The sequence below is a fragment of the Dendropsophus ebraccatus genome, chromosome 7 (genome assembly GCF_027789765.1).
Source record: "Dendropsophus ebraccatus isolate aDenEbr1 chromosome 7, aDenEbr1.pat, whole genome shotgun sequence".
In the NCBI taxonomy this organism is placed as follows: Eukaryota; Metazoa; Chordata; class Amphibia; order Anura; family Hylidae; genus Dendropsophus; species Dendropsophus ebraccatus.
In genome coordinates this window covers 43,358,736-43,430,824 of record NC_091460.1, presented here as the reverse complement: position 1 = coordinate 43,430,824, position 72,089 = coordinate 43,358,736, and the positions used below count along the sequence as shown (strand labels likewise).

The 72,089-nt window shown below is 40.7% G+C and overlaps 1 protein-coding gene and 1 pseudogene across 5 annotated transcripts; one reads left to right on the top strand and one right to left on the bottom strand.

Annotated features, from left to right (window-relative positions):
• Positions 1-27,580: 27,580 nt before the first annotated feature.
• ZNF518B (zinc finger protein 518B) lies at positions 27,581-71,036 on the bottom strand. Of its 5 annotated transcripts, none has more exons than XM_069976445.1 (2): positions 71,019-71,036; positions 27,581-30,921 (listed from the first exon to the last, which is right to left on the bottom strand). In XM_069976445.1, exon 2 carries the CDS (start codon positions 30,767-30,769, stop codon positions 28,850-28,852), a length of 1,920 nt encoding a protein of 639 aa, XP_069832546.1. In that variant the 5' UTR covers positions 30,770-30,921; positions 71,019-71,036; the 3' UTR covers positions 27,581-28,849. The 5 variants fall into 5 exon arrangements, with proteins under 5 accessions (XP_069832546.1, XP_069832543.1, XP_069832545.1 ...); XM_069976442.1 differs by lacking the exon at positions 71,019-71,036 and adding an exon at positions 60,463-60,667; XM_069976444.1 differs by lacking the exon at positions 71,019-71,036 and adding an exon at positions 60,544-60,667.
• LOC138797982 (U2 spliceosomal RNA) lies at positions 66,255-66,433 on the top strand (annotated as a pseudogene).
• Positions 71,037-72,089: the final 1,053 nt, after the last annotated feature.

Below are 72,089 nucleotides of genomic sequence, written 5' to 3'. Positions count from 1 at the left end.
CTGAGCCTGTTGTTGTGCGGCCAATGCCTGTTGTTGTTGCAAACTCACTTGCATTAACTGCTTCATCATCTCCTCCATGTTGCTTGTCTGTTTTTGGAGTGAAGCCGCAGCCTTCACCCAGGACATAAGCAGCTGTAGCCAAGTTGATGCACACCGTTGCCCCTAGCAACCGTTTTGCCCGCTCCGCAGCACCAATTGTAGGGATCTTCTCGGGGGATGGTGTGTTTGGACACAGTTCACAGCAGACTTGGACTTGTAAAATAACAGCTTGGCGTTTATTTGCAGCATAAACAGTCCATAACAGAAATATAGCAACACTGTGCTTTAAGAACAAAACAAAAAGGTCTTGCCCGTCTGGGCGCTAACTAACAAAGCAGGTTACCTCTCTGGCACTTCAGTCGGCAGTATTGCGGGGTGTGAACAGGCCCCAGCAGCGGCTGTCTTCCCAGCTCTCACCAACCAGACCACGCAGGCTGTTTACTCCTGTCTGAGAGCAAGGACCTGTACACTGAGCCCACCTTTTGCCTTCTCAGGCTGATTGGGATCAGAGCTCACCTGATCCCAAAACCCATACTGGATCGGGGGAAGGGAATGGCAAGTCCCACTACCAAAACCTACCTTCCATTCCATGTAAGTCCAGGCCCGGCAATAATAAATAATAGCTCAGCAGCATAACACTGCTGAGCACAGATGCCTCCTGGACTCACCATCTCACGCTATGTATTAACCTGGGTGAGATGTACATCCCCTCGAGCACTTTTCCCGTCACATGTCCACAATATATATATATATATATATATATATACACATACACACACACATATAGATACACTCACCGGCCACTTTATTAGGTACACCATGCTAGTAACGGGTTGGACCCCCTTTTGCCTTCAGAACTGCCTCAATTCTTCGTGGCATAGATACAACAAGGTGCTGGAAGCATTCCTCAGAGATTTTGGTCCATATTGACATGATGGCATCACACAGTTGCCGCAGATTTGTCGGCTGCACATCCATGATGCGAATCTCCCGTTCCACCACATCCCAAAGATGCTCTATTGGATTGAGATCTGGTGACTGTGGAGGCCATTGGAGTACAGTGAACTCATTGTCATGTTCAAGAAACCAGTCTGAGATGATTCTAGCTTTATGACATGGCGCATTATCCTGCTGAAAGTAGCCATCAGATGTTGGGTACATTGTGGTCATAAAGGGATGGACATGGTCAGCAACAATACTCAGGTAGGCTGTGGCGTTGCAACGATGCTCAATTGGTACCAAGGGGCCCAAAGAGTGCCAAGAAAATATTCCCCACACCATGACACCACCACCACCAGCCTGAACCGTTGATACAAGGCAGGATGGATCCATGCTTTCATGTTGTTGAAGCCAAATTCTGACCCTACCATCCGAATGTCGCAGCAGAAATCGAGACCATCAGACCAGGCAACGTTATTCCAATCTTCTACTGTCCAATTTCGATGAGCTTGTGCAAATTGTAGCCTCAGTTTCCTGTTCTTAGCTGAAAGGAGTGGCACCCGGTGTGGTCTTCTGCTGCTGTAGCCCATCTGCCTCAAAGTTCGACGTACTGTGCGTTCAGAGATGCTCTTCTGCCTACCTTGGTTGTAACGGTTGGCTATTTGAGTCACTGTTGCCTTTCTATCAGCTCGAACCAGTCTGCCCATTCTCCTCTGACCTCTGGCATCAACAAGGCATTTCCGCCCACAGAACTGCCGCTCACTTGATGTTTTTTCTTTTTCGGACCATTCTCTGTAAACCCTAGAGATGGTTGTGCGTGAAAATCCCAGTAGATCAGCAGTTTCTGAAATACTCAGACCAGCCCTTCTGGCCCCAACAACCATGCCACGTTCAAAGGCACTCAAATCACCTTTCTTCCCCATACTGATGCTCGGTTTGAACTGCAGGAGATTGTCTTGACCATGTCTACATGCCTAAATGCACTGAGTTGGCGCCATGTGATTGGCTGATTAGAAATTAAGTGGTAACGTGCAGTTGGACAGGTGTACCTAATAAAGTGGCCGGTGAGTGTATATATATATATATATATATATATATATATATATATATATATATATAGTGGTGCCTTGGATTACGAGCATAATTCGTTCTGGGACTTTGCATTTTCCCATAAGAAATCACTGATATGCAGGCAATTGGTTCCACTCCCCAAAAATAATGATTTTATATTTTGAATAAGATGTAAGACAAATGAAACAGACATTTATAAACAGCTGAATATGTGATATTATAGGTTACTGTACAGTATAACAATCAGCATGTGGAGTAAAATGTATAAAAAGTGCATAAACCTGAAACACAGCAGCAGTTTGTAGATACAGGGTGGAACTGCAGATCCCTATAATGCAGTAGCGTAGTAAAACATGCTAGAATAGAGAAGCAGGGCTGCTGTCAGAGGTCTGTGTGGTCACATGACAGCAATGGAGAAGGGGTGTGTGCTCAGCATGGACCAATCAGGACTGACAGACTGCAGGGAGCATGAAGGACCAAGCAGTACAGATGTGGGTACAAACATGCAGCACTCTGTCCGGGGAGAGAGGCGTTACAGCTATGAAGAGATTACCTCCACAGTTCTGTCCCCTGATGTAAGCCCCAGCCTGAAATGGATCTGCTATGATTTGGAAGGCAAGGGAGACTTCCTGGGTTAGAGTACAGGGCTGTAGACCCCGCTATATAGACCATGTCCCTCCCCAACTCACGCTCCCACCTAGTACAGGGAGCTCTTAAACCAAAACAATGCTCTTAAACCAAGTCACAATTTTGAAAAACTGTGAGCTCTTAAACCAAAACGCTCTTAAACCAAGTTACTCTTAAACCAAGGTACCACTGTGTGTGTGTATATATATATATATATATATATATATATATATATATATATACTCACCGGCCACTTTATTAGGTACACCTGTCCAACTGCACGTTACCACTTAATTTCTAATCAGCCAATCACATGGCTGCAACTCAGTGCATTTAGGCATGTAGACATGGTCAAGGCAATCTCCTGCAGTTCAAACCGAGCATCAGTATGGGGAAGAAAGGTGATTTGAGTGCTTTTGAACGTGGCATGGTTGTTGGTGCCAGAAGGGCTGGTCTGAGTATTTCAGAAACTGCTGATCTACTGGGATTTTCACGCACAACCATCTCTAGGGTTTACAGAGAATGGTCCGAAAAAGAAAAAACATCCAGTGAGCGGCAGTTCTGTGGGCGGAAATGCCTTGTTGATGCCAGAGGTCAGAGGAGAATGGGCAGACTGGTTCGAGCTGATAGAAAGGCAACAGTGACTCAAATAGCCAACCGTTACAACCAAGGTAGGCAGAAGAGCATCTCTGAATGCACAGTACGTCGAACTTTGAGGCAGATGGGCTACAGCAGCAGAAGACCACACCAGGTGCCACTCCTTTCAGCTAAGAACAGGAAACTGAGGATACAATTTGCACAAGCTCATCGAAATTGGACAGTAGAAGATTGGAAAAAACATCTCGATTTCTGCTGCGACATTCGGATGGTAGGGTCAGAATTTGGCGTCAACATGAAAGCATGGATCCATCCTGCCTTGTATCAACCGTTCAGGCTGGTGGTGGTGGTGTCATGGTGTGGGGAATATTTTCTTGGCACTCTTTGGGCCCCTTGGTACCAATTGAGCATCGTTGCAACGCCACAGCCTACCTGAGTATTGTTGCTGACCATGTCCATCCCTTTATGACCACAATGTCAATGGCTACTTTCAGCAGGATAATGCGCCATATCATAAAGCTAGAATCATCTCAGACTGGTTTCTTGAACATGACAATGAGTTCACTGTACTCTGATGGCCTCCACAGTCACCAGATCTCAATCCAATAGAGCATCTTTAGGATGTGGTGGAATGGGAGATTCGCATCATGGATGTGCAGCCGACAAATCTGCGGCAACTGTGTGATGCCATCATGTCAATATGGACCAAAATCTCTGAGGAATGCTTCCAGCACCTTGTTGAATCTATGCCACGAAGAATTGAGGCAGTTCTGAAGGCAAAAGGGGGTCCAACCCGTTACTAGCATGGTGTACCTAATAAAGTGGCCGGTGAGTGTATGTATATATATATATATATATATATATATATATATATATATATATTTATTTATTTTTTTTTGTAATCTTTCTTTAATAGCAAAATTTTATATAAATTATAATTCTTGCTTAGGCAGTATATCCACTACCCATGAAATCCACAGAAGTACTGGAAGTAACAGTGAATTAAGTCTGTCCGTTCAGCCAAATGCAACGCCTACCAAACTGACTGCAGCGGTAAGTATTATTAATGATGGACTTCTAGGTCAGCCTCTACAATCACACAGCTAAGGCCCAGGCCTGTTTGCTATTTAGCTGCTGTTCTTATTTTACGTATTGTTCAGTAAATGATGGTATGTGTATGCATTGTACGTGAATGTGTATTTACAGAAGGAAACTGAACCAACTGCAAATAGCCAAATCTGTTTACAAAGTCCATGTAATGATAGCAGCTTAATACGAAACCAACAGACAAGTAAAACACCACAACAGGTAACTATCATAGAAAGTACACGGATATACCCTGCCTGGAGCACCGTAACCAAACAGAATTTACCTCTTAGATGATGAATCGTAGAATTATTAACGATAGGTGGCAGAAAAAGTCTGCCAGATTTATTTAGTCTGGATTAATATATGTATATTCAAGGTATGCTTAACCCTTTGGTATAGCAGACACATTTAGGACATATGAATCAAGCTCAAAATTCAACTCACCCCCTTCCTTTTCCCATAAAAACTTGGTATCGCCAAGAGCAAAAATGATTGTAAGCCAGCACCACTGCCAGTGCAGAATGACCTATGACTTCTTTTAGTAACTATCTACATTCTGGCACAATTTACACCGTGCATCAAAGTTAGAGCAGAAAAGCGACAATTTGAGAAACGATTTGTAACAAACAAAAGTGCTATTATACTTTGCCTTAATAAAGTTATATTACTTACTTTGTAATACTTTTTATTTACATAATATTACACATTGAATTTTAAGAGAAAGGGGCAATATGGGACACAATTGTGTCGGGAACAAAAGGGCTGTCCAAGCCCTGGTTCCACTCACATGCACAAGTATGTCTGTTTATTCTACTTCTATATCATCTTTTATACATGGATAAAGTCCAAGTCCACAGCATTACGCATAATGCAAATTCTACAAAGCAGCAGAAACAAAGTAGAACCATTTGCATCATTGTTTGTCATGCGGTCCCAGATTTTTACTTGCTTAGTTTTCTCTTTGTAGAGAACAGAAGCAGATTGTACTGCAGAGAGAACCACGGCTCATAGAGGCAGAAAGCCAATCTCACAATGGCCCCATCCAGTGATGATTTCCAAAGCCCCAGCTACTGAACGGGCAACTTTTACTAGCCCGGATCTCACCTCTCCTGTCTCCACCACACTTCTAGTAAGTCACAGTATTACTTCAATGCTTGGACAGAAATTATGGTTTTATGGAAGTAAAAATCATAGAAAAATTGTAATAGTAAAGAATTGTATTGTAGATAACGGAAAAAAAAAATATATATATATTTGATTTCATGCAGATGATATGGACAAATAATTTTTTATAGTTCATCAAAGGGAAAATTTCCAGTTACCTACAAAACAGACATCCCTTAGGTACTGTTTGATCCTGTGTCTTCTGGGAAAAAAAACAACAATATTTCAGGCTGACAGTGCCATAGAGGCGGTTCTGTGACACTGTGTGCTCCCGCCCTGCTCTCCGTACACGGCTCTGTATGCAGGCAGACTGTATACAAATTCTGTTCACTGTGCAGCATGACACCGGTGTGAGCGCCCCACTGATCAGTTACTGATGAGCTATCCTGTGGGTAGCTTATCCCTTTAAGTGTTCATCGCTCTATACTGGATCAATGCTAAAATATGACATTGTAGGCCTGAAAATAAGCACCAATCACCAACATTCCTTCTAACCCAATCCAGAAAGTCATCAATTTGTGTCATTTATGGAAAAATACCTCTTTACAGGCTTAAGCATGTCTGTTTATTACCGTATAAGTGTACGTATATTTTTGTGTAATTGTTTGTACCTAATGTTAAACTGAAACAAATGGGACTCACGCCACACAGGGATATTAAGCAGATGCCACTGCTGCAGAACCCAAAATCTATTTTGGTTGGCCAAGGTGGTGAACAGGCAAGTACCGGGAACTAGTCACTATACTCATAAATTATCAAGTGTCTATACAATCAGGTTCGAACATCACAGTGTTAAATAAGATGGTGTAATTTATATTGTTCAATATCTCACTAGAAAATAGAAGCAAGATATAATCAATGTCCCAGTGTACAAAGATGTAAGGACAGCGGGGAGGACCTAAGCCTGGCAGAGCAGCTACAGCACCAGTTACAGAGCCTTAATGAGAATACTCCCAGCAGAGTAAGTTATTTTCTAGCCATATTAATATAATTCCAACTTATATAAGTGGTCCAAAAGTAAGTGGACAGTATGTGTAATAGGGTTATAAAGGGGGAGATTTATCAAACATGGTGTAAAGTGAAACTGGCAACCAATCAGATTCCACCTTTCATTTTCCAAAGAGTCTGTGAGGAATGAAAAGTCGAATCTGATTGGTTGCTCCCCCTTCATAACCCCATTATACATACCGTCCACCTACTTTTGGACCACCCTGTAAATGTGTATATATATATATATATAATTTATTTTTTTTTATTTATATATAGCGCCAACAGATTCCGCAGTGCAATATGAGTATCTATGACTGAAACCTACAGACCTACAGTACACTAAAACATAACATCTTATATGTTTCTATAATGTACGTGTCTTATACCCTACCTTATAAACATAGATAATAAATGGCTAAAATATTTTTAAAAACAGAACTTTCAAGATTTTTCTTTTTTTTTAGTATTATAAATTTTAAAAGCACATTTAATTCCATGAAGGGTTAACATACATAATGTAAATTTTTAAAAAATATTTAAGATAAATAAATATTTAGCCTGGTGTTACAAAGATTTTTTAGGAGAACTTTCACTGAAGTTTGAGTCAAAGCCAGAAGTGGAAACGGCAGGAAGTAGAAGTCTTTTCTTTATATTTCCTGTTCCTGTTATATGTGACACCAGACTTTTTACAGCAGCCAAATGGACCATATAAAACAATAATCTGGAGCTGACTTATTGACTTCAATTGAATATTTTTTAGGCATGTTCTATGAACTGTGCAGACAGGAGAGGATGTGAGCTTTGACAATCACATACTGTAAAGGGCCTGATCTTGTCTTATCTATGTAAAGGCGATACCTTTCACTGTAATCTTGTGCTCAAGAAGATACTGTTAAAAAGTTCCCTACACAACAGGAAGAGTAAGCTTATTAAGAGTCTTAGCTGGTAAAGACTGCAAGATTTAAAGTTATTGGAGCCAATTATTGGTGCTCAGTAATAGACTGTTGTCGTGTGCGGAAACTGGGCTGCGGTTCAAAAAAAGGACCACAGCACTGGCTTCCCCAAGTCGGCATCAGCCTATTCATGTGCAACATTTAAAGTGAATCTACCTGGATTTTAAAATATGCAAAATAAGATGGAAAATTGCAATTAAAAAAAACCAACAATTCTTTTTAAAAACTTTTTATATAAAAATGTGATTATAACAATAGATAATTTTCTAATGACCACATTCCCCTTAAGCAGTCAAGACTGAACAGGATTGCCATTGCTTCTGTGTTTACAGTAATCACATGTTACAAAGCAACGGGTGGGGTCTACCGTGGAATACAATCTTTACCTGCACGCTTTTAGCATGTAAAACTGGTCCTTAATGTAATAAAAACATTCCTTTATGTTATAAACGTTAGCAACTGATATTCATAGCCCATGAGTTACTGACAAGACATGGGATTCATGTTCCAGATAATTTAGATAAAGTTTCAAATGTATAGACAAGGAGTTCTGCTGTTCCCTTATAATGGAGATTTTCTACTGATCAACATTTTACATGGTCTTGCAATAAATTTTGACAGACTCTGGCAAAACCGTAAGAAGAAATTGGGTATTTTACAAGTATGTATTTATGCTCAACAGCACTGTTGTAGGCTGCTTTAGTGCTAGGTGTTTTTTTTTTTTTTTTTGTTAATTCAAAGAACCTGACTACAAACAGTCTCCTCTGTAGTCAGGTTATGACATTAGAAGCCACCCTTAGGCTCCTGAATGCAACTAGCCCAGTGACAGTAATTGAGCAGTCATGCATTCAGTGTATGTCATGTAGGAGCAGGGATTCTTGCCAACTGATAGCCCCTGCTCCTGTATATCGTTTCTGTGGTGCTCCATTCTACACAAACAACATACAAGTGTGCAGGGACTCTTGTCAAAGGATAATTGTCATTAATCCTGTAAGAGTAACTGCTCACTTACATTACCTTGGAGCAGTAGATATTCATTTTAACTGAACTCTGAAGTATAAAGCATAAGCCTCTAAGCCTCAGTACTTGGTGTAAAGAAGCAGGAGCCCCTGCACATGTACATTACAATTTTCCCTAAAACCACACTTTTTAAAGGGATGATGGGAACTTGATGATCAGATGATGTTCAAAATCCATTTGTTCTGCTTGGAAATAAGGGTTTCGAAAGCAACTTTTCAAACTAAGGCCCCCTTCCCACTGAGGAAAGGTAGCGGAATTCCGCGACCAAATTGTCCGCCGCGGAATGCCGTTAGCCTCCCGCTCATAATGGGAGTCTATGGGAGGTGCGCGCTCCTGCTCTGTACGCGCTGAAGAATGAACATGTTCATTCTTCAGCGCGGACAGGGCAGGAGCGCGCGCCTGCCATAGACTCCCATTATGAGCGGGAGGCTAACGGCATTCCGCGGCGGACAATTCCGTCGCGGAATTCCGCTACCTTTCCTCAGTGGGAACGGGGCCTAAGGGTATGTTCGCCTGAATTCTGTGCCAAAGCTTGTCTATGGGAGAGCGCGCGCTCCACCGCTGCCGCAGATCTCCACTTAAAGGAGTGACATGTTCCGCCACAGAATTCTGCCTGATTTACTCAGTGTGAACATACCCTTACAGTCCATACCCATGATCTAAGACAACCAGGATCAGGAGAATGTAAATCCCAACCCCAGGTCACTGTGCTCTATATCCTTCCCATTGTAGCCATGTTTTTAGAGACAGAAACCCTGACCTGATGTCACTGCACAGAAACAGTTGATAATTATTGAAGAAGAAAAAGAGAAGTAAAATTCTTACAAAAATTATCAGCTAAAAACAAAGAGGAAAAGTCACATCATTGACAACACTGCAAGGTATAAAGATTCACAGAGCATTAGGAAACTCCTAGGAGCTTCTGATATTTATAGAGCATGCCATCTTATGCATTCAGCTCTGTGAAAACACATACAACAAATAACACAGCCTAAGGAGAACTAGATGGTATCTATCTTATATGGAAAGTGAAGTTCTACCACTGAATATAATTAACCACAGTCATATACAGTGGTGCCTTGGATTTTGAGCATAATTCGTTCCGGGACTGCGCTTGTAATCCAAATCACTATGAAACCAAAGCAAATTTTCCCATAAGAAATCATAGAAATGCAGACAATTGGTTCCACACCCCAAAAATAAGGATTTATTATTCTGAATAACATGTAAAACAAATGAAACAAACATTCAGAAACAGCAGAATATGTGATATTATAAGTTACTGTACAGTAATGGAGAAGATGGAAAACACCAGGGCTGACAGAGACTGCAGGGAGCATGAAAGAATGAGCAGGGTATATGCAGGCTCAGTATAGCAGCACTCTCTGTCTGGGGAGAGAGGGGTTACAGCTATGGAGAGATTACCTCCACAGTCCTGTCTCCTGATGTAAGCCCCAGCCTGAAGTGGATCTGCCATGATTTGGAAGGTAAGGGGGAGACTTCCTGGGTCAGAGTACAGGGCTGTAGACCCGGCTATGCAGGCCATGCCCCTCCTCCACTCGCGCTCCCACCCAGTACAGGGAGCTCTTAAACCAAGTTACTCTTAAACCAAGGTACCACTGTACATAGGATTTACAAAAAAACATATACACCTCCACTATATACTTGTTATGGCACCCCTTGTTCTCCTGATTACCTGTTAGAACATCCACTTTGAAGATTTTGTTCAAGAGCAGCGTACTCTTATGGCAGCCACAGAAATTTCTGCCATGGTTTACACCCGTTTGCTGGCATAAACCATAATATATCAGGTGCAAGAGGAAGCCAGATGGGAGGTGAAGTGCAAGGGTGTGCACCAACTATAACTTATGATTGTAGAGTGTTTCAGCACTGAGACCCATGGAAATCTTAACTTTTGGCATGTCTGAACATGTCAAAATTGATTACAAATGACAGTGTTTTTTTTTTTTTGTTTGTTTTGTGTTATGTAGGGATCTTCAGTAGGGAGAAGCATATAATGATACAGTCCATCAGCCACTTCCACGTAAAAGTGGCATATAAAGGTTCAGGCAAAAATAAAGCTAGCAATACTGTGCAAAAGCAGGATACAAAATAAATATCTGCCGGCTGGGCTCTAACTAAATAGTGTTTACAGTTAACAGTTTTACCAAGCAGTGTATGAGAGTGAGGAGGGAATGACAGGTCCCACTACCAAACCTACCTGCCATTGCAATAAAATCCAGGCCGGCATTACTAAATAAAAGCTCTGCTGAACCACACAGCTTTCCTGGAGTTTACCATCTCATGACAGCTAGCAGCCTGGGTGAAATGTACAACCCCTCCAGTACTTTGCCTGTTACATGTCTACAATTATTTTAAAACAATTGTTTTGTGCTAATTGTTTTGCATGTAGTTTGGTTAAGTGATGTCACTTTGTTACAGATTTGTTTACCAGAACTATATATTGTTGTAGAATCGCATTCTGTAAATGGCCTACATAAATAAGTTACGTCATCTATGGGATATATGCTTTAGTGATTAGCTGTTACTTGACGTTCATAAACATGTTTAGTAGGCTTGTTGGTATGCATCAGAAAATACCATTATTAAAGTTCTTCATAAAAATACAAAAAATTGTGACATACTATGGCAAAACTGATTATGGATTTGGAATCAGCATTTTTTTATTTAATAAACAATAACTGGTCTTTTTTTTTTCTTCCAAAGATAAAATTTATTGTACAGTGTTATTACAGTTTCTAGCTTTGTGTTGAGCTGGCAGCCATTTGTAAAAAATGGATTTACCTAAAATTGGTGGGTCACACAGCATTTTTGGAATTTGTACAGTATTATTATCGCACAATAATTTCACCTGTAGACTGATCTTTTTACTTTTTACCTGCCCTTGAACGGATAAAACAGTCTAATATATAAATGACATTGTTAATATTACACTGATTACCTGTTAATATTAAATGATTGTTAATATTACACTGTTTTCTTAATTCTAACTAGAAGAATAAAAGCTATCTATGCTGAATATATTTTGCATTTTACAGTCCCCAAGAAAGCCCATATGGTTCCTCAATGAATACGATCGCTGTAAAGCAGAACATGTTTTGTATCAAGAGAATAAAGTATGTGCTTTTCCTTTCTTAATGTAATCATTATATTATATTATACTATTTCTTTTGTTTATTTTTTACTGTCTTCCCTGAGAAACTCATATCGAACATTTGAGTCCTGTCATGGAAACCTACCACTTTAAATTAAATATTCTTGCTGCTCCTAGACCCAAATTGAAACTTTTACAAATGATCCTCTTTTTACATTGTGGCACCTAGTCTGAAAAATACATCTCCCAACATGCATTTCACCTTAGAGACAACTGTTTAGTACCCACCCACCACTAGCTTGTTCTTCTTTTTTAGCTGGGTGATCACTGATAGGTGTGAGTCAGTTACAGAAGACGTGTTACAGCTTGCCTGGCCCACAAAAGAGATGGAGATCAAGTCTTCTGTCTCAGAAGGGAGGGGGGAGGACAGAGGGGGAAAGTCAGCATGTTATACAGACAAAAGGGCCCAATTCATAAAATAAAAGCCTATTACAAACAAGCTTAGTTTATGGTTGGCAATTAAACAGGATTAACTCTTTCCTAGCCAGTGTACCCCTTTTTTTAACATTTTATTTTTTCCATATGTTAAAAAAAAGATACAGGGTACTAATACAGAAACATGTCATCATCTTACATTATTATACAATTTATACCCTCGTAAACCTCCATATCACACTTAGAATATAGTACATCAGAATAGTAATCGTGTCTTATTTTTTCGTGGTGCAGGTTGCGGCACTTCAATTGGCGCTAAAATTGTGCATGGTGGCGGATCCGCGACCACAGACAATTTTACAGGTCGTGTGAATGCAGCCTTGGTCATATGCACTTAAACAAGACTTTACTGTAATACAAAATCCAACAGTTGGACAAAAGTTGCACTGTTTCAGGTGATAGTGGACAAGCAATTTAATAAACTGACATCTTATCAATTGTAACTTATAAAACTGTCAACATTTATATTGACATGATAGTTTAGAAATATAGGGCTCTTTGTAGGATTTCTATAGCAGCCTCCACCATCTAAGATGTTGTCTGTTGGGGTGGGCAAACAATAAAAACAAAAAGAATAGTACTCTCCTAAACAAATACTGCCATTCTGACACTTACCAGATCCTCATTTATGACTTGCTGGGGGGTAACTTAATGTGTTTACACGGGATAAACAGCAGAATGATGGGTGACCATCAAATTGGTAGTAATTGTGATCAGTGAAGTGACACTCACCAGAATCCCAGTGACTAGCTTGCTGGACATTTCCTGTTTTGAGCATTGGAATAATGGGTGAGCATCGGATTGGCATTAATGGGGGAAAAGTAAGGTGACACTCACCACATCCTTAAAGATTGGCCTTGTGGTAATTTCCTGCGTTGAGAAGGAATGAGCATAGGAATGATGGGTGAGTATCTGAATGTCAGTATTAGGGATCATTAAGGTATTTTTTAAGCAAATATAAAAAAAATTGTTGTTTGACAAAAGAGCCTAAGATGAGAACAAGAGAGTGTGCCCTAGTTTGATAAGAGTGCATGCGCTAAACGAGCCTAGCGGCTGTTTATTAAAGGAGGATTAGTATATGCAGGTGGGCACAGAGCTGGTGAATAAATAGGGCCTTTTCTTTTCAAATGGTGTAAAAAGTTGAATCCTGCTACCAAAATGACCTCTTTTTTTAAAAACCTTTAAAGGGTACCTATAACTACACTGGGGTGGAAGGATATGCTGTAAAAATAGACAGATAGGCTGTATCTCCTGACGCGAGCAAGGTACGGAAACCCCAGGAATGGCCATAGACTAAGTGCATTACAATGCAGTCTATTGCGCTCTTGGGAGTTTCCATACCTCGTGTGCGTCACTGCGCTGCCAAAGTGCTAGGTACTCTTGTTGTCCAGACTAGATGCAAGACAAGTAGATAGCAGTCAACAACACATGTAGTCAGATAAATGGAAAGTGAAAAAATGGAGATCAGCTCACCTTGTTGTTGTATAGTTCGGATATCAATGCATTGAGGGAGGGTGCACGGTTCCAGGCGGTGGCTAGCCGTCAATAGGTCAATGGAATGGAAAAGAGGTGCGGATCCAGCACTCCAAGGTAAGTTAAAATCTTATATTTTATTCAAACATGTTAAAATACAGCAGAGCTATGTGTGCTGTGTGGCCCAGTAGATTGACGCGTTTCGCGCATGCGCGCTTAGTCATAATCTGGTGAATGTTGTACAAGTGTGAGTTTAAAAACAAGTTGCGGCCAATGGGAGTATTCCCAGTGCTAGCACTAGCAGGTGGAATGGGTGCATGTAGTTAATGTGTTAACCCTATATTAGCATCACTTCAGGTGTTAGGCGGCTGGTAACATTGTAACATTATAATATGTTATGTATGATAGAATATGTATAAAGATATGTACTACATGTGTAATGCCGCGATTACCCTGATGGAGGCAATGGGAGAGGATGTGATAATCTGAAAAGCTGTGTATGCTATGAATTGGCGTGGAGTGGGTAAACTCGGAAAAACGCCTGCTGATGAATGATATGTAGTGTGAACATGGTTGTATGTTCATAATGGTGCAATGCCTATTAAGCTAGTAGTCTGCCTATATGAACGCTTGAATAATAGTGTTATATGGTGTTGCAAATATCTGTATGCAGACATAAATAAATATTGCACTAGTAATGCATACAAAAATTATTAACCAGAAGCAAAGGATTAATGAAAATCAAAAATCTGCGAGTCAAAGAATAATTCATGCCTAATAAATATTAAATGGAAAAAATTAATGAAATGAATAAAATGAAGTTAAGGTTAAATAAATGAATAGACTATAGTAATGTATGTGAGGTATGATACCCAGGCTGTGAGTGATTTTTTGGGGGATAGCGGTATCTGGATAATTAATGGAGGAGCTATGGGTTATAATGTTCGGCTAATAAATGGAAAAGATAAGAAAATGAAAAAATAAATATGAAATGTGAAAAAATATATGTAAAAAAAATATTAATGAAAAAATATGAAAAAATAATGATGAAAATAGAAAAAATTATTCAAACTATAAAAAACATTAATACTCTAAATTAATTCATGTAATGATAAAGAAGGTCATTTTTATAATTAAGTCCATGTGGGATTCTTGTGTCCAGTTTGAAAATGCATTCCGCTTCTTTATTGAAGAGTTGTCTTGTCCTATCGCCCCCCCGTAACGGTGCTTCTATGGATTTGATGCCATAAAAAGAAAAGTAGGAAATGTCTCTATTGTGGACTTCAATGAAGTGTTTCGCTGCACCCGAGCAGCTAGGTTTCGTGTTGTTTTTAATGTCAGTGATATGCTCACTGATTCTCTTCTTTATTTTGCGAGATGTACAGCCGACATACTTAAGATCGCACCTTCCACATTCGATTGTGTACACTATGTGATCTGTTTCACAATTAATGAAGTCTGTGATGTGATATGTTTTGGTGTGATCGCTGTTGGTGTACTCTTTGATATTTTTACAGTAGTTGCACATGTTACATCGTGACCCATTGCATTTAAAGTTGCCTTTTGGTTTGTTTCTTGTTATTGCGGAGGTTTTCAGTACAGGTAGAGTGCTAGGTGATAAATCATCTCGCAAGGTGCGACCTCTGCGTGCCACGCAGCGCACTCCTTCATCTAATATTTCGTTTAGAATGGCATCTTGCCTCAATATATTTATGTTGCGTTGTATCATTTTAGTGATTTCTTGGTATTCCAAGGAAAAGCGCGTGGAGAAAGTTATTGGTGTCGGTGACATTTGTTCTTTTTTCCTTTTTTCTTTTTTTCTTAATAATTCTTCCCTGTTTTTGGTTTGTACAATTTTTGTGGCCCTTTCCAGATGATATTTCTTATACCCTCTCCTTTCCATTCTTATACAGGCTTCCTTGGATTGTTTAGAGTATATGTCTGGTTGGGAGCATGCTCTTTTTATTCGAGTTAATTCCCCCACTGGTATTGCCTTAACAGTGTGCAGGGGGTGATTGCTTTGGGCATGTAGTATTGTGTTGCCCACGGTGGGCTTACGATACAAAGATGTATGAACCATGTTTGTGTTTTTGTCCACCTCTAATTGAATGTCCAGGAAAGAGACACATGTCGGATGTGTGAAATGGGTAAACCTGAGATTGTTGTCATTAGCATTACAGTATTGCAGGAAGTCTGAGAGGGCGGAATCTTCCCCCTGCCATACGATGAGTACGTCGTCGATAAAACGACCGTACCACCGTATGGTGCAATATTTATTTATGTCTGCATACAGATATTTGCAACACCATATAACACTATTATTCAAGCGTTCATATAGGCAGACTACTAGCTTAATAGGCATTGCACCATTATGAACATACAACCATGTTCACACTACATATCATTCATCAGCAGGCGTTTTTCCGAGTTTACCCACTCCACGCCAATTCATAGCATACACAGCTTTTCAGATTATCACATCCTCTCCCATTGCCTCCATCAGGGTAATCGCGGCATTACACATGTAGTACATATCTTTATACATATTCTATCATACATAACATATTATAATGTTACAATGTTACCAGCCGCCTAACACCTGAAGTGATGCTAATATAGGGTTAACACATTAACTACATGCACCCATTCCACCTGCTAGTGCTAGCACTGGGAATACTCCCATTGGCCGCAACTTGTTTTTAAACTCACACTTGTACAACATTCACCAGATTATGACTAAGCGCGCATGCGCGAAACGCGTCAATCTACTGGGCCACACAGCACACATAGCTCTGCTGTATTTTAACATGTTTGAATAAAATATAAGATTTTAACTTACCTTGGAGTGCTGGATCCGCACCTCTTTTCCATTCCAGTCAGATAAATGACCAGCCATGTAATGCACAGACCGTGGTCTGCCACTAGTACAAAAATACTCTTCATTCTAGCGCATAGAAGTAGGTCCCATGTATGTATTTTAAGACTGCTAAATTTAACATAATAGTAAAAATATCCCTTCCATACTGCACATATAGCATATTTATTTATTTATTTTTTTACTATCAGCTGACGACAATATCACTTTATTACAGGATGGGGCGTTCCTCGTTCGGGACAACAGCCACAGAACAATTAATGAACCTTATGTTTTATCAGTTTATTATAACAACAAAGTTTATCATATCAAGATACGTTACCTAGAAGACACTCAGCAATACGGTCTGGGCACAGGACGCAGAGGAAACTATGTAAGTAATAGGACCCAAGGACACCGGGCTCAGGTTATCCCCCAATTGTTGTACACTTTTTATTACATTAGTGATTTTTTTTTTTTTTTACATTTGGTGAATACTTGAGGTAGCTTTACCTTTATATTAAAAACAAAATAGAAAAATAAGACACAATGAGGGGAAAAAAAAGTCATATTTAAATTAACTGCGGCACTCACTAAAATCCTTCAATCAACTGAACAATGGTAGTGTCAGGAGTTGGATCCTTGATTTGGCATTGGTAGCCTATCCTAAGTATAGGCCATAATCCAGGCAAAATAAAGAATGCGGGGCAATAGGCAATGCTGTAAATGCAACAAAAAAGTGCCACTCACCTGTCTCAGCCCACTGCAGCCACTGTTCTCCATCTTTCACTGGTCTCCTCTATCTCCTAGTTCCTGTAATGTCACACCCCCACTTTTCCCACTTCCCCATTGCCACCATTCCTGATGCTTAGCACTTCCTGGGGTCAATCTCAAAGTGGGAAAAGAAAGTTTTTAATTTAGACCAGCTGGTTCACATTTGTATAGAAAACACAGATCTTACACAATCGCTTTAAACTAAATGCAGATTTTTATTTATTTTTTTGCTTTAGAAATTCAACACTGTGGAGAATATTATTGACTTCTATAAGAGTGCACCATTACTGCTTCTTGATGGAAAAAACAAAACTGGTTTTCAAGGGCAGCAATGTTTTCTGACCCGTCCACCACTCATAACTGGCAGAATGTCATCGCATTATCTTTGATAGAATATACTTTGGGATATGTATTATCTGTAGTATTTTTTTTATTTTTTTTTTGGGGGGGGGGGGGCAGCAACATTATTTCCAGCTATGGAAGATCAACCGACAACCAAGTCCTATACATAACAATCACAATACCAACTACCATGAGATTAACCCTTTGAGGACCAAGCCCAAAAAGATCCAGTGGACCGCTCCAATTTTCATTTTTGAGCTTTCGTTTTTTCCTCCTCCCCTTCTAAGAGCTCTACCACTTTCATTTTTCTATCTACAGGGCCATGTACGGGCTTGTTTTTTTCAGGAATAGGTGTATTTTGCAATGGCGCCTTTCAATCTACTATAACATGTATGATGTATCCCCCAAAATATTATTTAGGAAAATATAAATTGGTGAAATTGGAAAAAAGAATGCAACATTATAACTTTTGGGGGGTTCCTGTGTCTCCTTAGTGCACTATATGGTAAAAGTGACATGATACTATTATTCTATAGGTCAGTCCGAAGACAACCATATGCTGGTTTACACAGATTTTCTAAATATTTTTATTTTTTTTTTTGCAATTATTAATAGAATGGGCCTATTGTGACTCATAACGGTTTTAGTTTTTCACCTACGGGAATGTATGTGGTGTCATTTTTTGAGCCATGATCTCTACTTTTTTCCATATTTGTGTAGATTGGACAATTTGATCACTTCTTATAAATTTTTTTATATATAAAATGTAACAAAACAAAAAAAACTTAATCGTGACGTTTTTTCCCCCCTCTTTTCATTTACGCCGTTTGGGATGACAATTGTTATATTTTAACAGATCGGTCAATTACGCACGCTAGGGTATATTATATGTTTATTTATTTTTATATGTTTTATTTGTATAATGGGATAGGGGTGATTTTAACTTTTATTGGGGTAGGGGCTTTGGGGTATTTTTAAAAACATTTTTACTTTTTTTTTAAAAAACATTTTAAGTCCTCTTGGGATTGCATACACTGATAATTGCTATGCCTTATGCTAAGTTTACACGAGGCGATTATTGGCCCGATCGTCCGATTAACGATTTCGAAGCAATGATTTTTTTTTTATATAACGATCAGCGTTTAGACGGTACGATATATCGTACGGAAAAATCGTTTTGCGATCGCGCGCCCGCAGCCCGCCCCGCAGCCCTCCCCCCCCCGCTCAACCACAGCCCCCTGCACCGCCCCGATCACAACCCCCGCCGCTCCGATCGTAACCTTGATTAACTTTTTTTTTTCCAAAACCATAACTTCTATATTTTCCAATAAATATATATACATATATACCCATATTAGGCATTGTATTTTACAGAACAATATGTATTTTAATGTAATAATTTTGTATGACATGTAATGTATATAAGTTTATAAAATTTTATTTTGAGGAGGCGGAAAGGCAATGTTTCATGAATATTGTCTTTATAGCATTCACTCTGCAGTATAAATTGCATAAGTGTAATTTTTTGTTTTTTTTATTATTCTTCATTCACTTGTATCATATTATGCAATACTATTGTAGAACTGTGTATTTTTTATAATTTTAGAGAAAGTGTATGAAGTATGTGCATTTTTTAAGTTATGTAAATGGGAATCACAAACTGGTCATGTTACATGTATTTTATTGAATAAAATATTTTTTTATAAAAAAAAAAAGTGTTTTTTATTTTAATTATACTTTTTAAGTAATTTTTCGTCACAGGTGGCAGCTTTTGCTTTACATGTAGGGACAGGTTTATCATCCGCACAATTTGTTTTGCACTTTTTTCTGTGCTGCACATAAAAACTCACAGGCCTTGCTCAAAATTTATAAGGCGCACAGGCCTTGATGAATCTTGCACAATTTTTAGCTTACATTACTTGGTTAAAAAAACTACACCAGAGTGGAGTACTCCTACAAATTCTTTTGCACAAAAACGCATGATAACTCTAACTTGAAGCTAACATGAAATCACGCCCACTTTAAGCTAAAAAATTAACTGCATAAACTGCTCAAAAATAGCGAAAACATCTTGATAAATGTTTAAATCTTACGCTGTGCACAAAAACACCAAATTAGCGAAAATAAAAGCACAAAGACAATGATAAATGTGCTCCTTAATGTTTGTTTTCTAATTTATATGTTGACATAATTCTGCATGCAAGGATGCTGCCTGTGGCATCTACAGGCATCTACAAAAGGTCCTAAAAGGCATATACAAGAAATATCCCCAGGTAACTTTGTTGAGTTTTGGGCTGGATTTATTGGGATTTAAGCTGTGGTGATCACTACTATAAAGGGGGCTACCTCCCTGGGATCAAGTTCAACCCTTAGGCTGGGTTCACACACAGTATATTTCAGGCTGTATATTTGAGGCTGTATAGCAGGGGTGGGGAACCTTTTCCATGTCGAGGGCCGGTCAGGCATTAATAAAATCATTCGAGGGCCGCATACCGTGCGCGGCAGTTAGTAGCGGGGGTTTGCAGCACCCAGGACAAGGCATAGTATTGTTCCCCTAGTGCCCCTGCTATTGTAGTTAACCCCCAGTGATGCCCCTTGTAGTCTAGTTAACCCCCAAGTCATGTCCCTGGTAGCCTAGTTAACCCCCATCAGGCATGTCTCTGGTAGCCTAGTTATTCCCCCCCCCCATCAGTCATGTCTCTGGTAGCCTAGTTATTCCCCCCCCCATCAGGCATGTCCCTGGTAGCCTTGTTATTCCCCCCCCCCATCAGGCATGTGCCTGGTAGCCTAGTTGTCCCCCCCCATCAGTCATGTCTCTGGTAGCCTAGTTATTCCCCCCCCCATCAGGCATGTCCCTGGTAGCCTAGTTGTCCCCCCCCCCCCATCAGTCATGTCCCTGGTAGCCTAGTTGTCCCCCCCATCAGTCATGTCCCTGGTAGCCTAGTTGCCCCCCCCCATCAATCATGTCCCTGGGATCCTAGTTAACCCCCAAATAAAAAAATAAACATCCCACTCACCTTACCTCCGCTCCCACGCAGTCCAGGTCCTCTTCTCTCCCAGGTCCTCTGTGACGGTCTTCTCCTGCAGGCGGCGCGCGATGAAATGACGTCATCGCGCGCGGCCCGCAAGAGACTAAAGACACGCGCCGCTCTGCTGGGGAAGAAGCCGGCACAGACAGCATCCTCCGGTGTCCGCCAGCTGTCACAGACACCGGAGGATGTGGTGTATGCCGGCTTCTTCCCCAGCAGAGCGGCGAGCATCACAGGGGAGCTGCGGGCCGCATCGGGAGGTCTCAGGGGCCGGATGCGGCCCGCGGGCCGGAGGTTCCCCACCCCTGCTGTATAGCAACCAAAACCAGGAGTGGATTGAAAACACAGAAAGGCTCTGTTCACACAATGTTGTAATCAAGTGGATGGCCGCCATTTAATGGCAAATATTTTCTGTTATCTTAATACAATGGCTTCTGTATTGAAATAATGGCCGTTATTTACCGTTATATGACGGCCATCCACTCAATTTCACCATTGTGTGGACAGAGCCTTTCTGTGTTTTCAATCCACTCCTGGTTTTGGTTGCTATGAGGACCTGACATGAGGACCAAATACAGCCTGAAATATACTGTGTGTGAACCCAGCCTTATTCTGTACTGAAAGGGTGGCAAAAAAAACCTACATGGGGGAAGGTCCTACTTGAAGGATGAAAAATACCTACAAAAAGGGAATAAATTACATACAAAGTAAACAAAGTACCTACTAGGTCAAATTTGTACATGGGGTCCTACCTACAAATAGCTACTGCCTATTAGGGGAAACTTCCTACTAGGGGTAAAACTACTTTACAGGGACAAAATCAGCTACTAGTTGCAAACTTCCTACTAGGAATACAACATACTGAGAGAAGCTACCTAACAAGGGGTCCTACCTATCAGGGAAAAATACCTACAAGTAAAACCCTAGCTACAGATCCATAGCACAGACACCCCTAATGTGAAGCTGTGCAGAATCCGCTGCAGTATCATTAGGGCACATGTGCAGTGTTCAGACGTGATGTTTAGAAGAAATCCTACCCAGGGGCAGTCCTAAGGATGTGGAGGGTGGGGAGGAAGAACAGAGGGGTGCTGCAGGCCTAGGACACAGACACTCTAGGACACGCCAATTTGACACAGCGCTGCAAGGTTAAAAGTTGTTTTATACGACAACAACTGCATCACCTGCCAAATGGACCCCAGGACAGATCTTGGATTAAAAGCAGCTATCTGACTGTACAAGCGGATTGGGGGGCAGATTGTGGGTACAGAGATGCTTCAAATATAAATATGTGAACCATTAACTTCATTAATCTAATAACTGTATTACAAATTTACATTTCGCTAGTAAAATAAATTATATTTTATATCTTACACATACAACCTTGCTATTTTTTTTATTTAGTACTTCCAATAATAAAAGGCCACTTTAACAAATGCATAAATTTTGATGCTTGACTAGATCTATTGTGATCAGGATGGAACTTGCCTCCATCATATGTGCATGTGAAAGCAGCTTTAGACACAATTGTATTTCTATGACACCTTTCTTTTCTTCCTAGAATTCTCAGTGGAGCAGCAATGGTCTGTAAGTCTCCACACGTCTTTATAACGGGCTCTCCTTAAGGAGAGTCACTACCCCTTTGATCCACATCGACAGACTAGCCAGCCAACACCCTGCTCTCCACTGATGAGGGGCAAACCCCCCAAAACAGCTGTATGCAGATGGGAAATCTTTCCTTTTGGAGAGATTGTATGGCTTGGCATAAAATCCCAAGTCAATGTTCTAAGGCTCCTTGACTGAGCGAGACTTAACTTGAAGGGACATCTCTTTGCTAAAGAGGTGTGAGAGCTATTTTGCATATTCTTTCTTCCCAGAATTCTCAGTGGAGCAGCAATGGTCTGTAAGTCTCCACACGTCTTTATGACGGGCTCTCCTTAAGGAGAGTCACTACCCCTTTGACCTTTTTCTTTCGACAGAATAGAATATAGTTACTTTTAATATGGGTTAGGTCTCCATTGTGTGGTATGGAAACTCTCTGTACTGTCAGGGTACAGAGAGTTGTAGTTGCTGAGGAGACAACAGTCTGAGGTTAGCCATTTTTGGCATGTTCATTTGCAGTTGTTGGTTTGTGATCCTTCTAGGGTCAAGAAACAGGGCAAAGGTCACACACAACTGCAAGTCTTGTTTCTGGGAATGGCTAGCATGCTACAATACTACTGCTGTTAAACATAGACTGTGATCATTAGTTATGGCTTATTAACAAGTCATCCAAATGAAGAAATAACAAAATGAATTACACGTGAAGGGTATCCACGTGGGTGGAGATCAAAGACGTCCTTTGAAATTCAAATTCCGCCTATTGCACAATAAGAACCTTAAAAGGTGTGGATGTGGCTTGGGCTCCGGGCCTCTATCTCTGCCAACAGGACCTTGCCACCTTCTCAGCCACCCTAAGTATGCCCAAAAGGGGTTAAGAAGCAACCAACTTAACCCTCTGTCACTCTCCATAGCTCACTCTCTCAATTCACCAGCTTGTCTCCCCTGAGATCCGTGACATTGTTGGCTGTCATGGTCAACTCCTGTGGATAGGGTAAAAGTAGTAGATCGCAGGGAGTTCAAACTCTGTACCATCTGCTGATCTCTGTATCAGGTCCTGGCTTCTGTATTATGAATAGAGCTGCAGGTATGGCACGTGACCCCTGGCTCTATTCATTCCTATGGAGCGAAGGAAAGAGCAGAATATGCCAGAAGAGTTCTGTTTGCAGCTCTTTCCATCATGCTATAGGAATAGAGCCGTAGTTCTATTCCTAATACAGAAGCCAGTGCCTGATACGGAGATCGTTGGGGGTACAGGGGTCGGAAAAGTTCATTTTTCCTGGAATACCTCTTTAAGACTAGCTACAACAGCAAGATCCACTGTTTAATCAGGAGTGCCATGAACAAGTGCCCATGTGATCAGCTAATCACCTTGACTTCTGCATTAAGGGGACTGTCTGTGATGAAAAATTTCCTTAAGGGGCACTACTGGTCAAAATATTTATCATACACTGCTTTACAAATCACCAGGAAGCCTGGTCACATACCCAATACGTGCAATACACATGATGTAATGTTAATGATAAATCAGCAATGCCAAGAATAAAAACAAGTTTAATTTTTTTAAAACTTTTATTTTACAAATATTTTTCATGAAAAATAACTATTTAACATGAATTGTGCAAAACCGTTAACTGTTATATAAATAAAACAGTGAAAAAAATAGAATTTAAAGAAAATTAAAAGTTAACTGAATACAATAAGCCAAAACTGGCTTTATTGCTCATAGTAACCAATCCCAGTGCAGCTCTCAGTTTTCCAGAGCAGAGACATGAAAGCCAATCCCCGATAAGTTGCCATGAGCAATGAAACAGATTTTAAAATCAGTTTTGAGATACAAGACCCAATAGCTCTACCTCTTTCTCTACATTAGAAAAAACTTGCTCATCTTAGTATCAACATAATAAAACCAAGGATGAATAAAAACAATTTAACGTTCAATTTGAACAAGTAAACAAAACTCTAAAAGGGGACGTTTCCCAATCTATCAAAAAGTTTTGTATTTTTCAATTTCACATCGACTGCTGTAACCGCAGGGTCCCCCCTTCTTCACAATGGGGGGGTTTAAACTTCAGTTCCTAAGACATTACTAGAAGAATTTTATAAGCTAATGAAAACATTAGAAAAGAAAATTTTTGTCATCTAGCAATATAATTACAAACAGAACATCTCAGAATGTCTCTAATCTAAGGTAGAGAAGAACAGATCGTTTAACTCACCTCTTAGAACCCTACATTGCTATAACCTGTAGATTGCTAATGAAAACCTTCAGCTAGTAAATTCAAGTTGAATGGTAACTGTTATAAATGTCATACAATTCTCATTGCATGGAGAATTTACAGGTATTTACAAAAACAGATATGAGTTCATAGGTCTTTTTCAGATGTGATTGTAAATATTAGTATGCTACAACTGGCATTTAAGTTGGAGGGCTATCCAGGTACACCGGAGCCATATTGTAACTCCATGCAATAAAAGCAGAACTTGGTAGAAGAGTTTTTCCCCAAAGCTGTGAAAACATTTACTTTAGGGGGGAACTCTCTCATATTTGGCATCTGATGGAGCATATTTTATATGGTGGTATACGTGGAGTCACTGGCATGCCTTACCACTGTATTCAGGATCAGTTTGATACAGAACCCAAACATGGCTGTGGTTATTAGGAATTCCACCAATATATACTCAGTTTCAGTAGACTGACTCTCAATCCTAGTTCCAGAATGTGTTTGCCATTCCCCAAAACAATATAGGCAATACATCATCCTCTAGGACCCCAATTATCTCCTCCATGAAAATTGGGATTAATAATCCCAAAATACAAGCGATATTCCCAGATGATCATTTAAGTTCTTCTATTAGAAAGAGCCTTGTAAGGATGCCTTGGCAGTTTTGTGCAAGCATGTATTGCTAGGAGATTGTTAATGGTATTTCATCATAATAAAAGTTCACATATTATGCTTGGGGGTTGGGGCCAAAAGTAAAAAAAAAAAAAAAGACTTAATACTCCATTTCCCTGTAGCTCCTGTTTCACAAGCGGTCTCAGCACGACCTGTCTGCTCAGCCAATCACTAACCAAGGCAGTCTCCGCCTAAATCAGTGACTGGCTAAGCAGTTACGTAATGCCGAGATGGTTTGTCTTTTCTAGAACTAGAGAGGACAAAAATGGGAGCTTGGGGAGGGGGGTGGATACACATTTAAAATATCAGATAACACTGATGAAAAACTAGTTTGAGGGTTATATAACACTACCATATATATGATGTTTGGGCATCACTCAAATAATACAAACCCCTACTAAGAACTGAACCGCAATACTCGATGCAACCCATAGGTTGCTGGAATTTAATCTTAACACCTTTACTGTAAAGGGAGACTATGATAAATATAAATACTTTAGAGCAGCCCTGCTTGTATATTGTTTGGTGTTACCCTTCTATGGCTGGGTTCACACTACATATATTTCAGTCAGTATTGTGGTCCTCATATTGCAACCAAAACCAGGAGTGGATTAAAAACACACAAAGGATCTGTTCACACAATGGTGAAATTGAGTAGATGGCCGCCATTTAATGGCAAATATTTGCTGTTATTTTAAAACAACGGCTGTTATATTGAAATAATGGCAGTTATTTACTGTTATATGGCGGCCATCCACTCAATTTCAACATTGTGTGAACTGATCCTTTGTGTTTTTAATCCACTCCTGGTTTGGTTGCAATATGAGGACCAAAATACTGACTGAAATATACGTAGTGTGAACCCAGCCCAAACATGTTAAATTATCAATTTCCGTATACTGGATGAAAAGTTATAGAACTGTGTGCAAAAATACTCACTAAGGGTCACCTTAAAGGTGCCGGTGCGAGGGAAAGTCCTGGCTATTTGCCCGCCCATTGTGCCCTGACTGACATCCCATTTGCTGAGCAGGACAATATAGTGAAGTAGCTAATATCTAGAAAGGTTACCAAGCACTTTAACATCACAGCTTTGTTATCCCTGCAATCCCAGGACTGGATCCAGCTTTTCCCAGCACCCGGGGAGTTAGGGCCCTGGCACATGGAGTAAAAAAGGCTGAATTTATGAGTGGAGTCCATGCGTCGGATTCCGCTTGTCATTCTGCCTATCCTATTGCTTAAATGGGATTTTTCTTACGCCTCTGCTCTCTGTTCATTCTTTAAGCGGGGAACAAAGGCGCACAAGAAATCTCATTGAGGGTGCCTTCACACCTACCGTATCGCAGCAGAAAATCCGCAGCAGATTTAACCAAATGAATGAACACAGCATCAAATCTGCACTTACAAATCTGCTGCGGATCTGCAGCCGATTTGACAGTGCGTTTTTAATGCTGTGTTCATTCATTTAGTTAAATCTGCTGCGGATCCGCAGCGGATTTTCTCCTGCGATACGGTAAGTGTGAAGGCACCCTGAAGCAATAGGACATCAGAATGACAAGCGGAATCCGCTTGTAAATTCCGCCTCTTTTACTCAGTGTGCAAGGGCCCTTAAAAGGCAGCTGGCTGAAGAGCAGAGAAGAGAAGTGACTCCTAAGATGGCACTTCAATTAAGGTTAATGTTGACTCTTAAGCACATGTGTAGGAATACTGTCGTTACCGTGAAATATAATAAATTAGCCACCATATACCAATACAACTGTTCTCCCAGTTACATGCACAGAAATTAAGTGCAGCTATGATTTATAACACTGAAAGCGTCACTGGGAGAACAATTTTTTTTTTTATCCACCTCCATTTCCAATGGTTTCCAACCTTTTGCTGATTTTCTTTTTCTGAAATGAAACGGACGATGCAGACCCCTCAATTATGCTGTCGTAGAAGAGTTCTTCAAGTTGTAAATCCACAGCATTGACTGCAATTTAAATGCTTGTTATAACTTTATTACATAGCACAAGATAGAAAGGGGAAAAAAATCACAACTGCATTTGCTCCTACTATTACTACATGAATAGACAAAAGGAAAGAGGAATAATATTACTTCATCCAATTAGTAGTACCTAAAAGATGTTTAAGTCGATCCCAGATTTTATCAAGTATTATCTATTAAGTCTAGTGTAATTGGTAAAAAACAAAATAAATAGAATAGTCAATCATAAAACTAAAATCTAAGATAGTTAATAACACTGCAATGACAGTATTACGGTATACAAGCAATCTTTGCAAAGCAATGTTAAGCCCAATGCAAGTTGTACAGGTATACGGACTCCACATGGTGCCAGGACATTTGGCCAGGTAGATATAGGGGGAGATTTATCAAACATGGTGTAAAGTGAAACTGGCTCAGTTGCCCCTAGCAACCAATCAGATTCCACCTTTCATTTTCAAAATAGTCTGTGAGGAATGAAGAGTGGAATCTGATTGGTTGCTAGGGGCAACTGAGCCGGTTTCACTTTACACCATGTTTGATAAATCTCCCCCATAAAGTGTGTAGCATAAGGGAATATCATACTAAAGGCATGCCACAACAACCAATCCAACATGAATGGATTTACTTTAACACTAAAGCAGAATAATAGCCATAGTCTGACACCAAATAAAACATATAGATGTCAAGTGGTAAAATACAAAAGTTACCTCTATCAGGGGAAAAAGTGATTGTGGCAGAAGAGTAGCAGTGAGGCCCACAGTCACCAATATTGGAACCTTGGAACCAATAATGATAAACTACACATGCAAGTCCACCTTGGTAGTGTACATCAAATGCCCATGCTGTCTAGTAAGGTTTCGGGCACCCAAATGTTACACACGAAGTGCTAGCCAAGTGTCATATACAAAAAGAGAACTCTAAAAATTAAAGAAAAACATGAACACATGACTACACCTCCACATTATCCAAATACAGCTTTATTGATAGACATCTGATATGTATAAATTTATACAGACATGTATGGAATCTTCAGGTTGTAATACTACAAGAGCAATATTATTCCTCTTCCTTTCTGCCTATTCATGAATTAAAGAGCCCCCGTCATTATGTTTACTCACTCAATGCAGTTGTCCCTGGCGCCAGAAATTGGGTTAACTATGGATACGACCATTCACAAGCCTTATTCTGATTCAATAGGGCTTGTGTATGGCTCCAACTCATGGTCATATCCATAGTGTGTAAACCTAATAAAAGGTACCCTGAAAGTCATGAATATGGTTGGGGTGGGAAAACTAACAACTTTAGTGTCTTGTATCCCCTTGTAAAGCTCTAAAAATAAAATTTTACTTAAATGAAAAATTACAGTATTAGAATTAGACGGATCTTAGCAAAGGAGATGTAGAACTACAGACCTAACATATTAGATAATTTTCCTCAAATAACTAAATATTAGGGATGAGCAAATTTACAGTAGTAACAAAGCGCTTTGCTAGGCTTGGCAGCCAGCTGCCTTTGATTTCTGTACTGCTCTACTCCGGGTGCCTCCTTGGAAACTTCTAGTGTACTGGATACAGCTTTTCCAGGCACCCGGGGTGGCAGAGAGATCAAAGGCAGCCCACTGCCAAGCCCAGTAAAGCGCCTTACTACTACTCTAAATTCGCTCATCCCAACTGAACATGCCAAAGAACATCTCATTAAAGAAAAAACATTTTTTCTTATAAATTCTTCTTAACAGACAAAAAGAGTCAAACAAAAAGGTATTACGTATGTAGACCAATACTTTACACCTTCTACTTTGTTTTCATACATTTTTCTTGGTTTGCTTGGATAAAGTTACTTTTGTGATTTTGCCCCTAAACACCCGGATGGCTTTCATAATATGCGATGTTTCCATTGACTCTACGTCAGGGTGGTTTAATACAACTACAGGCTGATTGTAACATGGCATATTTGCCACCTGATCCGCCTTAAGAGGATGGAGTTTGAGAGTTCTCAGGTTTGGCTGGGATCTGCCTTTCATTGTATGTGCCACCAGTGTTTTGACCTTTACTCTAGTGCTCTCCTTTTGTGTTGGGACCTGCAGTTGCTCTGTAACTTTATCTACTAGCAAAGTTTGGTTATTAATACTTTGCATTGTACAAGAAAGCGGCTGCATGACTATTCTTTTGTCACAAGATAAAAAGAGGACCTGGGGCTTACTGAAGCTGCTTGTCTCTATTTTGCCCAGCCGGTCAGATATACGCCCACCTTTCCTGCTCTTCTGAGGAGCACATGGCTGACTTTCAGGCTTTTTGATATCTGCTGATAGTGACGTTATGGGCAGCTGTATTTCAGGAACAGCACTTTGTTTAACATTCTCGATCTCAATTTCAGGCGCTTCTTTTTCAGTTTCCAAAACAGTTTTTTTTAGGTCATCCTGAGGTTTTTCAATGTCCATCTCTGAGTTTAAGTCAGGGCTAAATACATCAGGTTGTTCTTGACTTACAGGGGGATTAGGAGAAGATTGTGTAGCCACAACACTTTCATTTGATGAACTAGTGCTTGGACTGCTAAATGGACTTTCCCACTGAATACCTTCAATGGTGTGTTGCGAGTCAGAACTTAGAGAAAACACAGCAGAAATTATTGGCCCTCCTGTAAACTCCTCAAGGTCATCAAATATGTCATTGGTAACAGTATCAATAGGACTCACAGTGTTATTGGTTGTATCCATTGAACATTTAATCTCTGTGTTAAGATTTTCTTGGGTTCCAGTCTTTGATGGACATAATATATTTTCTTGGCAGTCATCACGTATTACTGCACACTCTTTGGCTGAAGGAATTACTGGGGTTTCAGTTATGTTCTTAGATGGCATGACAGGTTCTGAAGGTTTTTGTTCATAAATATGTTCACTTACAACAGGCTGGTTTGGCACACTCGACTCCACCAGATTTAAACACTTTAAAACCAAGTGACATGCACTGTTGACTGGTTTGACTTCCACAACCTGAGCAATACAATTGTGGGGTACTTTAAAAGATGTTGGTGCAACCACAGTTAATGGTACCCATGGATACAGCTGTTGGTCTGCTGGTGAAATGACTTCGACTTCTACATGATCTGCAACGTTATTTCCATTGGGAAAAATAATATTGCTACTTGAGCCAAGACTGTCCACTTCTGATGTTAGGTCTATTACGTCTTCAGTTAAGGAAGAAGGACTGTTTTCCAGGATCTTTTGGACACTGGGTGCCATCACTTGGGTTTGCATTATGTTAACAGATGCTTTTTTGGACTCATTTTCCACAGTGCTCACAGAACACTGGATCTTGCCATCACCATGAATTCTTCTGATGTGTTTGACAATGTAATCATTTCTTATGGCTCCATATCCACAGTAGCCACAGGTAAAAGGAAATTTCCCTGTATGTTTCACCAAGTGTCGTTGAAATTCCGTTTTAGTGTAAGATACAAAGTCACAATGTGAGCATGCATACTTAATGTCATTGTGGAGGGACACATGGTTTTTGTACTTGTTGACGTCCTTTGTGGAAAATCTGCATTTTTCACAGTTGTACTTTTCTAACATTTGTTTTTGTAGCATACTATTCATCATGGTTCCTGTTCCGAGGTTTCTTGCTTGTTCACATGGCCTTTGTGTTACGAACTTGCTCCTCTCAAAGACTTGTTTATGTAAAAAAGATGGGATATCAGAGGATGAATACATGATCGCTGACATCTACTTAGAGAATATATTAGGTATTTGATGGTTTTGAAGCCTCAACTGAAGTTCCAATAAAGTAATGTTCATCACAATTTCTCTTTTTTCTCCTTTTTCTTTCTTTTTTTTTTTTTTTTTTAACTTAAATGGCATAAGCGTTCCCCAGAGACCTAAAACACATGAACAAAAACAATTCACAGCCAGTTAGCTGGATGAATAAGAAATTAAACCAAATTAAAAATCTTTACAGGATTTGTCAAGAATGCAAATAATGACCTAAGTTAAAGGGGTTTGGCCACTTTATAGTAAAGTTGCTCAGTGTGTAGTATTAGTAAGTGTACTCTCTGTATATACTGACAACAGCTCACTGTGTACCTCATATAGGTAAAATCAGACTCCCCTCCTCCAGGCTGTGCCGTCCACCTGTAGTGAGTCTGTCCATAAGATGGCTGACATAGAGGAGCATGTGACCATGCCCTGCCCTCTGTGTCCTCCATAGAAATATACAGGCTTAGTGGTGGAAACTGGGGGTGGGGCATGGTCACATGCTCCTCCATGTCAGCCATCTTATGGACAGACTCACCACATAGCAGGACAGCCCAGCCTGGAGGATGAGAGTCTGATTTTACCTCTATAAGGTATACAGGGAACTGCTGTCAGTAACTGCAGTGAGTACACTTACTAAAACTGTACACTGATTTATTTTACTATAAAGTGGCCAACCCCTTTAAAGGACAAGTGCCATGAAAAACTTTTTCCCAGTAATTGAAGCACATTACAAAGTTATATAACTCTGTAATATGCTTCAATCACCTATCTGCCTCCCTTTCCTGTCTTTTTCCCCCTCCACCCCCCACCAGGAAGTGTCCTAACAGCTTGGTGACGGTGAAGAGCTTGGTGACGGTGACGACAGTAATCAGGTCTGTGTGAGTCAGGACACTTTCTGGTGGGAGGCGGAGGGGGGGGAAAGACAGGGAAGGGAGGCAGATAGGTGATTGAAGCATATTACACAGTTATATAACTTTGTAATGTGCTTCAATTACTGGGAAAAAGTTTTTCATGGCACTTGTCCTTTAAGTACAGGCCATTAATGTGTGATCAGTGGAGGTTCTAAGTACTTAGACTCCCACTGAACAGCAGATTGAAGATGATATGGGGACTTCTAGAGCTCATATATTGTACTGATCATGGGGCTTCCTCGACTCAAACCAAACTGGTCACACAACGAGGATTTATTCTAAAAGTACTCTTAGACATAATACTAAAATCAGCCAACAGTATAAGGTAAATGGGTCCCTTGTAACTAGCCACTGACAGACTGCGTCAGTCGAGATAAGAGTTGGGAGTTATGGATTTTCATTGTTGGCAGCTTACCCCTCCCCATAGGGAACACATAATTGTTCAGCCATGCTTCCACTGACTAATGTCACATGCATGAATATTCTTGCAGAGATAGGCCACCACCAGAACTGTCTGGCAACACATGAAAATTTGGCTGTGGCATAAGTTCATGTGTATATGGAGATCTGTCGCAATGAGTGAAAGTGTAGGGCCACCTCTACTTCTTTAAAAAGATTACTACATAATATAACGTTTTCTTTTTATTTAAAAAAAAAAATGGTGATATAACCTAAACATGTAAAATGTTTATAGTACAAATTACCATCATTGACAGCAATATATTTATATTACTTTAGGCCATTCAAACCACTGATCAAAAATTTTTATAGATTTTTTTTTTTTTTTTTTTTATCAGCAGTTGTGGGCTTATTTATAAGGTTGTCCTGAGATCTGTACACACACACACACACACATATATATTATATACACACTAGAGATGAGCGAACCTCAAGCATGCTCAAGTCGATCCGAACCCGAACTTTCAGCATTTGATTAGCGGTGGCTGCTGAACTTGGATAAAGCCCTAAGGCGATGTGGAAATCATAGATATAGTCATTGGCAGTATCCATGTTTTCCAGACAACCTTAGAGCTTTAGCCAAGTTCTGCAGCCCCCGCTAATCAAATGCCGAACGTTCGGGTTCGGATGGACTTGAACCCTAACCCGGTTCGCTCATCTCTAATACACACACTTTATTCAGTCTAACTAATGTAGTGTTCTGAAATGCAAGGCCAGGGCTGGTTTTGTACAAATAGCTCCATGGGTAAAGACAATTCTTGTAATTAAAGTTCTCTCTAAATAATATTACCATATAGTAATCAAATATTACTGCCAAATAGCGACCTGATAACACAGACATCTATTTCCCACACAATACTGCCATTCATTCGTCTAATAATACTGCCATACAAAATCTTAAAAAAATACCATCATACACTGCCATACACAATCTTAAATACTCCAATACAATGCTCACATATTAACTATACAGACCACATCTTAAAGGGGTTTTCTGGGTAAAGCATACTGATCATACTGAATGTACTTACACAAAACTTTAAAAAAATAAAGTAAATGAAAACATTATATATTTTCAATACTATACTATGCTAATAGTAAATGAAGAGATAGTCTGAAATGATTACCTTACCTAGCAATGTGTACAATAGAAATCATCTAATTGTCTTTATAAAATAAACACAGTAAATAAAATAAAATAAAAAAAAAAATACACTTGTAAAATATGAAAGTTTTTTTTCAATTGTTTTAATTACAGTTCATAAGAAATGGAAATTAAGAAGTATAAAATGTCTTGTCATTTTTTTGTTATAAACGAAATGTGCTTTTGCTTCTAAATTTATATTTGCCTAACATTTGTAGGCAAATTTAATTGAATGCCAAGGATCTGACAATTATTATAAATATTCAAAGGTGATTTGAGTGCCTTTGAACATGGCATGGTTGTTGGTGCCAGAAGGGCTGGTCTGAGTATTTCAGAAACTGCTGATCTACTGGGATTTTCACGCACAACCATCTCTAGGGTTTACAGAGAATGGTCCGAAAAAGAAAAAAACATCCAGTGAGCGGCAGTTCTGTGGGCGGAAATGCCTTGTTGATGCCAGAGGTCAGAGGAGAATGGGCAGACTGGTTCAAGCTGATAGAAAGGCAACAGTGACTCAAAAAGCCAAACGTTACAACCAAGGTAGGCAGAAGAGCATCTCTGAACGCACAGTACATCGAGCTTTGAGGCAGACGGGCTACTGCAGCAGAAGACCACCCGTTACTAGTATGGTGTACCTAATAAAGTGGCCGGTGAGTGTGTGTGTATATATATATTTATACACACACACACACACCAGTACAAATTGACCCAGAAGTCCAATACACATCAATAGCGATTATTTAAAGGGGTTGGCCACTTTATAGTAAAATAAGTCAGTACAAAGTATTAGTTAGTGTAATCACTGTATATACTGACAGCAGCTCCCTGTGTACCTCATAGAGCTAAAATCAGACTCCCCTTCACCAGGCTGGGCTGCCCTGCTCTGTTTTGTTTCAGTCTATAAAATGGCTGACATGGAGGAGCATGTGACCATGTCCTGCCCCCCAGTGTCCTGCATAGACATATACAGGCTGTGTGGTGGAAACTGGGGGGCAGGGCCTGGTCACATGCTTCTCCATGTAACCAATCTTATGGACCAAAACACCACAGAGCAGGGCAGCACAGCCTGGAGGAGGGGAGTCTGATTTTAGCTCTATGAGGTACACAGGGAGCTACTGTCAGTATATACAGTGAGTACAGTTACCAATACTGTACACTGAACAATTTTACTATAAAGTGGCCAACCCCTTTAACAATTTCCACATCATCAAAGTATAAATCATCAAACCAATCATTGGTTATTACAAAGAAATCTCCAAACTAAACTCTTACAAGATATAAAACAACGTATAAACAGATTAGCATGTGTAACACTTACATGTGAGTGTGTGTCCATTCTAATCATCAAGATAGGACCTTTGCACATGCTCTGTCTGGCTGAAACCATAGCAACCAGAGTGTGCTGCAGGTCCTGTCAGGTAAAAATACAGAACCTGATCACTCTGCAGCTACTACTTAACATACATCATACTAACACAGATCAAAATAAATAAATCATTATGTATACAGATTTATATGGTGCTAGGGACCCCCTGCCTCTAAAAATACTTTTAGTTTCCATTGCTATAAACAGTATATTAAACATATAAACAAGGGGTCTGGATAAAACCAAAACAGAGCGATCTACAAACTGACCACCAGATGGTGCTATGGCTCCCACCTATATAATACACCATTGATTAAACATAATCTGTAATAGAGAAATAAATACATAGATATATAAATAAATAAATATACAGGTGTAAGAAATTTATAAAACTCTATAACTAACCTAAATATATGGTAAATAAATATATAAATAGAATAAAAATATAGATGCAGATAAATTCTACCATTTTAACAACAAAAAGATTCATATAAAATTATGGAAGCATGTATCTACCCCTCAGGCATCTAGATGATACTTTCAATAGTTTCATTAAGCCCCCATGGAACAAGGGAGACAATTTTAAAAATCTTTAAAATACATCTCCCTTCTCCTGAGAGTGGCAAAATGGTTATGGTGTATAGTGACATGTTCTATTGGCACAATGGTAAACCTATCAAAGGATCCTTTTTGGCACATAGTAGCATGTCTCGATACACAATGTTTGTCATAATAGTTGGTGACATTCGAGCAGTGTCTATTAAAGTGAGTGCGCAAGCTCACCTGTGTTTTGCCCACGTATTGGAGGCCACATGGACCCTCCAGTAGGTATACGACATATGAGGTGGCACAATTCATAAAACTTAGAATCTCAAATGTCTCACCAGACGTGTTATTTTTAAAATGGCAATTATGTTTAATATTCGGACATTATTAACATCTAGTGCCATTGCATCTAAAACTACCACATCATTTAGACCCCAATTCGGCCTTGGTGAAAGTATTAATAGTCCTCAACTTACTCGGGGCCATATGATTCCTAAGAGTACAGGCTCTCCTATAGGTAATGCCTGGGTTTTTTGGAAGTATGTCCTTCAAATAGGGGTCATTTCCCTTACGTCCTCAGCAGCAGCACAAATGGGGAAGATCCTATCTTCCTGCAATGGTAGGACAGATGGTACTAATAAAAGATTGATTAGGAGCCCTATAAGAAGGCCATACAGACCCCTCCTCCTCATTGTGTTTTTTTCTGTCCTCCTGTGGGACAGGTGGTAGGAGAGGGAAGCAGGCTCAGGCCTATGTTTGTGTCTGACTTTCCTTTCCAAAGATTCTTCCTTTCCACATGGTCGTGTGGAGAGGGGAAATTTATAGAAATGTTGTTTTTCCTGCTCTGCTGTATCAGAGAGGAGATTATTTACTTTTTAGTAGAGTTATCGCTCAGCTTCTCTGCTGTATGAAGCCACTGTGTGAGGAAAGCCAGGAAGCTGCTGCAGTAAGTATCATGGTGCTGCCAGACCTGTGTCCTCACCTGGGCGGCTGCTAATGTTTCTTGATACTTCAGCAAGGTAAGATATGCTGCTTTTTCTTTTGAGCTGGAAGCCTGGCATGTGTGTCAGGAGGATTATTGGATATATATATATATATATATATATATATATATATATATATATAATGTTGTATGAGGCTTTTATGCCTCAAATGTTTCGTTTCAATGTCTTTCACTTTTTTAACATTGGTTGTGCAAGTCCTGTTAGACTGCTTCACTATATGAGTGACCTATGTAACTATAGTGTGTATACATGAACACAGCTTTAAAGCTGCTAGTTGGGTATTTAGTACACCTGTTGTCTCATTATTTTCTCCAGTACTGCTACAATGAAGCTATGAAACTGTGTATGTGTGTGAACACAGCCCTAGAGCTGCTAATTGTGTACACCTGTTGCCTCATTACTTTCTATAGTACTGCCATCAGATGATGCAGTGAAGCTATAAAACTGTGTGTGTGCACACAACCCTAGAGCTGTTAGTTGTGCAGTGTGCACACCTACTGCCTGATTACTTTCTATAGCACTGCTACCAGATGATGCAGTGAAGCTATAAAACTGTGTGCACACAACCCTAGAGCTGCTAGTTGTGCAGTGTGCACACCTGCCGCCTGATTACTTGCTATAGTACTGCTACCAGATAATGCAGTGAAGCTCTGAAACTGTATGTGAACACAGCCCTAGAGCTGCTAATTGTGTACACCTGTTGCCTCATTACTTTCTATAGTACTGCCATCGGATGATGCAGTGAAGCTATAAAAATGTGTGTTTGTGTGTGCACACAACCCTAGAGCTGCTTTTTGTGCATTGTGAACACCTGCTGCCTAATTACGTTCTATAGTACTGCTACCAGATGATGCAGTGAAATTGTGTGTGTGAACACAGCCTTAGAATTGTAGTTGTGTAGTGTGTATACCTGCGGTCTGATTACTTTTCCAGTATTTCTATCAGATGATACAATGAAGCTATAAAACTGTGTATGAACACAGCCTTAGAGTTATTGTGTAGTGGTAGATACACCTCCTGTCTAATAACTTTCACTAATACTGCTAACAGATGACGCAGTCACCCTATGGAGCATCTGTGTGCTACTCCAGTGCTGCCATGTAAGAATGCAGTGAAGCTACTGTGTGTGAACACGGCCTTAGAATTGTTAGTTGTATACTATACACCTGCTGTCTATTTACTTTCACTATACTGCTATCAGATGATACAGTGATCATGTGGACCTTCTGTGTGCTGACATTTAAGAATGCAGTGAAGCTACTGTGTGTGAACACTGCCTTAGAATTTAGTCGTGTACTATGTACACCTGCTGTTTAATTACCTTCACTAATAACCTTCACTAATACTGCTATCAGATGATGGTTATCATGTGGACCTTCTGTGTGCTGCTATTTAAGAACGCAGTGAAGTTATGAAGCCACTGTGTGTGAACATTGCCTTAGAATTGTAGTGTACTGTGTAACACCTGCTGTCTGATTTCTTTCACTATACTGCTATCAGATGATGCAGTGCCCTATGAAGCTACTGTGTGTGAACACAGCCTTAGAGTTGCTAGTTGTGTACTGGATACATCTATCTAATTACTTTCCCTAATACTGCTATCAGATCATATAGTGACCATATGGAGCTATGTGTGTGAGCACATGCTTAGAGCTGCTGGATGTGTACTGGATACACCTGCTATCTGATTACTTTCCCTAATACTGCCATCAGATGATGCAGTGATTCTATGGAGCTTTTTTGTGCTGCTATTTAAGAATGCAGTAAAGCTACTGTGTGTGAACATGGCCTTAGGATTGTAGATGTGTACATCTGTGTACTATCTGATTAGTACTGTTATCAGATAATGCAGTGACCTATGAAGCTACATCCTTAGAGATGCTGGATGTGTACTGTGTATACCTGCAGTCTAATTACTCTGTAATACTGTGTACACCTGCTGTCTAGCTACACTCTGTAATACTGATATCAGATGATGCAGTGACCCTATGGAGCTTCTGTGTACTGAAAGGATGCAGTAAAGCTATGAAGCTGCTATGTGTGAACACCGCCTTAGGATTGCTGGTTGCATATTCAGTGCACCTGTGTGTCTGATTCCAGGCACTCTGCACTAGTCTGTTAGTCGGCCGGTCAGTCTGGCACAACTTCCATCCTTGGATGTAGCAGGATTCTGGTAACAGAACTTCTGGGGAAAAAGCTTTCTTGGCATACAGATTCTGCAAGATTCGACTTTCAGGTGGCAGGGAATTAATTTGTGGATTGCAACTTTTTCTCAGAAGAGACAATGACTGCTTAAGATTTTACATCTGAATGATAATCTACAGGCTGAACTGGATGGAGTCCGAGGTCATGGCTCCTTCAGACGCACAAAGACCTTGTTAAAAAAAAAAAAAAAAAAATTCTTAGTAATTAAAAAAAAAAAATTTTCTTAGTAATTTAAAAAAATAAATAAATAAATAAATAAATGAAATAAAATAAATAATTGTCTATATTACTATAGCTGAGCAGTATACTTGGCTGCCCGATCCCCACAGTTTGGAGACTGGTCCTTCGTTGTAAGGGGGCAGATGTTCACTCCAATATAAAGATAGTTGGATCTGTATTGGACATTCTCATGAAAGTCCTTTTTTTCTTATGATCAGGTCCATTATCTGCCCCAGTCTAATAAGAGGAGAAGGAACTTCTACTTTTGTTCCACATTCCGTAGGAATTCTAGTACGGAAGGTAAAGGGAAGAATCCTGCACAAGAAGGACCAGACGTCTGAGGCCTTGGGGATGGGGACAAGAACTTGTGACTACGTCTTTTCTGACAATTTATTTCCATAATGAGAGAGGTCTGTACCAGTGTTATATGATAGGAAAGGCTACCATATTGAATTTTGATCTGTGGGTCCCTCCTAGAGGGATGTTATCTGACCGTGTATACCTGTATGCAGCCTCCTCTGAGGAAGGTGCTGTATGTGGGATCTATGATCTGTAGGTCCCTTCTAGAAGAAGGATGTTATCTGACCAGGTATACCTGCATGTACCTGTATAAAGCCTCCTCTGAGAAAGCAGTTGTATGGAGGATTTATGCTCTGTAGTTCCCTCCTAGAAGAAGGATGTTATCTGACCATGTATACCCGCATATACCTGTCTACAGACAAAAGCTGCATATTCCTTTACATCAAGACCTTTTGTACAAGGCAATTGGAATTCTTTTCAATTTACAGCCCTTCTGTTTGGAATCATCTTGGCTCCATCTACAGTCACCAAGGTGATGTCTATTGTACTTTGACTGTTTGAGAAAATTGAAGCTCATCATTGTTTCTGGCATGGGCCAAATCCTAGGGAGGAGAATAGATCCCCAGTCTGTGACTTTCTTCCTCCAGAGAGATTACAGAAGTTGACACAAGTCGGGGTTCTCGGCACTCCCCAGTTGCTGCCACTTCATCTGATACCCTTGGGTCTTATGTCTACACTGGAAATAACACCCAGAGACAAGGATAGCTTTCCCTGCTCAATGGCAGCAGTCTCCCAATGAAGTGGGTAGAGAAAACCATTGATATATCAAGCAGTGGGGCGCTTGTATGAGCAACGGGCAAAGGAGCCTTAATCCCCATCAGAGATGTTGCTGGCATCCAACATATGATGGGAATACTAGTCCACTCCAGCACACCAATCTATGGTAAGCTATCAGTATAAGATCAAAACCGCATCTAGGATGGCGCATATCGATCTTTATAGGGGCACTAACTCTGTAGTATTACTACTGGAGGCAGGGGCATTTTGTCTGCTGGCAATCTATGCTGCGATGTAACCCTGTCGGAGGAACGGTCTCTGGACCAGAAGCTTTCTGGAAAATCGCATGGAGGATAGACCTATTCCTATTCAAGGTTCAAATTGGAAAACCTTTTTTCCTCACTCCTAAAAAGCCAAGAGTCTTGCAGAATCTGAGACAAGGTTGGGCCTTGGTCAGCCTCATTTGCCCCTATTGACCCAAGAGGGCATGGTTCACAATGGTGAGCCCCCTGCCTAAGAATCTTCTGGGAACTCTCCCAGTCTCCACAGCTACTGACTCAAGTAGCAGAGATTACTCCCAGCGTCCCTGCCAGGTGTGGGCAGAGTCTAAAAATCTTGCAAGTAGCAAGTCTCTGGTTTCATGATGGCTTCTTATTATCTAAAAGCATGGCGCTAATTCCATAGGAATAATCTGGAGGCTTCTGTATACCCTCAGTTAATAACTCAAGAGGGCAGGCTTGTCCGAAGCTTGACTGCCGTCAACAAGGTGGGAATTGATATGCTGTCAAAGTGGTGACCACTCTTCTGTAGTCCAGAGCCACAACTGCCTACAGAACCTACCTGAAGGTAAAGAAGATGTTTGAAGCCTGGTGGGTGAAAGTCTCTTCCACATCTCCATTGTTACAATCCATTACTCCTGCCAACACGGGAGAGAAGGAGCTTCATCCCTTAGATGTGGGAAGGGCTTGGAGCATGTATATTGAACGGGCAAACTCCTTCAGGAAATCTAACCACTTGTTTTTATCCTTTTACAGGGAAAAACAAAGGATGCAAGTCATCCAAAGCTTCTCTGTCCAGATGGATAAGGGAAGTCATCTCCATATGCTACCAAGAAGCTGGATTACAGGTACCTGGTGCAATCAAGGCACATTCAATGAGGGCAATATCATCCACATGGGCTGAAAAAAGATCTGTACCCTTGGAACAAATATGCACGACTGCTTCATGGTCGTCCGTCAATACCTTTGTCAAGCACTATAGACTAGATATTCACGAGTCAACCAGTTTTTGGCTCAGCCATTCTGTCTTCTGTAATGTAATGGCCCTCCCTAGTCTGTTTTCATAGCTTGCTATATCCCCATTTGTGCTGCTGCTGAGGACGTAAGGGAAAGGATAATTTTTTACTCACCGTAAATTTTCTTTCCTGTAGTCCGAAGCAGCAGCACAGACTTCCCGCCCTGATTTAAACAAACTATTATTTATTGTTTTAATGCCTTATTAACTAAGATTTTATTATGAATTTTAAATTTTGTCGTTAGAATTGACACAAGGAGGAGGGGTCTGTATGGCCTTCTTATAGGGCTCCTAATCAATCTTTTATTAGTACCATCTGTCCTACCATTGCAGGAAGATAGGATCTTCCCCATTTGTGCTGCTGCTTCGGACTACAGGAAAGAAAATTTACGGTGAGTAAAAAATTATCCTTTAATAAAATGTGCCAGCATTTGGATAAAATATCCCGGATATTGTTGGTAGAATGATTATAAGTTGTAATAAAATTATGTCTATAGGGAGCCTCTTTTTTTGGGGTAGTTTGGTTTCTTCCCATTAGGCCGGGTTCACACTGAGCAAAACTAGCAGAATTCCGCGGCGGAATTGTCCGCCGCGGAATGCCGTTAGCCTCCCTCTCATAATGTGAGTCTATGGGAGGCGCGCGCTGCTGTTCTCACAGCGTCTCTCCGCACTGAAGAATGAAGATGTTCATTCTTCAGCACGGACAGAGCAGGAGCGCGCGCCTCCCATAGACTCCCATTATGAGAGGGAGGCTAACGGTATTCCGCGGCGGACAATTCCGCTAGTTTTGCTCAGTGTGAACCCGGCCTTAAACATTCATCCTGTGTAAGGTCCAGGGCCCCAAGGAAAGTATTTTTAAAGGCAGGCGGTCCCTAGCACCATATATAATGATTTATTTATTTTGATCTGAGTTAGTATGATGTATGTTAAGCAGTAGCTGCAGAGTGATTGTGTCCTGTGTTTTTACCTGACAGGACCTGCAGCACACTCTGGTTGCTATGGTTTCGGCCAGAGAGAGCATGTGCAAAGGTCCGATCCCGATCATTAGAATGGATACACGCTGAAGTGTTACACATGCCAATATGTTTATACATTGTTTTATATCTTGTAAAAGTTTAATTTAGATTTCTTTGTAATAACCAATGATTTGTTTGATGATTTATACTTTAATGTGGAAATTGTTAAATAATCGCTTTTGATGTGTATTGGACGTCATCAGCATATAGGCCATTGGTATGGGCCTAGACCTAGAACTTAGCTGCTGTATGTCCTGCAGGAAGTGGGACACTCTTTCCAGTCTGCCACCTCTATGTCAGGAACTGTCCAGAGCAGTAGCAAATCCCCACAGAAAACCTCTACTACTTTGGGCAGTTCCTGTCAAAGACAGAGGTGGCAGCGAAGAGCACCGTTTCAGACTGGAAAGAATACACCACTTCCTGCAGAACATATAGCAGCTGATAAGTGCTGGAAGGTTACAATTTTTAAATAGACGTAATTTAAAAATCTATAACTTTCTGACACCAAATTATTTAATTTTGCATCCAGAGTACCCCTTTAATTTGGTATACCTCAACCTGAACAATAATAATATTTTTATACTGAATCAAAAAACAGAATTGTATCTTGACCCAAAAAAGTCAGCAACTATGACATGGGGGAAATGAAAGAGTTTGTAATGTCTGTGACATAGGAAATGCAGAGATCAGTGCTTAGAGAATTATGGTCACCTTAAAAAACCATCTCACAGACAAGTCAAAGATTTTGATTGGTTGGGTATAGAGATGAGCGAACCTCGAGCATGCTCCAGTCGATCCTAACCCGAACTTTCGGCATTTGATTAGCGGTGGCTGCTGTACTTGGATAAAGCCCTAAGGCTATGTGGAAATCATGGATATAGTCATTGGCTGTATCCATGTTTCCCAGACAACCTTAGAGCTTTATCCAAGTTCTGCAGCCCCAGCTAATCAAATGCCGAACGTTCAGGTTCGGATCGACTCAAACCCGAACCCGGTTCACTCATCTCTAGTTGGGTATGGTTGTCTTGTCTAGTGATTGGTGGGGGCTGAACACCCACACGCGATTGACCAAAAATTCTATGTTTCTCTGTGTCTCTACGGTATGTAAAATGTTATCGTACATGACAGTATAGATATTTTTGCATACCACACAATTACCCAATAATAAATCTGTTTTCAATAAGGTCTACAGCTCCATTTAATGGCAGCTAAAAGGTAGCCAGAATTATACAATATAAAATCATAACTGGTTAAAGGAAAGCTAAGGATATAAAGCACTAAACACAAAATGTGTGGCTAAACCACAAAATACATATTATAAAAATGAGTCTGCAAATAAATGTATAACTAAAATCTAAATTATATTAAACAGGTCAACAATGAAGTGGGCAATTAGCTAGACATATTAGCAATTAGCAATATTTTGTTTGTTTGTTTAAATAATAAAGTGTTAAATATAATGTTTGACAAATGAATATAATTATATATATATATATATATATATATATATATATATATATATAATTGGAGATTAACCTATCCAAGATTATTATTATATTACTTTATATATTATTATTTATTATGAACTTTTGTTCTGGGGGGAAAAAGAGTTAGCATTTACTGTTATATATGTGCCAAAGAATTGAATGTATTTAAAATCCATGGAACCATTGTTAATAGTGTAAAACATTCCTATAGAAGATTAACAACAGAGTAAAACAATCCTATAAGCTTTAAGTGTACCTATCATGACAACAGACCATTTAGAGTGACTCTGTACCCACAATCTGACCCCCCAAACCACTTGTACCTTCGGATAGCTGTTTTAATCTAAGATCTGTCCTGGGGTCCGTTCGGCAGGTGATGCAGTTATTGTCCTGAAAAGCAACCTTTAAACTTGCAGCCCTGTGCCAAACGTCCATAGCCTAGATTGTGTATGCATTAGGCTGGCACAACCTCTCTGCCCCTCCTCCCCGCCCTCCTCATCATTAGGAATGCCCCAGGCTGATTTTCTTCTATTCATCACCTCTGTCAGCCCAGCACATGGGCTGGATCGTTAAGGCACCTGTGCAATGTTCGGACAGGAGAAAATGTTCCAGTGGCATTTCTAAAGATAAAGAGGGTGGGGAGGAGTGACGGAGGGGTGGTGCAAGACACTCTAGGCCACGGCTGTTTGACTCAGGGCTGCAAGTTTAAAAGTTGTTTTTTAGGACAATAACTGCATCACCTGCCGAACGGATCCCAGAACAGATCTTGGATTAAAAGCAGCTATCTGACGGTACAAGTGGTTTGGGGAGGCAGATTGTGGGTACAGAGTTGCTTTAAATTTTAATATCATAGCTTCAGTGGCCCATTTAGTAACCCAGTGTGCTGCTCATGCTTCTGCATTTCACTCTGAGCTGGTGGGTGGACTTTTAAAAAAACAAAAAACCTTATTTTTAAAGTTTTTAGCAGCAACTTGTAGGGTACACACCACATTTTTTCTAACTTTTTGTTTCATTTGGTTTGCGGGGACCATAAAAATAGCAATCTTGGATTTTTTATTGTGATAATTTTATACAGCTATATATGTACTCCCCCTTAATAGGGGGGAAAGATTTTTGTTTTTTGTACTTTTTTTTTTTTAAGCCCCGCTACCCACTAGGATCCTTGCCCACCTGAGCACTTGACCACCATTTAACACAATGCAATTATTTCATACAGCTTGTCTATACCTGTTAACATAACACTGACAGGCATCTAAATAGGCTTTATCTCCATCATTCCTAACAGTACTGACGCCCATTCATCTATGATGTAAATTTATGCCATGAAGCAGGAAGGCAACATATCAGTGATCTTGAGAATTATTATACCATAGGTGATTGTTTAAGCCATTAACCAATTCAGTTACAAAACTGCACCCTAAAATCATCATTAACTTTTTATTCTAAACATATTTTAAAATAATTTATTATTTTTCATTGCCCACGTCATGTCTATTTTTGAATAGAACGTGATGTGAACAATGAAAAATAATAAATAAATGAACTAAAAAAAATGCATTTCTACTGTGGCCACAGAGGCTTTGGCTTCTTGTTCTACAGAGATCCCTTTTCTGTAATCATGTTATTATCAACAAAGACAGGATTGCAAGATGACACTTAGAAATGGAGAATACGCAATCCACCATTGACAATAGGGGAGGTCACAGTTTCTGTTCTTCTCACACACCCTGCACCATGACCTCTGAACTGAAGAGGCTGCAGTAAAGTATCTTTGTGAACATTGTTTCAAACACCACAAATACACATACATATAGACACACACATACAGACAGTGGTACCTGGGTTTTCGAATTTCCGAATTAGAACAATTCTCTGTTCTAAACAAGAAATTTAACGGGAAGTTACATCGGGAACTCAAACAGTTGCTCAGTGTTCAAACAAGGGCAAGTCCTGTCAGCTGCTGCTGTTTCAACCCATGTGGCTGCAGTAATGTTTTCACTTGCAGTTTGCCTGATCCTCCCTCTAACTTATATCTGGACTCCTCCTGCCCCATCTAGTGTCTCCCCACCCCCCTTAAGTGTGGCTTACGTGTTCTCTTTGCGGGCGTGGAACGTAGGTGGCAGTGGACCAATCCACCTGGTGAGTTTAGCAGCAGAGGCAGTTTTATTTTAACTGCTGTACAGTACTTTACTGTACACAAGATTGCCGGAGTGCAGAATTGCAGTTATATATATAGAAGGGCAGTGAAGCACCAACATCTCCCATCCTTTACAGTACTGAGGTGCGGATGCACTATAAAGCGTGAGTGAGGAGTGCGATACTGTACAGTAGTTGCTGAGGATTTCCCAATACACTACAGTACTATGTGTTTGTTCTAGATTAAATACAGTGTACAGTGATCCTGGCCATGTGGGTCAGCAGCGGCAGTGCCCTAGAATCAGTACACCTAGTTAGTTATCTATTGGCAAGTGTTGGAACCAATTAGACACATTAGCTATTATTTCCTATGGGAACACACTGCTTAGTTTTTAATCGGCTCTATGACCAGACCAGACCGCTTTCGAGAAAAGATGAGTGTATCTTCAAGAAATAAAAATCAGGTAAGAACAAAATAATATGTATCTGCACAATAAAATTGGATCCAAGTTACTACTATACTACAATCCACATTTTATTGTTCTCTGGTTTCTTATATCTAACAAAATTATTATATTGTGTAAAGGCAGTGATAGCTTTTTTCCTCCCTTAGTATCCTACTCAGTTCTTATCTTGGTACAGTAAAAGATGTTAAAATATTTAGATTTGTTACATTATTTTGATAACCTGCAACCTATACACGCAAGTATAAACTTTATTTTCTATGTGAAAGCAAGGGCTGCATGGACATTGCTAACATATATACACAGTCCTTGCTATGCGATTGTCAAGCCGTGTAATAGGCTCAGTAAGAGAGCACCAATCTAGCAGATCAGCGCTAACTTAGGGCCCTATTCCACCGGACGATTATCGTTCAGATTATCGTTAAATCGTTTGAATCTAAACGATAATCGTTCGGTTGAAATGCAGTTAACGATTAACGACCGAACGAGAAATCGTTGATTGCTTTATAAGACCTGGACCTATTTTTATCGTTGCTCGTTCGCAAATCGTTCGCATTGAATAAGACATTGTTCGGTCGTTCGCAATAGCGAATAAATAGCGAAGAAAAACGATCGCAATTACGATCATAAGTAACGATTATCGTTCCATTGAAACGAGTGAATATTTTCAGGTCTTTCGCAATAGCGGTCGTTTGAGATCGTTAATAGTTAACGATTATGCAAACAATAATCGTCCGGTGGAATAGGGCTCTTACACTGCTCAATGGGCCGTGAAACACAGCCTAAATAAAGGCCCCAGGGGTGCCCTATAATAATGCCTGTCAAACATTTTGTTTACATAAACTGACAATATTATAGTGTAAAATAAAAGGCAACATTAGGGTATGTACACACAAGGTAAGACAAAATACGTCCGTAATTTTCCCCTTATTTTACAATGTATGAACAAACCCTTTGAGTTAAATAAAGAAAAATAGTTAATGAAAAAAAGTTAATGAAAAATAACAGAGCCAAACAATACATAAGCAGTGCACCCATATCTCTTATTTACATGTCCTCCAAAAGAATCAGAAAATCTACAACCTTCTCATAAAAAAGGCTTTCAATCAAAAAGCTAAATAAAAATACAGACAGAATTTTATCGGCAAAAAAAAGTAGTACTATAATGTCTACGAATACTTTTCAAATACAAAATATTTTTTCTTCAATACTAGACGCTACATTATGCATGGAAAAATAGCTCCATAAACTAAATTTAGTTTTTGGAGACATTTAAACCTATAGGTCTCACAAGGTTGAAAGGTTCTTTAAGACCTACCATTATTAAGATTATTGGGGTCTTATAATATTCTCAATGATGATATTATGTCATGCCTGGATTTGTGCTAGATAAGCACTACCGAAGAAAGATCAAATAAAAATACTACACCTGGAAGACTAGAAACATAGGCGAGAATTATCCAGTAAAAGCTGGGGTTATTTGGCTGTTTGGTTAGTCGAGAAACACAAAAGTCTGCCGGCTTATGCTAGACACTGCACCTGCTCAATGCTGTGCCCTGCAGCAAAATATCAACACTTTGCATATGTAAAGTAAGTCAGCAGTTTTTGCATATCTATAGAATCACAAAATATACATCAATAGTTGTATAATCTTTCATATTTCCATATATACACCTTAAAAGTTTTCCTATTTGTCAAAGACCACAAGCTCTGAACCCTAAAAGCCCATATACAAAAGTATTTCAATGTACCAAAATGTATAGAGGGGTAAATATGACACATTCTGGTGCGTAAAGCAATGGAATATCACTAGGTTATGGCATTTCTTACACCAAGAGATCATAAAAATGAAGGGAATGCCACAGTGCTGTAGAGTGCTGTAGTGCTGCGTCTGATTCTGAGATTTTTCCTGCAAAGCATTACTCCCATTTACCCAGACAGCTAGCCCCGTTCTCTTGTTAGGGCCACCCAACTCTTCAATGAGATGATGTCGGTGGAGGGAGGGTCAGCCTCGATGGTTTTCTTATTAGTTTTTGTGTATGAGCACATTTGGTGCCATGGTGAATCTGTTATTAGCTTCTGCTGTATAAGGGTGCCCATACTCTTTATTTGAAAGGTATAAGGTGTATATAGGCCTCCCATCTCTGCAATTAAAGATGATGGAGGAGGAGGGAAGGGTCACAAATTATGTTTTTTTTATTACTTAGGCATTCAGTGCATCAGGGCTACAGCTCTTGGTCCTATGATAGCTAGAACTTAAAGCGAGTCTGTACCCACAATCTGACCCCCCCACCACCACCACCCCACCACCACCCCCAAACCGCTTGTACAGTCGGATAGCTGCTTTTAATCCAAGATCTCTCCTGGGGTCCGTTCGGCAGGGGATGCAGTTATTGTCCTAAAAAACTACTTTTAAACTTGCAGCCCGTGCCAAACGGGAGTATCTGTGCCCTAACTTTGCACCACCCCTCCGCTCCTCCTCCCCACCCTCTTCATCATTAGGAATGCCACTGAAACATTTTCTACATGCTGAACACTGCACAGGTGCTTAACGATCCAGCCCATGTTCAGTATTCATACAGCTGACAAATAGGAGACAATCTGCCTGAAGCATTCCTGATCAGGAGGGCGGGAAGGAGGGACAGAGAGGTTATGCCAGCCTAATGCATACACAATATAGGCCACGCCCGTTAGGCACGGGACTGCCAGTTAAAAAGTTGTTTTTTAGGACAATAACTGCATCACCTGCCGAACGGAGCCCAGGACAGATCTTGGATTAAAAGCAGCTATCCGAAGGTACAAGCGTTTTGGGGGGGGTCAGATTGTGGGTACAGAGTTGCTTTAAGATGCAATAACTATCAGTTGAACTTGTTCCAACAACAATTATTATCTGTGACGTTACAAGCTTGCCCAGCTATCCAGCGACTGAGTTGGGATTCCACTGCAGCCACTGATTGGCTGGGCTGGGCGGGCCTGCAACGTACCAGAACAAACTCAGAAAAGGCCGAACAGCTGCAGAGCTGGAGCCAGGAAGGTAATAAACATCTCAATATTGTAATAAATATATATTTAAACAGCCTATGCCTAGCCATATTGTAAAAATCACCCCTTGCCCGAAATACTCCTTTAAGGAGTTTTTCAGGCAAAAGCGACTGACGTCCAAACCTTTTGCTAGGCGACCAATAGCTGATCAGACGGGTGCAACACCCGGAAGCACTGCTAGTTACCTGTTCAGATGTGCACAATGAACAAAGGCCGGTTTGCATGATACCTATGGGGAGGGGTAAGCCTTGGCTCAACGCACTGTGTAGTGGCCATATGGTAACCCAGGGGTGCTAGGTATTGTTTGCCAGAGCTGGTGTTGTGGTACCACTGCGTCACTTGTGACAGGGCTCATTGGTGTAAGCCCTGCCTGAGTCCCAGCAAAAGCCCATTGAAGTCCAGAGCACTTAAACAGAGAACTGGAGAACTTGGCTTGTTAGGGTCTGTGGCATGGTGGGGCTGTAAGAGGCAGTTCTATGCCTCTGGAGTGGGAATTGGAGTTCAGGTGGAGCTCCTGTTCCAGATACTCCACTCCAGCCCTAGAGCTAATGAGGTTCTGAAACCACCTGGTGGATCTATTAGAGACTCCAGAGCTTCCCAGGTGATGGCTCCCAGGTGAAGACTCCCAGGGTGGGAGAACACAGGCAGCGCTAGGCCTGTGGGAGCTGCAGACAAGAAGTCTGGGTGAGACCAGTGGAGCTGGTGATATTGAGCATTAGGCTCATAAGTGACAGCTAGGGAAGCTGTGGTGTTAGTCAGTGGCTAGACGGCCTAGGTTTTATTTTATTGGCAGTGTTGCCTATGTCTTGTGTTATTTGAACGGATAAATAAAGCTGACTGAGGTCAGTATAAAGCATACAGCGCTGACTGGACTGCAATTTGTGATGTGCCAACCGTCTCAGGCCCAGGAGATGGCGATCCCAGCGAGTGAGTAACCCCCAGATTGTCACATATGGTGGAGGATTGCTGTGGGCAAGAAAAATGGCACATGAAGTTTGTGGCTGGATTTACAGAGCCTGAAGCCTTATGAGAGGTTGTGTCTCTGTGGAGCAAGAGATATACAGAGACTGTGTTTCTGCTGGATTTAAAGGGCCAGAAGCCTTGAGAGATTGAGTCTCTGTGGAGAGAGACATACAGAGACTGTGTTGCTGTGGAGAGAGACATACAGAGACTGTCTTGTCTGGATAAGGCCAGTATTGCTTACGGTTAAAGCTGTTGTTTCTGCTGTTTAAAGAATATTGTTGCCATGGGTCTAGCAGAGGACTATGTCAGACGTATATGGGACATACAGCGCCGTGAAGACATGGCCAAACAGATGGGTGATAACCTTGCGCAGTTTGAAGCAGAGCGGGAGGCTCTTGAGGCCCAACTGCAAAGGACATTGGATAAGCAAGCTCCTGTACAAAGTGCATGTACTGCTACACAGAGCTGGTGTCCAAATACCCGCACTGCACTGCAGGAGGCTGCTAACCAGAAAGCACAGGGGTCCAAGCCCAGTGGTTGCTGTACCAAGGTCCCAGGTGCATCCTGGTCCGATTCTCCAGATAAAAAGCGTGAGGGTGCCGTCCCTAAGGGCAACCAGCCAGAGCCAGGCTTGAGATGTATGAGAATGGACTGTTGTGTAATTGGATGTGCTTTTGCCAAGTGCCCAAGTGTTAAAAAGTCACTTCTACAGAGGCGCCATGATGATGTTGCTAGGAGCAACCAACCACAACAGCAAGCGGCAGTCACTGAGCAGAGGGAGCCATGTTGGAGGTGCATGGGAGCGGGGGTCTGTGCAGCTTATTGTCCTCTGGTCAGGAGATCAGAGAAACTCAAACCAAAAACCTGTGAATTGCTGGTGGGTGGAATCCCACTGCTGGTTGACCTGGATTGTCGCCAGGAGGTGTCCAGGGTCCACCCGGATATTATACTGTTTGTGAAGAGTCGACCAGAGCCGTATGGTAAGACTATTCTAATTGACTTTAAAACCTGTTATGGGACAGTAAATCATGTGCTGGAGGTCTGTGCGGAGCTTGAGGTGGAGTTCATACTGGGCAGAGACTTTCCTTATTTCTGGCAGTTGTGGAAGGGAGAGTCCCCTGTAAATTATGCCGTACAACTGCCTAAGGGGGAGGAGCCAGGAGAACCATATCCAAAAGTCCCAGAGTTACCAGTGGGTGGAGCCTCACTGTCTTACTGTGTGAACTGTGACCAAAATAAGTCCAAATGTTCAGCAATGCTACCAAGTGAGGAGAAGAATCCTGTGGATGACAAGACCATCCTGATGTCTGATGAGATTATTGCACAGTCTGAACATGGACTTGAAAAGTCAGATGAACTTAATGATAATGTATTGCATGCAATGTTTATTGAAATGTCACCCAGCAGTTATGTGATAGCAGTAAGGTAATGTCAGATTTGCTGCTTAACATGCATTTAACCCATAACTATGTCAAACAACCTGAGCAGGTAAATGATGGGTGTGCTACAGAGTTAGTTCTAGTGAATGCAGAGTGTGAACTAACCTCTAAAGCAGAAAAAGCAGTAGAGGGGATTAGCTCTAGTGTGCCCCTAGAGGTCATGATGTGTAATGAAGAGAAGATTGCATGTGATGAATGTGCTGTGCTGCCCCTAGAGGTCATGGTGTGTAAGGACCAGAGTATTGCATGGTATGCATGTGCTGTGGTTGAAAGCAATACAGAGACCTTGGTGGCCGTTACTGAGTCAAGTGAGGCCAATGTGGTTGCTAATGGCAACCAGATATCTGCTATAGCTGCAGATGATAAAAAGGAGGGTAAGCAGACTGTTGACAAGCCTATGGGTTCCCATTATGCCAGGAGAGTGACCTACAAAGTCAAACAGCATGTGAGAAGTGACTGTGGCAGTAAGCGGTATGTATGCTGGGTTTGTGGGGCACGTTTTTCCCAAAGTGATGCAGTGAGAATGCATGTGGTGAGGAAACATAGTGAAAATGTGTTGTGTATTCTCACACCTAAACTATGTTCCTACAACAGCTGTGCTGTACCCAAAAGGTATCTCTGAAACAAAAGAAGGGGAAAAAGTGACCAGTGTGAATATGGTTGCAGACTGAAATGTTGCATGGAGATAGCCCGGTGTGCTTGGCCTGGTAGGAAGCCGTATGCACGTGGCTTGTCTGAGAGCGCCCCCTATGTCTATGACAGTAAGCCTGGTGCTGATGACTGTGTTACAATGCAGAGCCAGATAGACCTGAGTGGTGCATCCAGTAGGGTTAGCGAGGGTCACACAGTAGTAGCATCCAGTGAGGTCAGTGGTGGTCACACAGTAGTAGAACAGCCACCGCTTATTGTTATAGAATCTCTTCTTTGTCAGGTCCCAGAAGCTGTTCCTGTGGCTAATTTGAACACGCCTCAAGTAGCAGGGGATGAGCAGGGGAGAAGGTCCGGCTGAAGAGCTTGTGTTGGCTCACACATTACCTCTTACAGGGAGTCTTGAAGTTGCTGAGGCTGATATAAATGGTGAAGAAGTAACTTTGGAGGAATCATGTCCTCAGTACACAGATGTGCATGAAGGAGCTGATGTGAAGACTTTCACTGTGGAGACTGAAAGTGTCTGCAGTCTGTATGTTGCCCTGTCTGGAGTGAGAGGTAGTGAGACCTATCAGTCAATGTCAGAACCGAGTGTCACTCATACAGTCCCATCCAGTGTAGCTGGAAGTGAGAGGTTCCATGTTGCCGAGGGTAACAGCCTGGATGTTACCAATAAGGGAAACCAAAATGCATGTGAGAACAAGGACTGTGTGCCTGCTGAGACTGGTTCTCAGTACAGCCATCCAATGCATGTCTCCACTTATGGACGTGTTCATGAAAGAAATGAACGTCAAAGGGAGAAAGTGGACCATGGTGGTCCTGTGTTATGGAAAATGTGGTGGAAACAAAAATCTCATGAAAAGTGTGATATGTGTCCCCAGAAAAATAAAATAAGTCATAAATGGTGTCACATCTTACCCCAATGTAGGACCTTTGACCCAGGAGGGGGTGTTAATAAAGTGACAAGTCCTACGGCCTTTGTCAGGGGGGGAGGATATGTGGCATGGTGGGGCTGTAAGAGGCAGTTCTATGCCTCTGGAGTGGGAATTGGAGTTCAGGTGGAGCTCCTGTTCCAGATACTCCACTCCAGCCCTAGAACTAATGAGGCTCTGAAACCACCTGGTGGATCTTTCGAAGACTCCAGAGCTTCCCAGGAGAAGACTCCCAGGGTGGGAGAACAGGCAGCGCTAGGCCTGTGGGAGCTGCAGACAAGAAGTCTGGGTGAGACCAGTGGAGCTGGTGATATTGAGCATTAGGCTCATAAGTGACAGCTAGGGAAGCTGTGGTGTTAGTCAGTGGCTAGACGGCCTAGGTTTTACTTTATTGGCAGTGTTGCCTATGTCTTGTGTTATTTGAATGGATAAATAAAGCTGACTGAGGTCAGTATAAAGCATACAGCACTGACTGGACTGCAATTTGTGATGTGCCAACCGTCTCAGACCCAGGAGATGGCAATCCCAGCGAGTGAGTAACCCCCAGATTGTCACAGGTCCTTGAGAATACTTTCACAATCACTTGGAATTCTTGAATCACTGCATTTAGTAGGTATACTGATTTTAAGAAGAATCTGGAGATTTTACAAAGTCTCTCTAGATGTGATTTGCTTAAGTGATAGACTGGAGGACTAGGCGGACTACCTTAAGGGGGACTTATCCAAATAATACTGTACTCAGCTGAAAGGGCTCTAACAAGTTTGGACCTAATAAAATTGAAGAAACAACCTGTACTCTCAGTCATGACTGATCTGTCTATTGCTGGGGCACATGTCCAGAAGTACAGGCCCCAATTAAGGCTAATCCAGCCATAACTAATCCTTAGTTCCTGGCAAGTTGCAGCGGAGTAAATCGGCAAAGCCACTCTTTCCTAATCAGCTGTCTTGAATGATGCTTGCAATACAACAGGAAAGCTCCTCAGCATTGATAGGTTTCGGATTCCCCTGCCAACGAATCAAGATAAACTTGTGGAACTCAGCAGTGGGCTCGGGGCCTCAGGAAGAAACTCAGCAGCAACAAACTTTTCTCACTAGACTGTAACTACAGATCAGCACATGGTCCACTCCACCTCTACTTATAGACTTTCTGCTAGTTTCTCATTGGTGGAGAAGGTCCTGGTGAGACAGGAAAGTAACATGTTTGGAGGACCTTTACAGGGATTGGTCGACAAGCCAACTCTCAGCTGGCTAACATATACCTTCAGTGCTGACCTACATATACACAGAACAACAGTGGGTTTTCAGACAATGCAATGAGATGAAGGCTTAAGTCTCTTTTACCTAGGCCAATTATCGGCAAGGATTGTTGCTAGAAACAATCCTGTGTAAAAATGTCAGTTGATCGCTAATCGCATTTTTTGCGGAGGCGGTAAAAATGTGTGGCTATCGGCCGCACATTTCCCTGTGTGCATTTCGGGCCAACACTTGCTTCCTCCTCGCTGTTTGTATGCAGGGGGGGGGGGGGGGGCGCTGGGAGCTGCAGGAGGGGCTGGCCGAACGATCTTTAGACCATCCAGGGGGCCCATAGAAAAGGGCCTGCGGCCGCCATTCCTATTTCCGTTATTGGGAGTTTAGAACATGCTGAAAGACAACGATCAGCCAACGTAATGCATGTTGGCTGATAGTTTTTTCGTTGAAAGGCAACAATCATATGGGGCTGCGGGCAATCGGCCAAGTACCTGGCCGATAATTGTTTTGTTTTGTTTTTTGAATAATATTTTATTCCAATAACAAGTAAACAGTGACAGCAGGACAGGTGGCCATAAGTAAAATTTACAGAGGTATGTACAGGTGAGTCCCAACAGAGAAAATATAAGTATAACATGCATTTTACAAGAGATAGACCTTGAAATGATACATTATCATGTTGCTAAACTGCTCAGGATGTGGCAGAAGAGGGGCATTCAGAAATTACAATTAGAGAAGAATCTCTGTAGCAAAATAGAGGATATCTAGTGCACGGTGAGTTGATAGACAGTATCACCATCCATCCTGCCATCAATGGCCGATAATTGTTGTGTAATAGGGCCCTAAGTTGTCTCCAAAACAGTGACAGCTAAGAGGAAAATGGAGACAAAATAAGAAGAAACCATAAAAGCTTGATTTTAACTAGGTCATTTTTTTGCAATATTTATTATATATTATATAATAGTTCATCTATTTTACAAAAAGTGATCCGGATCCGCACTGTCAAAATCAGTAGATTTGATGCTGTGTTCATTCATTTATTCAAATCTGCTGCGATACTGTACGTGTTAAGCTACCCTAAATAGGTAGTTGTACCAAGTATGACAGAAGTACAACAATTTTTAAATGGAAATAAAATTAGTGCTTATGACAACCAATCAGATGTGAGATTTCAACTTTTTTTTTCTATTTTCAAAGTTAACCTAAAAGAATCTATTTGATAGATTGTAGTGCTACTATTTGAAACAAATATCTAAGAGTTTACAAAGCGCAAAGTTACTGAATCTTTCTAACAGTTTTATGCAAAAATAATTTACAAACATTTGATTAACATGGAAATGAGAAATAGAAAACCGGCAAAGCTCCTGTTCAGTCTCTGCTCTCCACCTATAGCCAATGCAGCTGGCAGCAATCATTCTGTATCAGATGACAGAGCTCTTCAGCTCAATGCTGTTTTAAAGGCCCCATACACATTAAATTCAATCTGACCAACTATCTGGGGTGGGTTCATGTCACATATTAAGCTGTCAAGGTATTCATCAGGATGGCTTCCAATGTATAATGCTACAGTTCCCACTGTATAGGCATACAAAGGGATGTGTTGCACCAATTAATCCCCAAGAGAGCATTTGGCTTCAGAGAAGAAGCAGGGGTCAAAAGCATGAAAGAACTGTGACTGTCATGGCAAGAACATTCAGAACCTCCAGCAGATTGCCCCTGCTCCACAACATATCTGGATTTCCCAAATGCTTCAACCAAATGCTTTGGGGACTCGGGATTAGGGATGGTCCGAACCTGCCGAGGTTCGGGTTCGTACAAACCCGAACTCTCGGCAATGATCCCCGCTGTCTGCCCGCTCAGTGGAGAGGGTGGATACAGCGGGAGGACCGCCTGGAAAACTGGGATACAGCCATAGGCTGTATCCCAGTTTTCCAGGCGGTCCCCCCGCTGTATCCACCCGCTGCACGGAGCGGGCAGACAGCGGGAATCTGATGCCGAGCGTTCGGCAGGTTCAGACCATCCTTACTCAGGATGGGTTCTCTTTTAGTAATCTGATTTTTCTACAGATTAAATGAGATCTAAATTAGTTTGTTTGTCCTCATGTGTCCTTGGTTATGGTGCATTTACACAGGCAGATTTATCTGACAGATTTTGGATGCCAAAACCAGGAATGGATTTGAAGAGAGGTGAAATCTCAGTCTTTCCTTTATGACCCGTTCCCTGTTTATGGTCTGTTCCTGGCTTTGGCTTAAAAAATCTGTCAGATAAATCTGCCTGTGTAAACGCACCATTACTCTCATTCTACCACCATATCAAAGACATGAAGTGAGAGAACAACTCCACTCGGTGAGATCCCCTTTTGTAATACTTGATAAAAACTATAACTTCCTTCTACAGATGTGCGCTCTTGTTAAAAAATAAAATAGTGGAGAATTGAAGAAGGGTTAAGTAAAGGGGGGTGGAAGGGAAGCAAACATTGAGATTTCCTGTAAAGGGTGACAAGTCAGAGCATCATAATAGAGACAGTTTTGAACTTTGCCACTGGGCCTTTTTTATACTGCACCAGATACATGTCGATTGGGGTCCGGTGGGGTGAAAAATTGCAACAAACAAAACTACAAATAGGTGCATTGGGTAAAGAGTCAATTTCTTGAAGATTTTTAAGTGTCAATGTCGTTTTATAAAAAAACTTTTGACAGGTCATAGAGACATGTCAAAAGTCTTGATCGGTCCGGGTCTGAGTGTTCAGACCAGTACCGACTGGGAGAACAGACGGGAAGAAGAAGCACTGCAGCACGTCCACTCTCTGAGTTAGAAAAAAACAGTCAGACTTATAAAGTCTTTTTTCAAACTCAGAGCGGGGAGAGGACATGCTGCAGCACAGTCCTCTTCAGACTCGTTCTCCTTATCGGAATGGGTCTGAACACTCAGACTCAGATTTTTAAAACAACAGTGACAATTTAAATTTATGTCTCGGTTAATATGAATATGTATAGGGAGAGAATACCATCATTAAAATAGGATGAAGTCACAAAATTGCAGTTTTGTTACAAACAAAAAGTATGTGCACACTATGGAATTAAGCAAGGAACTTCAAGCGGAGTCTGCTTGAAGTTCCGCCTGTCCAATTGACATGCCAATTCTTTGGGCGGATCGCATTTGAATAATCACATTGAGTCAATGGAACAGTCATAACTTCAAGTGGAACCAGCCGTGTGTACCCTACTTAAATTAGGTATAAATAAGGTATAATAAGGTAGAAATGATAAGTGATAAGCTACCAATACATTTTCAATAACTGTCAGCTGAACAATCAGCATAGCCAAACATTCATGTGTTCCCTTATGGGGTAGGTTTGACCAACTTTAGTATAAAGTGTAGGGGCACATTTGAATAAATGTGTAATGTTGTTTTGTTCTATGAAGCCAATTATAACTAGCTCCTCCATATTCTTTCCCATTAAGCCAGCCATACATGTTATATAACTGTCAGACAAACGCTTCTTCAGTACACATTTCCTACGTCTTGGCTGAGCGTGCATGTGTTTTCAATGGGGAGGAGAGAGGCAAAGCCACTGCCGGCCAGACTCTTCTTCAAGAGAGCAAAAGGATCAGTCTGAGCGGCTGATTCACCTCTCTCCTGATATTTGCTTTCAGGAGGCTGCCACAGATACAGCACTGCCTGCTCCAGCCGCCATTTATCTGATAGGTATGGGCTGCTGAAGATTTGTAAATCCGTATAATAGGTGGCTTCAGAAGCAAGTTAAAGAGGAGTTGCCACCAGAAGAGCCTTGCAGTGGTGTACTGCCCTCCCCCATTGAAAACATGTGTTCACTCTGCCAAGACAAGCATGTGTACAGGGCGTGCAGATAGGATAGCTGTCAACTGAACAAACATTTAGCAGACAGCTGTCTGAAGTGGATGGCCAACTTTATAGTAAAGAATACACATTACAATCAGGTAACCATTCATATATGTTATGTAATGATTTCAGGGAGACAGAAGTCAACTACTTACAAGTCCGGCATTTAACATAGACTGAACATAGGCTACAGCCACTCATAATGGCTAAGCTGACACTTTAGAGCAGTCTATACAGAAACAACGTCCAACTCTGCACATTCCCAAACAAAAAAAGCCTAATGGTGACCTGACATGAAATAACAACAGAACAATGTGTAAAGAAGTCACCAACCGCTTATGTGGTCGCTAAATGAATGGCCAACCATTGCTGTACCTTTAACTTACAAAAAAAAGAACAGAAAAATACCTCAAAACTGCATTAGAAGTATGATCACAAACACTTATGATCAGATGACTGTGTGGAGATAGAGGCCAGAATCTCAGGCTGAACCATGGATTGTTCTGACATTTGCTTGACAACACCAAAGAGAAAGTAGTAGTGCAGCCTCAGGTTATCTGAGCACAGAGATTTCAAAGACCATCAATAAACAGACACCTAGAGGCAGGGAGCCCCCCCAAGAAAAATCTACATAGGGGTCCGTCCAACCATCACATGACACGAGTGCCCACTGCCGTATCAGAAGACTTTTTGGGCCAACTTAGGTACCGGGGTCTGCACATAACCGCAACCTCTGGAGCATATAGATACAACCAAGAGACATCATGGCCTAAAACGACCCCTAATCCAGTATAGTAACTATATAATGTATAATGTCAGGATCCCTCAGCTCCAGTGCGTGTGGTAACGTATCCTAAATATCAGCACACACATTTGCTGCGTCAAATAAGAGTCATAAGTGGGCTGCACATAAATCTAGTACAACTCATAAGAGGTATGCGAATGAAATTAGTTTTGCTTTGATCTGCGCTCATCTCTCTCAGGCTGCCGGCTCCGTGCAGAGGGAGGAGACCACGGACATGGATACAGCCATAGATATATCCAGGTTTTCCAGGTGGTCCCCAGGCGGTATCCTCTCTCTGCACGGAGCCGACAGCCTGAGGTATATGAGCGTGGATCAGTCCTACTTCATACAAAGCAAAACTAATCTCATTCCCTCATCTATACAACTTATGTAACTCTGCTCAAGCAGAAAAAACCTATATGGACCTTTCTAGATTGCCCATCTTTCTGATGGTGCCAGCCCCCACTGTCAACACTTCCTGATGTCGTCTCCTCCCAAGGAAGTGGCTGCTTCTCCAGTCACTGGTTACAGCAATGTGCCACCTCATCCTGGGCAGACACGAGGAAGTGCTGACAGCTGGGATAAGCACCATCAGAATGCCATAAGTAGTAGAACAGAGAAGGTGAGTATTTAATTTTTTTTTTTTTTTTTAATGTATAAAAGTAGTTCCCAAAATACCCCTTTAAAATCAGCAGGTCTATAGATTCCCTAACAGTGGTTGAACTACTTTTTTAAAAAAATCTGTGTTCCTGACAACCATCAGTTACACACAACAAAGTTTCAACCTGACAACTGCGCGGAAAAAAGTGGTATGAACAGGCAGTGGGTCCTTCTTATAGTTTATAGATCTTTTCTATTAGGATATATGGGCAGATGTCATCTTGCTCACCTACATCCCAATGTTGTTTAGGTCGTGGGTATGTGTATTGTTATGAGGTCACACTGATGGCAGTATCTTGGGAAGGCTTCCCTACTATTTCATGTACAAAGGCAGAATCTGGTCTTTGTAAACACAGGAGCAATAATGACAAACAAGACACAAACTGTTCTAGAAACATCTACCCCCTGCCCCAAATACCTGCTGGGATGTGACCCCCTATATACACCACAAAGTTACTAAAGTACTTGCTTAACCATTTCAGTGCCAAGCAGTAGGAAAACCATTGCACACAGTCTCCAAGCCAGAGAACGAGACACAATGCATTAACCCCTTCCTGGAGCCTGACCTTATTACAGACCAGTCTGTAGCGTTGAGCTCTTCCTCTGCTCTTCATGTTGATCTACAGCAGCAAACCCGCCCCCATCCTCCTGCACACGGCCACGTTTAACCAAGTAGCCGCCGGATCTGCCATGCTGTCCCCAGCCCGCGCCCTTAACGTGATCACCAATCCCGAGCCCTGTAACACTGATCCCGGATCACCTCGTCAGCCGCGGCGCCCCTCGCCTCCCGTGCTCTCCATTGTGCCCCTCAATCATTTAGGGAGTCAGTCATTCCGCTCACGTTCTCGTTGAGCCCCAGCACCAGCCGCCGCCGGCCCTGTCTGCTATGACGTCAGAGATCCTGTAGACGGCGCTCCGATTGGCCGCTCGGCTACGTGTCTCCAGTAGAACTCTACAGGAGGAGTGGCTGACAGTTCTGCGAGAGACAGACAGAGCAATGTTAATCACAGGGAGGACACAGCGCCATCTGGTGTTCGGCTATAGAAACGACACCCGAGATTGTGTTCAATAATGTTCCGTTTGGCTTCTGTCTCTGTACCAGGATAAAGGGAAGTTTACTGAAAAGTAGAAATTGTTTAACTTTGCTCTCCTTATTAAACTCTTCATTTGTGTACATTTTCTTAAGCTGGATTTTACCTTTATCCCACACCAGGAATAAAGAATGGCAGTAAAAGTTTTATAAAGTTGTATTATCGTTTTTTTTTTGTTTTTTTTTTTACTAGTTACAGACATCAGTAATTGTTGCATTTATTAAATAGGAAGATCAGGATGATAGGTTGCCAAATAAGTGAATATGAATTTATTAATAGAGATAAAACAAAAATAAGAAATTTAAAGGGAATGTATCATCTGCAATTGTTTGATGATATAGAATATTTTAAGTATATTTTTCCTATTTGATTATCCTAAAATTGTAAGAAAATAGAGATGAGCAAACATGGAGCATGCTCGAGTCGATCCGAACCTGAACTTTCGGCATTTGATTAGCGGTGGCTGCTGAAGTTGGATAAAGCCCTAAGGCTATGTGGAAAACATAGATATAGTCATTGGCTGTATCCATGTTTTCCAGACAACCTTAGAGCTTTATCCAAGTTCAGCAGCCCCCGCTAATCAAATGCCGAACGTTCGGGTTCGGATCGACTCGAACCAGAACCCGGTTCGCTCATCTCTATAAGTAACCCATTGGGACTGAGGGAGTAGTGTGTCTCCTTAAGAAGAGTGACAAACAAAACAAAGTCCTATAAGCCGTGTAATTCTCTATGGGAAAACATTTGCAAAGGATTTCTTCGCCAAGGTTTGCTTCTCACTATTCTCACATCCTTTCACCTGCCAGCCCCCTGTTGTGTATAAGGGGGAAGACTCCCCAAACTGCTGTCTATAGATGGATAAACCTCCCATCTCTTCTGGGATACATTCTGGTTTACCATATAATCCCAACTAATTTTTTAAAGTAGTATTTTAAGAAAAACTAACTTGTCCCCTATCCACAGGATAGGGGTCAAGTAAGAGATCACGGGGGTCTGACCTTCGAACCCCCCGACGATCTCCATATTGGTCCCTAGCTTCTGTGCTATTCATTCCTATAAAGGTGCCAGAAAGAGCCAAGTAAGTCGGAAAAGAGTGCTTACTCGGCTCTCTCCAGCACCTCCATAGGAATGAATAGAGCTGTGGGTCACTTGCCATACCCGCGGCTCTATTCATAACACAGAAACAATACAGAGATTGTCGGGCGGGGGGGGGGGGGTGGACCCCCTGTGATCTCTTACTTGTCCCCTAATAAGATAATTTATTTGGAATACCTATTTAATAGTTCTTATGGCATGAACATTAATCTGAAGGGATGCGACCTGGCAGTGAACAGCAAGCTTTTTACCTTTTGGAGGAAAGCAACTTTGCATACATAATCCCTTAGTTGTCAAGTTTAAAACTGGAAAAGGGCTTCTCCAAAGTGTCACATTGGTTGAAGATGCAGCATCGCTGGCTTATGTGGTTCACAGGGCACAGCTCCATAATTTTGGTAGTGGTTGTGCCTGATACTGCACCTCAAAGCAACTCAGTCTAATTCAAGTTAAAGGGGAATTCCAAGGATCCCATAAAAAATAAAATGCACAAAAAGAATATAGGTACACTTACCGATCCCCCACTAATTGTTTGACACCTTTCCCACTTCTCTACGCTGCTTCTGGTCCCAGATGTAAACTTTTACAAATTAACATCAGGGCATCCACCCAGAAACTACATCTCCCAGCACGCATTGCACCTCAGAACCAATTTGCAGGTAACGGCCCCTATCTTGTAGTACCTGCCCACCACTGGCTCGATCTACTTCTGCTTTGCAAGTAAACACAGTATCTCTCTCTCTGTCTTTCTCCCTCTCTCCATCTCTCTATCTCTAAATGAGCATTTTCAGCAGCCGAAGGCTATGTTCACACTACGTATATTTGAGGCTGTATTTGGTCCTCAAGTTTGATCCTCATAGCAAACAAAACCAGGAGTGGATTGAAAACACAGAAAGGATCTGTTCACACAATATTGAAATTGAGTGGATGGCCGCCATATAATGGCAAATATTTGCTGTTATTTTAAAACAACGGCTGTTATATTGAAATAATGGCAGTAATTTACTGTTATATGGCGGCCATCCACTCAATTTCAACATTGTGTGGACAGAGCCTTTCTGTGTTTTTAATCCACTCCTGGTTTTGGTTGCTATGAGGCCTGAAATATACAGCCTCAAATATACGTAGTGTGAACCCAGCCTTAGGGTGTAAGTCAGGATGTGCTGCAGACAAACGGCCCAATTCATAAAACAGAAACCGATTGAAAATAAGCTTAGATTATGGGTAGCGATTGAACAGGGTTAAATCTTTCTTAACTGAAGCTCCCCTTTAATATGACTGAGCTGCAATACCAAGCATAGCCACTACCAAGAGTATAAAGATGCACATAAAGCTGCACAAATAATAAAAGGCATTACATTTAGAAATATAAGCATCAGTATTGTGGGAGACCACACGAAGGGACCTTGAAGCCTTTCACAATCATTTAATATCACTATTGCATTGAATGGCACTGATGCAGATGGATAGATGACCAAGATTTACGTAGCCAAGCCAGGCCCTCTTTAATGGAAGCTTTTACTTAAAGGGGTTATCCAGTGCTACAAAAACATGACCACTTTCTTCTAGAGACAGCCCCACTCTTGTCTCCAGCTTGGGCGGGGTTTGCTGCTCAGTTCCATTGAAGTTAACGGAGCTTAATTGCAAACCGCACCTGAACTGGAGTCGTGTTGTCTCTGAAAGAAAGTGGCCATGTTTTTGTAGCACTGGATAACCCCTTCAAAGGGGTTATCCGGCGCTACAAAAACATGGCCACTTTTTTTTCCTGCTCTTGTCTCCAGTTCAGGTGTGGTTTGCAATTAAGCTCCATTTACTTCAATGGAACTAAGTTTCAAAACCCCACCCAAACTGGAGACAAGAGCAGGGGAAAGTGGCCATGTTTTTGTAGCGCTGGATAACCCCTTTAACTCCCTTCTCTGGCTAATACAAGGCGGTTTGAATATAGGATCCCTCTTTTCTGCTCATATGCCCTGATAAGGCTTATGGATAGAGGTTGTAGGCTCACACAAGCAGGACCCCCACTCCTCATGTTTGATGTGATGGTTATATGGTTACTGATTTTGGGAGCTTTCTATGCTCTTTGAGCCCAGAGTGGCAGCAACGGAGGAGCGCGCACTCTCCCATAGAGAAGCAGTGTCACACTGAGCAGGCGGAATTCCGCAGCAGAATTCTCCCTAATTTACTCAGTGTGAACATACCCATTATCCGTAAATGTGTTGCAGAATTTGTTGGCTCTATATAACAATAATAATAATAATAATAAAGTTATATTGCTCACAATATTTATAAAACATAGGCTTAAAGTGTACTCCAATATATTTACAAAAGTACACAATATCCCTCAGAGAATCTATGTTTTTTATTGCAGATACTGAATATAAGACTGAGTTTAATCCTATGTCGGAAAAAATTAAAAATATAATACATCAAAACTGGCATATTTTGAGGGAAGATGAAGAACTAAAAGATAGAACCCAATTTCCACCCCTAATATCCTTTCGTAGGTCCCGTAATCTAAGAGACGAGTTGGTAAAAGGTACAATAAAGGAAAAAAATTCTATTAGTACCTGGTTAGATGAAGCGGTACCGCAAGGTAACCATAAATGCAGGAATTGCAATATATGTGACCAAATGTTAGATACGGCTTGCATAAGGGTGGGGGGTAAAGAATTTACTGTAACAGATTTAATAACCTGTCAAACAAAAAATGTGGTATATGTTTTATTTTGCCCCTGTCATTTTTATTATATTGGGAAGACAATCAGAAAATTACAAGTACGGGTAAAGGAACATATGCGGTCACTCTCCACGGGTAAAGGTTGTCCCAGATTAATTACACATATGAAAGATTTCCATAACTCTGATAAAAATATGTTAAAATTCGCAGGTTTGAAAAAAATTAAACCAGATGGCAATGTGAATACTCACAAAAGACTCTTGCAAGCGGAAGCTCGCATTATAATTGAGACGGAAGCATTGGGCAGTCTCGGCCTCAATGACAGGAATGACTACAGCGTATTTCTCTAAAGGTTTCTGTTGTGTTGTTTTTAATTATGCAAATGTATGTGATTACGTGTATATGTAAAGGAGTGAATGCCCCACTACCCATGTTGCCTTGAGAAAGCGCTTGATAGCGGGAAACGTACGTAGGCTGGGAGCAAGTTCCTCCATGATGTCCATGTCCTAACTGTCTATATATGAAATAAAGGTGAAGATTTTAGGTGAAGTGCCGTTCGTGGATCTCTACTTTGTTTATAGATACTGAATATAAGTTTTGTATTTTTTCCTTGTCATTTTATCCTGTGTTGTGCACCTTTAGCTTCTATCAGCTTGATTTTGTTGTTTCAATGCATTTAAAATGAAAACTGTAACCTTGTAAGGAGACACAGTTAGATGGAAAACAATCTATTGTATAGATCAAGTTTTTTATGTTACATTTTCAAGAATGTTTGGTGATTTCTGTAAATGCCCACAACTCTCTCCCATAGAAGTCAATGAGTAACTACACCTCCAATCCACTTGATACAAAGCACAGGTGAGAAAGCGCAGGTCAATCAGCACAAGGGCTAGATAATATGGAGTATAAAATTTAACAAAACAATAAAATATACATAAAAGTGTAAAAGCACAATGCGTTGCCAAGCCGGACCATCCTCTTCCTGAGGGTACTGAACTTTCACCAACATAAAAAAGGAAATGACATCATCATTGATGATTTTATTGTTTTGTTAATTAAATTGTATATTTCATATTATCTGGCCCTTGTGGTGGATGACTTGCACTTACTCACCTGTGCTTTGGATCAAGTGGATTGGAGGTATGGTTTCTGTTTCTCCCCATCTTGGGTTCACAGGAGGGTTGCCCATAGTCCCACATGCGCTGTAGTGAAAGTTGTGCCTCGATCTGCACAGCTCCACCAGGTTAGGGAGTCCATCTTTACTTCTGTTTGTTTTTCTCTATTTGATACTTCTACATCATGGAGTGCTATCTTTGTATTTTCCAATAGAAGTCATCCCCAAACTAAAGGTCCATGTGGCTGCAGTAAAGCATCTCTTTATACCAGGGATGTCAAACTCACGGCCCTCCAACTGTTGTAAAACTACAATTCCTAATGCCTGGTCAGCCAAAGTCAAAGTTTGACACCTGTGCTCCATATTTTATTAACCCCTTAAGGACCGCGGGCGTATATTTTCGCCCTACGGTCGGTAAGGGAGTTCAGTGTGGGACAGCGCTGCCTTTTAAGCACAAGGAGGAAAAAAGCGAAAATGCAAAAAACGAAATTGGCCCGGTCTTTAAGGGGTTAAAAGCAGATCAGGTAATTCGGCTATCCACATAATCGTGTACATAAATTTAATAATGAATAAAGAAAATTAAAGCACTCAGCCTTTTGGCTAAGATCAAGTGTAGTATATGTTCTTATTAGTTTAATTATCTGATATGTTCAATATCCGGGGACTGTATATTAAATGGATTTTTAGAACAGGGAGCTTGCGCTGTCCCCTCTAGGCATTGACCCGGTATTGCAGTGCTTCCAGGTTCAGTGCACAGGGGAAAAAAATAAAGAAAATCAAACAAATTAGAAAAAAAAAAAGATTGTGTGTCAGCATCAAATTAAAAGGAGAAGAAAATAGGTAATAAATTTCCTTCCATTTTGTGTCTACAGCTCTTATATATAGATAATGTTTGGATGTATAGAACCTGTATAGATCCTGCAATCTTATTCCCTTCCATCTGTCAGCTTTGTCTTAATAATTTACTAATTAAATGTATGTTATGATAAAGTAGGGAACAGACAGAAAAATGACTGCATGGTCAGACTACGTAGGGCTTATTTGTAGTCTGTCACTATGGAAACGCAGCTTAATAGAAGAGTTGTAGACACACAATCGCAAAATATTTTTAGTGAAAACTATTTACACATTTGCTTTAACATTAATTATTGATGTAATTAAACAAAACAAGTTAGTTATGAAGGTGGAGAACCATGTAATTTTCTTGAGAGGCTAAACATTTTTAAAAGGGATAGGGACGTCTTTACAAAAAAAAAAAAAAAAGACTATGAACTTGCCCGATCCCTTGCTGTTCCAATGGTGCCCAGTTTCCCACTGCTCATTGCTTCCTTGTGATGTGCTGACTCGCAGAAAATTCCGATTCAGCCAATCAGGCGAGTCAAAGCTGTGACAGTGATTGGCTGATTACATGTTTGGGGTTTTTTTCTCTTCAAAACCCAGCAGTAAATAGAGGATATAGGTAAGCTCATGTTTTTATAAGCTTCTTAATAAATCTAGAGAAGGTAGTTTTTATAACCAATATAACATTCTTTATAATTGTCATACAGATCTCCCAGATTCCTTATTATCAGAAATAAAGTGGTTATCCATGATTTCCTTTCTTCCAAAAATAGCACCACACCTGTCCCCAGGTTGTGTGTGGTAGTACAACTATATTTATTAATTTTTCTGTTTTGTTCTGCTCTGTGCAGAGGGAGGATACCACCTGCCCTGGAAAATGCCTGGAAAACATGGATACAGCTGGCATATGTATCCAAGCAACACAAATTTGGTTCCCTCTTCTCTAGTGACTTCATCATGCTGCCTTGATACTACAGAAAGGGTAAACAGGGAATGAACCCCATGTGCAATGATAATTACCTACAATATCCCCCAAGCATATTTTACAAAGAATAGGACACAGTAGCCATTCCTTTCTATATGTATATAACCTAATATGGCTATTAGAGATGAGCGAGTAGTGAAATATTCGACTTTCGAGAATCCGAGTCGAATAGGCACCGATATTCGACTATTCGAATGAGTATTCGATCCCATTATAGTCTATGGGGGGAAAAAATTGCGGCACTTGGAAATCAAAATTCGACCACTTGGAGGTCACCAAGTCCCCCATGAAACCTCCCTAAATAATGCCAACACCTCCGGAATGACACAGGGACATTAGGAACCGGCAGGATTGCTGTAGCAATGGAAAAGGCATGATGAGATGAGGAAAAGCAATGCATTCTGGGAATTACAGTACTGAGCAACTGTTTTACCACAAGACTCCCCAAACAATTTTTTGTGTGTGTTTTTAGAACCGGGGAAGACAGGTAAGGAATACTATACGTTTCTACAGCATGTGGTCTGTTTATCTGATGCTGGTGTATCCTTTAAAGAAGGTTCTCCTCCATTTACCCACCTACAATGGGATCCCTGAGCAGCTATATCATATCATTTGACTGCATGTAAGGGACCATCAGCAATGATAAAAAACACATAAACACCAAATAAAGGCTGATATGTTATATTTGACTTGACTATTCCTTTAACCTCTGGCATTTGCATTCTTTTATATAATGCCTGGGTTGCTTAGAAAAAAATAGACACCTTTTCTCACTTACCACGCTTCTCCAGAGATCCTCCTGTCATGTCTTCGGGTCCCCTGTTGATGGCTCCAACTGCTACTTCCGAGACAGTTTTGTGTCAGCAGTGAGAGCCTGCTCAGCCAATCACTGACTGAAGTGGGAAAGCACCGCGGCCAGTAATGGTGTGAGTGGGCTGTCACTGCCAGGACGAGTCTGTCTCTGAAGTACTGACTGAACCCAAAAATGTGAGAGAAGGATCACGGGGGAGAGTGGTAGGTAAGAATAGGATGTTTATTATTTCCTATGCAACCCCAGCAATATATGAAAAAATATAAATTTCTGGAGTCCCCCTTTAAGTACACAGCTCAAGGAAAATACTTATTTTTTATGTATATGATTTTATACATATACCATTTTATTTTTTATTCCACTTAACCAAATGGGGTTTTGTTTTTTGCAGATTACAACTATTTAGATTAGCATTTCATTTTAACTAACTGTGAGCAAGTAAAAACACACAATTCCTTCATTTTAATTTTCTTTTTTTAACTAAATTCATTATTTTTATTTCATTCTTATTTTTGATGTGATCCATAATATTTTATTTTTTTCATTAACAGCCACATGGGGGCTTCTCATTTGTTGTACCAGTTAAAGCGACTCTGTACCCACAATCTGTCCCCCCCCCCCCCTAAACCACTTGTACCTTCAGATAGCTGCTTTTAATCCAAGATCTGTCCTGGGATCCGTTTAGCAGATGATGCAGTTGCTGTCTTAAAAAACAACTTTTAAACTTGCAGCCCTGTGCCCAAGGGGAGTGTCGGAACCCTAACTTTGCACCACCCCTCCTCCCCTCCCTCTTCATCATTAGAAATGCCATTGGAACATTTTCACCTGTCACCTGAACATTGCACAGGTGCCTTAACAATCCAGCCCATGTGCCGGGCTGACACAGGTGGGGAATAGGAGAAAATCTGCCTGGAGCATTCCTAATGATGAGGAGGGTGGGGAGGAGGGACAGAGAGGTTGTGCCAGCCTAATGCATACACAATTTAGGCCACGCCCATTGGGCATGGGGCTGCAAGTTTAAAAGTTGTTTTTTTTAGGACAATAACTGCATCACCTGCCAAATGGACCACAGGACAGATCTTGGATTAAAAGCAGCTATCCAACGGTACAAGTGGTTTGGGGGCGTCAGATTGTGGGTACAGAGTCACTTTAACCCTTTTAGTGACCGCCAATATGAGTTTTACAGCAGTCACTAATTGTCCTTGTTACATGACCTCTGCATGTAACAGATCAGATGCTGTCACTTTCCCTAACAGAAGTCCAGCAGCGAGATCAGTGGCTGCTTATTGGCATCCATGGCAGTCGGGGGCCTTCTGAAGGCTCCCAGGCCTGCTATATATATGCCAGAAATCATTGTATTGTGGGTAGAACCGTGGATTGTATCAGTGATCAGCTAGTGGAACTAGTGTTCAGTGAAAAAAAGTGTGAAATAATAAATATATATATATATATATATATATATATATATATATATAAATAAATAAAATGTAATTTTATAATTTTGAAGGATGTGTGTGTGGGGGAGGTTTTTAAAAATTATATTATATATAGAAATATATATATATATATATATATATCTTATATAATTTTTAAAAATCTCCCCCACACACATTTTATTTCCCACACAGAATGAATTGTTACATAAAACATGAAAAGGAAGACCCCCAAAATTTATACACGTTTGGTATCGCCATGTCCATAACAACCCAAGGTATAAAATTATACCATTATTTAGCATGTTGAGTTTTTTTGGTTTTTTTTTAAGAAAAACAGCGGCTATCTGCTAAAAATCTGCTGAGAAAAAAACAACGTAAAAGGGATTGAAAAGTGATATATAAGTAAAAAATCTTATCAGTAAAAATTCATATCCAACTCCATCCACAAGAAATAAAAATGCTAAGGATCTTGGAATTGTGTGACAGGTTTCTTTTTTTTTCTTTCTTTCTTTCTTTTTTTTTTTTTTTTTTTTTAAGGCAAATAGTTTCTACTGTGCCAAAGTTATAATAGATTTTAAGAAATACAAACTTGGTATTGCTGTAATTGTAGTGATTGTAATTAAATAGAAAATAAATAAATAAATAAATGTTTTCCATTTTTCCCCACCCCCTAAAAGGGTTAATAATCAATTAAGATAAAGAAAAAAAGAAATTGTCCTACTAAAAAAACCTTCATATGGCTACATTGCTAAAAATAAAAAAAAAGTGTGTCTCTTGACGGTCACAAAGGGTTAAGGGCACCCTCCATGTTTTCATAAATATATATAAGAAAAAATATATGATGGGAGTTGTAGTTTTGCAAAATCTGGAGGGCCCAAAGTGCCCCATTCCTGCTACAAGGTGTCTGCCGGACCTGTATACACCAGTATACCTTCTTTAACACTTTGGAAAATTCCAACAAAGACACTTATACAGTATGTTCCTTTTAGCATGGGAGCCTATGGGTCACATACAGTATATACTGCCTATACAATGGTATACATCCATGTACTTTGCTAATGCAGCATAAATATACCCTAAATATAGGTAACTCTACAGTATATTTGCCATTACCCTGTCATATACCAATTCTATACATGATTATAAACTTATACCGCTGTGTCAACAAAGATGCCCACAAAAAGTCATTGGGCATATGTCCTGGTAGCTGGTGACCTGATCTATTTGCTCTCCATCTTCCTCCTAGGTCCTGTCACTGACTGATTTTACTCACCTCTCCCTGTGATGTCCTCTCTCTAAAATGGAGACGGTCACCATGGCAACCTGTCCCTGCCTCACGCTCCAAGACACAGCACACTGCCCATTGTCACATCTGTCTGCTGAACCCGTCTTCCATAATCAGATTATATTGACCCAAAATACTCAATTGTTCATTTACAGTCATTCATTTACAGATTAGGCCATGTTAAGATTTATATTTTATTACCCTGTTCACACCAGTGATATTTATGTGCTCCCTATATTCTGATAGCTGAATTAGGTCATCATGGCTTTTAAGCTCTGTTCACAACAGACTGGTCAGCCATAACATTAAAACCACCCATTCTAACCCTTTAAGGTCTGGACAGCAGATCTTTTAACTACCTTTCAGCCACAGCAATTTTAGGTTTTTTTTTTTTGTTTTTTTTTGCTTACAATTTTTACTTCCTCGCCTACAGATATTACTGATATAACTGTACTGTATAACTAAATGTTATTTATTGTTCCATCAGGTCATGTGAAGGGTTATTTATTGTGGGAAACCTTGTTATTTGTGGACCAAATGCAGACAGAATGCAGACCCATTCATTTCTATGTCCCCTTACACACACCGTATTGTTAATGCTGGGGACAGGGGATGGTTGCGGGTGCATATCTGTAGTCCTGCCTGGCAGGGCTATGGATGTGTGAACATGGCCTAACTTCATTCTAAAAGCAGCATGATTACATCGATGTGTATATATAATGTGTATATATATATATATATATATATATATATATATATATATATATATGTGTGTGTGTGCGTGTGTGTTTTTCTTCTTCTACTTAGCTCTCTGTTCCCTTGTTTTAGTTTTCAATCTACAGATCTGTGTGAGGATTTTTTTTGCTCAGTAAGGCTGGGTTCACACTGCGTTTTTAGCCTAGGTTTCTGTAATATGAAACATTATTTCTTTCTCTGCTTGCTGTTAGTGAATGCAGGCATATGTACCTGGCATATGTGCTGCTACATCATCATCTAGTATAGAATACATACTGGGTTGATGTGATGCAAAATCAGTGAATAAAACAGTCCTGTGTTTAT

Bases quoted from the DNA above. Each gene is read 5' to 3' on its own strand.
- ZNF518B (XM_069976445.1), bottom strand. From the start codon at position 30,769: ATGTCAGCGATCATGTATTCATCCTCTGATATCCCATCTTTTTTACAT.